The 72,089-nt window shown below is 41.0% G+C and overlaps 1 long non-coding RNA gene across 2 annotated transcripts; it reads left to right on the plus strand.

The window, feature by feature from the left end:
- Positions 1–22,343: 22,343 nt before the first annotated feature.
- On the plus strand, positions 22,344–56,531 carry LOC135320924 (uncharacterized). Of its 2 annotated transcripts, XR_010380295.1 has the most exons (8): positions 22,344–22,869; positions 40,048–40,150; positions 44,651–44,893; positions 45,407–45,546; positions 51,490–51,577; positions 52,759–53,048; positions 55,174–55,456; positions 56,461–56,531. It is a non-coding gene; the product is annotated as an uncharacterized LOC135320924 (long non-coding RNA). The 2 variants fall into 2 exon arrangements; XR_010380294.1 differs by lacking the exon at positions 40,048–40,150 and having other exon boundaries at positions 22,346–22,869.
- The last annotated feature ends 15,558 nt before the right edge of the window (positions 56,532–72,089 follow it).

The following is a 72,089-nucleotide window of genomic DNA, read 5'->3' on the forward strand; positions in this document are numbered from 1 at the left end:
ACTTGGTTTATTAAAAAAATCAATAGAATATTCTGCAATCCATCCAAAAGGAAATGCTCATTGATTTAAAATGTTTCTCCTTTAAGGTGATTTCTACTTTTTGGTCCAGCTTAATTTATTAACAGCCATCCTCATCATCATAATGACCAAACTCACTGTGAGTGGACACTTACCTAAGGCTAAAATGCTTTCCTCATGTTTTACTTCATAGCAGGTGTTTGAGGGTAGGTATCAGTGTCTCCTTTTTTGCAGCTGAGGGATTGAGAGATGGGCCAGCTTGTCCCAAATCACACGCAGCTGGTGGTGTCTAGCTCGGTGCTGGAATCCAGGCTGCACAGGATGCAATCTCAATTGCTCCTCTAATCAGCCTCCCATTGAGTGGTTTCCCGAGCTCCTGTGAGTCCATAAATGACCGATTTTAGCGATCTCAGCCTGATGAGGTCTTCAAAGGAGAGACACCAGTGAGAATGTGAGACAGAGTGGCATAAATTAAAATTGTACATTTTCACAAATGTTTTATTCTCAGGTAATGACTTAAAAAAGTATTTTTTTTTTTAATTTTAGTGCTTTGTAAGCACTAAAAACAAAACATTTAAAATAATTATTGTGCAAAACAGAAGTGGGCTTTGAAAATCCAACCGTTGCTAATGATGTTATTGTTTTTCTCTAGGGGTGCTTATTGACTGAAAAATTTACAAAGACTGAATTGGTTTTATGTAGTCTTATTATGGAAGAAAAGATTGTCAGTGAGTATTGTAAGTAAAATCCTTACTCTTTTGTTTCCTGATGATGAATATGTTAGTTGTTTTCATGGCTTAAATACATTTCGTTTTTTGTGAAATTTGAGTAATATCGTTTACCTTGTCTGACTGTGAGAGTTAGACGTCTTGTATACAAAGCACCGTAGAGGTGCTTAATAAAAATGTGCTGTCACAATGACTGATACTTTAGAAGTAGCAACTCTGAATACTAAAACGTGTAGCTTATTTCTGATGCATATTCAGTATGTATATATATGATATATATGAATATGGCTTAAAATAACAAGGATTCAGGTTTTTTTTCCTTAGTGCAGTATGAAGTTTTAATGAAATCTGTATCATTCTTGTGAGACAGGGAATACTTAAATTGCCTTAAGCAGACGACCTTGAAGATTATTTACACAGAATGTGTAGTGTTAAAGCTCAGAATTCATGTTGCCGTGTAAACATCCACTCAGACATTTAAATTCGTGGGATTCTGACCAGAACCATTAAGTTTAGAAAAATCCACATTGATCATTTTCAGGGAATAAGCTTCTCTCATATGTGATTAAAGAAAATTTTGATATTTTTTCTGCATTCTTAACAGGTTTTAAAATATCAACATTTTGATTTGACATGTCACATTTTAAATAGAGAGAATAAAGCTCAGGCTGTTTTAATATGTAAATAAATGTTTTTGTATTTCAACAAACTTGTATGATTTCCTGGCTCTTTGAGAAGTATTTTGCAAGATACTTTGATTACCTGCTTTTGGAAAAATACAGACGTGACTTTTATGAATATAGGCCTAGTACAGATCTGTTGGTTTTTGCTACAGTGCAAGACATGTGGCCTAGGAGAGCTTTGCTGCAGATTGCCAGGACATATCCAAGGTTTCAGTCTCCCCTCCTGTAAAATGAAGTGGCTGGACTGGATTCTTTCCTCTTCTAAGATGAGTTTCCATGAGCCTGTGTCTTTTGTTTATATTCAGGAGTATTAGCAATATCAGATTAAATACTGAATACCCCTCCCTTCCCCCAAAGCAAAGTGCAGTATGTGGTACACAAGTTTTTAGTTACCTGATTCTCCTTTCTGATCCTACAGGCAATTTTTGTGTTGCATATTTCCCGGGAACCTGGAAGGTATTTTTAGCCGTAGGTGGCGCTGTTGCACATTCTTAGAGTCTTAATTTTCCTGTTTATAAAAGAAGGCTTAAAAAACATGATTTTATTTTGATTTCTTTGCTTAATGCTTCAGAATACCACAATGTCCATTGTGTCTGTCTACCTGGAAAAATTATTCTGCTTATATCTTAGTTTTATTCTGTCATCTCGCTGTGAACATTTCAGACTTGCTGTGCAAACAATGGCAAAATCGGACTTTTCTTCCAGTGTTAGAAATCAGTGGGCCGGGATTTTATAAAAGAGCAAGAAGTGGCCTCTGGAGCAACTTAAAGCTAAAAAGTGTGTTGAGTTCCCTGAGAATTGACCCCGCCGATGTGTGTTAATTGGTGGGAGATGATTTGGTACATATACAAAGGAGTGTAGTGTTTTGACTTGGGTTTGCGTGCACGTGCTGCCACTGAGCCACGTGAGCCTAAGTCAGTTCGTTCTGAGATTTCCCTCGTCTGTGAGATGGGGACGCTCATATCTGCTTTGTAGAATTGTGAGAATTAGAAGTTATGTAAAGTGTTTACCACAGTGGGTATGTCAAGAGGGCTTATAAACTTTAGCTGCTGTTTTGTGTGAAGACATCATTTGATGGTCTTTGGCAATTACTAAGAAACAGGAAAATAAGAAAAGCTGATTTTATGATGAAAGATATTTGAGGAGGTTCCATAATTCCTATACCCATAATTTAGCATCATCAGAGTCAGAACTGTTACACAGTCGCCCTGAAACAATGTTAACCCACAGAATTCTTTGTTCATATATGTTGGGGCCTAAGAGGATCCAATACTTATACACATGTTGTCTCCAGCAGCCAACTGAGAGATGACGTAAAAGACTAGGCAGGCAATAAATGTCTTCTTTGTTACTGATGAAGCCACGTTCTCCATGAACTTCAGGGCTGTGGGTAAATGAGTGTCGTGATACTGTGTCCCAGAAGTAGAGACTTACCCTGTCCCATGTATCTCTGGGCCACAGCAAGCCTTCCCTTGAAAGGATCTGCCCCATCATGTAAAGGGCTGTCCTGCCATGGAGCTGAGCACCCCAGGTGCTTCCAAAGGGTGGGCAACACTGCATGCAAAGGAAGGGTTTCACATGTCCTGCTTGTCCCCCTGGAAACACACCTCACTCTGTTATTGTGAGGAGGGCTAGCTGTGGACCAGGGGTCAGTGGTGTGAAGGGAGAAGCACTCTCCATGGCCCAGAGGAGTTGGGAGGAGGCATCCCCTCCTTCAGTTTAAACAGGTGGTGGGATGGAACAGAAGGGTACACCCCAAGAGTTTATAAAAGGAGAAATAAGGATTTCCTTTGGGAATTAGTCTAGCCAGGAAACACAGGAGATGATTAGAAAGGAGACTTGTAAACCACTGTAATATTAAGTTGACATTTGTTGAGCACCAAAAATGTGCTACATTCTTTTCTGAGCGTTTTACACAAATGCATCCTTCAATCTTCTCAACAAGCGAGTAAGAAAAGTTTGATTGTTATCCCAGTTTTACAGTGTGGAAACTGAGGCACACAGAGGTTAAGTTGGCCAAGGTCACAGAACTAGTAAGTGGCAGAGCTGGTACTTAAACACTGGCTGTCTGACTTTGAGGCTCCGAAAATGGGCTTTGGGTGTTTAGATGTATCTGCATCCCTGGATTTCTGTACATCTCTGCATCAGTTAGCCCAGAAACGACAGGGAAAGGAGAGTTACACAGGTGCTCACAGTCGTGTCTCGGCCACTGTCCATGAAGAGTGCACCGTGATTAGCGTTAATTGTTTTCCAGGAGGTAGATCTGTTGGTATAACAGAAATTTAGTCCATTGAATTAATCTAGAAACCCTTCCTGCTCTGCTTCTGTCCACGCTTGCCATGTGACTGCCTGCTCGTGATTGGGCCGTTGAGGAGAACATGTACTCATGGTTGAACTCTGATATTGCAGTCTGGTTCATAGTTTCACGTCTTCTGTTACATTAATAAGTTAAATTTCTAGTTTTCTTGCATCAGTGTCTCATGAGTTTGGTTAATGAGAAACCAGTCCATGGGAGCCCAGGGGTAATGACGGTATAATTTCTTAGCACTTTGTGGCACTTCTAGCTGTGCAGACCTGCCTGGAGGATGTACGCCTTCCGCACTGATTTACCCCAACAGCAGGGCCCTCTCCCACCCCCGGATGTGAGACTGGGAGCTCTCTGAGTAGGCCAGTCAGAGGCCAAGACCACCAATCAGAAAATGATGAAGTACCTGGAAGTGGGTTTAATAGAATTAAAGGGCTTCCGGGTAGTCCGATGGGCTGTTTGAGTAATTTAGTGAAAAGCTGTCCACTGTCTGTGGTTGAGCTGCTTCTTTGCTGTTGAAAATTCTGGATTAGATGAAGGGATTTTAAAAAGCAGAAAGGAGTGATTTCAGGTGGTACGTCCACACCGGGGAGAAGTGATGGATGACCGCCTGTGTGAGGCATAGACAGAGTCTTACAAACTTAATAAAACAGCTTTAAAAGCTCTGCCATCTTAATGCACTTCATATTGGGTCCAGTTCATCACTGGTCACGCTGAGAGGGCAAATAATTTATGACGGCAGAAAGGACACAGAGGCAACAAAAAGGTCTCAATCACGTTCCCGTTTTAAAGAAGGTGGCACAGTGTAATATATTTGAGCTGGTTTTCCACTGAAAAATTTTTAGTGTTTTCTGGCTCTCCCCAGTTCCCCAAGGTTCCATGCAGCTGGGTGTCCCCTCAGTGCAGCTCTCTCAGCGCTTGCCCTGGGCTGACGCGTTGTCACGGGGAGCAGGACGGTCAGCGTCCCCGACTCCTCCGAGCTCCGTCTCCTCATCCACAGTGCCGGGTTTCTCATCCGTGTCTACTTAGTAGGGTTGCTGAGAATCACACGTGATGGTTGTCAGATGTGATTTGTGGTTGTCTCTGTGATTGGCATATAGTCAATATTTGATAGAAACACTTGTTTTTTTATTCCAATTGTGGCTCCTAGATTGCAGTGGTTTTTAGTCTGCATTTTTTTATAACTTTACTCATTTTTAAATATGCACTTATTTTTATTTGTTTGGAGGTACTGGGGACTGAAGCCAGGACATTTTGCATGCTAAGCAGGTGGTCTACAACTGAGTATCACCCACCCTCCTTGTCTGCACTTAAAAATAAATATTGCAATACACAAAAGAGCTCTTAATCACCATCATGGGACCTAGTCTCTGTATAGGCATTTGAACATGTATACTATATCAATAAGAGTAAATGTTGTTGGGACAAACTTTTCTGAATCTGTTAATGTGCTTAAAAACGATCATAGCTAGTGATAAACATGAGACTTGGATCCAGTACTTCTTAGGGTCTGTTTTGCCATCATGGGAAATTACATTCTACAGAGAAGTCTAATTGGGTCTCTTTGATAATTGGATGGTTTAGCAGATGTTCAAGGCTTTCAAAAGCTGACAGTTTTGTATTTTAAATTAACTACAAATTTATATTCTAGAAGTTGGAAGTCCTAAGCTTGTGAAGTGTCCAGTAATCCAGGGGGAATATGTCTGTGTCTCTGTGAACGATTGTGTGTGTGTTTTCAGGAAGGTAGAAAGAAGTTCCATATAGACTTCTGATATATTTCTCCTCTAGTTTAAGCTGTAGGCTTATATTTACACAAATAAATTGATATTCTTTTGTCATTTGGCATATTGATGGGAATAAGTCGTTCTCATACTTGTTTCAGAAGGGTTGGGAAGCATGAGCTTAGAAAACGGGAGGAGAAAGAGGCAGGGAGGCCCTTCACATTTTGTGCAGGATGAGAAGCAGTAGCTTTTCTTTTCTCTTTTATTCTAAAGCAAACTGGCACTGAAACATAACATACTGTTACTCAGAATTGCTTTTCTGATCAGATACTAGTGCCTCAGATTTTTCAAGGCAACATGAATGATGAAATGTGTTTTAGCATTTATCTTTAAAAGTAGTTTTATTTTTCAAGGAAAAGGCTATAGCTTGTTCTTTCTTCCAGCGGTACATGAAGTTCTCATTGATCCAGGTACATGATCTATGTGCTTAGTTTCTTTGGGTTTTTTGTTTTTTTTAAGTGCGTGTTTCATTGTGGTGTGAATGAATGTTTAAAATTTCTGGATTTTGATCTTTAGAACATGCTGATTTATCAGAACTGTTAAAAACCTGATTGTTCTTTGGCCATTGTTTGATGGTTCACCCTATTGATTACTGTTGTCTGTTAAAGACAGAAATTCTTCCTCTAGCCTGCAGATCATTAAGTGAATGGTTTGCAGTGTGCCTTTAAATTTCCTTGAATGCATTGAACATGATTGTCCAGTGAATTTTGGATTGACTCATAGTAATGACTTTGCTTTGTTTCTGTGGCTTTTGCTCCTCTCCACAAGAGTTTGAATTCTCTATTGCATTTTGTATAAGTGTTCTTAACAGGGGAAGATATTTTGAATTTTTTACAGAGGTGGGTTTTCCTAACCCCTCTGAATGCCTTCTGTAATTGATACAACAAAAATCTGTTATTGCAGTTCTTAATTATTTCATACACTAGTTTTTGGCTTAATCAGAAACAGTGAGAGAGTGATAATAAAATATAGGAAAACCTTCCTTCCTTTGAAGAATAGAAATCAGGTGGTCAGGCTCACCCATGCTTTACTCTCATGTCATTGTGTATCATGATTCGGAGATGGAGTTGTTTCAGTTTTATAGATTTTTCTTTAAACATTTGTGTTGAATTCTTTCTCCAGGCTGATGTATCCTTTTGGGTTTGTTGAAAGTGTAGAAGGGAAGCAAATGCTTTTTTTTGTTTTCCGGAGGCCTGAGTTGCTGATGATAAAGAGTTGAGGGTGGGCTGAGGAACAAAGTGACACTCCCTCTACTCCCAGCTGAAACTGATGAACAATGAAATCAATTAAGTGTATTGGTATTTGACCAATAGAATTCAGCGAGACCAAACTGGCTAGTTATGCCCAAAGAAAGTACTGAATTCACCTGCAGAATTAGTTGCTTTACCAAGAAGAAGCAGCTTAGAGCAATCAGAAAAATCAGTCCTATAATGAGATATAAAATGAATATAATATCTTTTATTTCTGAAACTTTTCTACGTTAAGTTGTGTAGAGCTAAAATTAAGTTTCAAGCACCAGGAGTTAAGAGTGTGGGTGGTTCTGTAGGATCATTATTCAGGGATCTGCCTAGACCCTGCTAGAGTGGCTGAAGCTGGCAGGAAAAGGCCCAGAGCCAGGATTTGTCACCCAAGGGTGTCCTCCATAATGGTTCCATGTGGGAGCCCATGATTGGGTTAAAAAATTTTAACAGACCCCAGCCGCCTGTCAACATTAAGGAGAAAAAAAAGCTTAGTGACTGCTTTGCCAGCAAGCGCCTGTGCATCCTCACTCCTGTCTCCTTGCCTTAAAAAGCAGAGACAATGCTTTGCTTGTGTAGTTGAGGTTTTAGATAGCACTCTGCTCATTGCAAAGCAATGACCCAGGCCCTCAGCTATAAACGCTGGGCTTGTGTGCAGTTAGATAGTCTATTATCCCCAAAACAAGGACTTAGCTGGTCTGGTGGTCTGCTTTGTAATTCACATATCTAAAGAATGTATCTTATTTCCCTCACCCCATGACTTCCCTAAAGATACACTAAGACTTTGTACTCATGGTGGATTCTACAATCTCTTTCTCATCCCTTCTTTCCCCAAGTTCCTGCTTACTATCACACAACTGTTAATGACTTTTTCCTTTGATTATACACAATAAATATGGGAGCATTTGAGAGGCTCGTGGAGTTGGCTCCCTACTCCCTATCAATTTCTGGGCTTTTTCCACAGGGTCTTGAGTAATCATTTACTGTAGGTAAGAATTCTGCAAACCAGAACCCACAGATCCAGGTGAGAAGGATGCAGGTTTATCTCTCCTACCCGAGGGAGAGAGAGTAGAGAATTGAGATCTGCTTCCTTGTGGTCTCTTCCTGCCCCAGGGCAACTCCAGTTCACCTGCAGCCTTCTGGCCTCTGCTCATAGGGCGTCTGTCCCAGGACTGACCGCAGCCTTTTCTTCCCTTGTCAACATTTCCTGTGTCTTTTAGAAGTTGGTCTCTTCTCTGCAATACAACCCTTGAAGATGTGATGGTGGTCAGTGTGCTGGTGGGCAGTCACTTGGGGACTGCCAGGAACCATGCTGATTCTCCTGAGTCTCTCATTCGGGGTTACAGAACTGTCGAGCACCGGAGGAAGCCCATTCACGTGAGGCCAGCACAGCATTGCATCATTTTTATTTTATTTTTGAATTTTCAGTGGAGAAATTATTTGTAGCAAACTGTTCCAGATTTTCGGCCGCCTGATTTCCTCACCACCATTTCCTTGTTATCTCTGGTGCTTGTTCTAAGAACAAGGTATCTTCTCTGGTCATTTCTAGCAGCTGGGCTTGCTAAATCCTTGATCTGCATTTGAAGCAGAATGTTTTTCATGATGTCGAGCTGATTTTCCTATTTCTGAATATTTCGTGTACACTCAGCAACTGTTTCAAGTGAAATGCTCTTGTCCAATTTCAGTTTACCCACACTTGATGATCTCCTGCTTTCATGCTGAGGGCAGTTTCTTCTTCCTGTAATAAAAGTTAGCAATTTGTATCTACTATTTGAAAGTACTGGCCCTAGGTGCTTTTGTCCTTAGCAGTTTTAATACAATTCACCCAATAAAATGTACAGCGGTTTTTACTCTATGCCCAGAATTGTGCATTGCAGTCAATTTAGAATATTTTCATCCCACTACAGGAAGCCCCGTATGCACAAGCAGTCATTCCCATCTTCCCCATCCTCCCCCAGCCCCAGGCAGCCACTGTTCTCTCTCTGTGGATTTGCCTGTGTTGGACATTTCATGTAAAACGAGACATTTCATGTAAATGGAACCGTCTCTTGTGACTGACTTCTTTCACACTGAGTAACGTTTTAAATGTTTGTCCACGTTGTTGCCTGGGTCAGTACTCTATGCTTTGCTATTGCTGAATAATATTCCACTGTATGGCTGGGCCCCACTGTTTACCCATTCATTAGGTGATAGTCATTTGTGTTGTTTCTGCTTTTTGGCTGTGATGAGTAATGGTGCCGTGAATATTCCTGTAGGAGTTTTTATGTGGACATTTGTTTTCAGTTCTCTTACGTGTGTACCCAGAGAGCAGAAAGGCTGGGTCATTCATAAACCAAATGTTCAAACCTCTGAGGACCTGTCAGGCTGTTTTCCAAAGTGGCCACACAGCGTTACGTCCTCACCAGCAAGGGCTGCGAGCTCTGCTTCCTCTGTGTCCTTATTAGTGCTTGTTACTCTTTTTTTTTTTATTATAACCTATTGTAGTGAGTGTGAAGCGGTTTCTCCTAGTGGTTTTGACTTGATTTCCATTACAGCTAATGATATTGAACATCGTTTGATTGTGCTTATTGGCCATTTGTATATTTTCTTTGAAAAATACATTTTCAGATCCTTTATTCACTTTTTAATTGAGTTCCCTTTTTATTGTTGAGTTATAGGAATTCTTTTTTTATTTGAAGACAAAAATTCTTAATCAGATAAATGATTTGAAAAAATTTTCTCCTGTCTGTTGTTTTTTCACTTTCTGGATGGTGTCCTTTGAAGAAAAGTTTTACATTTTGATGAATTCCAATTTATCACTGTTTTCTTTGTTCCTTGTGTTTTGGGTTAATATTTATAATCTGAGGTATTTTATTTAAACCTTTATATATAAAATAACTTAATTCTTAGGACCGTTCTAGGAGACAGGTGCTGTTGTTGTCCCCAGTCTATGGATAGGAGACTGAGATGCAGAAAATTTCACTGACATATCAGTGTCACAGCTACCCAGTGCTGTGGGATTTCAGACCCTCATGTTTGTCCCAAGCATCTGTGCTCTTCACCAACATGCTCCACTCCTTCCTGAATCGTTATGGAAAAAGTCTTTCCTTTTTTGATTTCTTGTTAGTTTGTTTTCTCATTGAGGAACTCAACTCCTCATTTTCCTTGCAGAGATCAGTGTAGGTTTAGTTTAGGTCTCATGTAGGAAGAAGAATTGCTATCAGTTTACTTCTTTATTATTCACTCTCCATTGATGATTGTTGCTAGTTGACCTAATCAAGTCATGCTTAACTCTTTCCTGCTCATGACACTAAAAACAGAGTTATTACTTAGAGAATACTCAAAGAAGAAAGTACTTGAGTGATTTTATTTTTCTAACCAATCAAACCAATCAAATAAAAACCCCGGTGTTAGAACAGATTATAAGCCCTCCAGAATAGGGTCACTGTCATCCTTGTGTTTCATTTGTTTGTCACAGTGTCTGGATAGTGCCTTGTTGTCCAGCAGTTATGTTAGGATACGGTGCTCGTGAATCATTGTAAGGACAGAATTTGGCAACAGATTTTGTTGTTCATTTCACGAGGGAAAAGATCATATAGAAATACTGCTCAGATGTATTTTAAAATTAAGCTTGGAATTTTGAGAAGAGTTCAGGGAACCATACAAAGATCTTTTTCACTAATTTTAGAACTATCTTACACATATTATGGTTACATAGCAGAGTAAATTATCAACTAGATTTGACAAGAGGAGTGTATTATTGATTATTTGTTTTAGTTGAAATATTCTACCTGGGATAAAGTAATCAGTGCCCATAAATGAACAAATATGTTTGTATATCTATGCAACATGGGAGCAGACTTCATATGTTTCTATATAATATATATGACTGTGTGTTTTAATCTGTCTGTCAGTGTTTTTATAGTTTTTCAGCAATGTTGTAACTTTAGAATTCTTCTAAGAAAATCACACCCAATTCTAGTGCAGTTTGTACTGTGTATCCTGTCTTATGCATGGGATACCACTCTCCCCTCAGTGAGGAATTTCCTCTCCTATTAAGTTAGTAGCAGAGTTAAAGGAACTGTGATTTCTAGGCCTTTGCTCTCCATGTGTTTGCAGTTGGCTGTCAATCACGATTTTCCCTTTCTTGAGTTTTCATTGTTCAATTAGAATTTTTGAAAATAACTATTAATATGTTGCATCGGTCTCCCTAGAAACTTGATGTGTTTGTACTTTTCAGTTTTCAATTTATGAAAAATGTGAATGCACTCTTGTTTTAAGTAGTCCTTTTTCACTAGATATTTGTTTACCTCTTTATAGTTAAAATATTACTTTCCCAATGAATGAATCGGTGTGCATGTTTAAAAAAATAACTTACTTTTTATTTTTCTTATTGTAACAGTTATTTTCATTGTAGAGAATTTAGAAAATAAGGATAAACACAATAATAACTTAAAAATGGCCTCTAACCTCACCTGGAGATACAGTTGTAAGGTTTGAAATTGAGAATTACAATTCCTCTCATGTTGTTCTTTTACAAGCACATTTTGGTTAATGAGACCCTTGAATTCCCATATGAATTTTAGCAGCAGCTAGTTAGTTTCTGCAGTGGAGCCGGCTGGGATTGTGATCGAGACCACGTTGTATGTATGGATCGCTCTGGGGAGCACTGCCATTCCAAGAGGGCTGTCTTCTGATCCAGGAATGTGCGTGGTGTGTCTGTCCAGGTATTTAGGTCTTCTTTAATTTTTTTCAACAATGCTTTGAGTTTACAGAGCATTATTTTACTTTTTTTTTTTTGCCTTTATACTGAGGACAAGTGTGCCAGGTACCGGGATCAGAAGTTTCTTTGAGCCCCGCCACTTGCTGCCACCATGGACGCTGCGCTCTTGCTTTGCCCTCTGTACAATCTTGCACAAAATAGGACCTCAGTAACTCTCTCTTGAATGAATGATAATATGATTGTTGAATGATGCTTGACAGTCCTTGTGATGATGTCTTTTTCCTAGCCTTTCCCCTATTCATAACGATGCCCTTTCCCTTCCTTTCCTCCAGCCTGGTTTTCAGCCTGCCTGTGGCATTGATTTTCCCTGTCTGTAGACTCTTCTTTTCACTGGTTCACGATAATGTTACATGTGGGCTGTGGAAACTTGCTAAATGACAAGAAAGAGCAAATCCATTGCATGCTAGTATTTATAGAGTGTGTTATTCTTTTATTGATTGAAATTAAATCAGGCTGACCCCCTGAGCCCTCCCATGAGCTTTTTCCGCCTTCCTACAGGTGATACTGCTCTGGTTGCTGCATGTCCCTGCCCCCAGCCTTGGTTTTGGAGTTGAGTATGTCACCATCAGTGGAGCAATCTCTTTAAAAGTTGAAGACAACATTTGCTCCTTCTCCCTCATTGGGGACTTGGATGAGATGAGGTACCAGATAAAGAATGGAGCCCCACCTCATTCTGGCCCCCGCTCTTTCCATTCCTTTCTCCAGGGGAAAAGAGTACAATTCAACAGTATAAAGATTGATTGTGAGCTAATGAGATAGACAAGACAACCGAACATTTATTAAATATCCTTTCATGCCAGAAACAAATGTATTATACACACAAAAAGCACACAGAGCACGTAATACCGTGGTTACAAACGTGGGTCCGTGTTCAAGTCCTGCTCTGGAGTGACCAGTTCTGTGAGATGGAGAAATGTTAGGTCAGCTTAGCCTCTCCCGGACTTGTTTCCTGTCCTGCAGAGACGGGGCTCGCTAGGCGTCCTCCGCCGTAGAGGTGCTGTGGGTGTAAATGGCGTGCGTGGGCAGCCCGAGCACAGCTGCTCGTTCCTCGTAAATGCAGGATAGAATGGATTTGCGGAGACAGCTTTATGGCTGCACCGTGTAGACTCTCAGTGCTCTAAAGGGAAGACTTGTGGTTTGGAGATGGGATTCTCACTTCTGTAAATACCCAAGGATTGTGTTATTGGGCTCTTCTGATTTGAATCTATTCTTTAGAAAGTACATATCATAGATATATTTTTTCAAGCATGCATGCTTTTTTTCTTTTATTATTTATAGTTCTACCCTCTCATCTCTTGGTGTGACTTTTCATGGAATCCAGGAAACAGCCCTAAGCTACCTGCCTCTTCACACTACTCCGTGGTGGTTTTCTTCCCTGACTAGAAGAGGGTTTTGCATAGGAAATTTTCTTTGTTCCCCTTTTCTTGCAGTCTCTCTGTCTGTCTGCCCTTCTCTCACCTGTCCATCTGTCCATTTATCTACCCACTCATTCTTCTGACATGTTCCAAGAAGCACTTCAGGCAGCTTACAGAAGAACAGATACCAAATAAACAGGTGAGAACATGGGGCCAAGTTCAGACAGGGAGGCTAGGAAGTGAGCCTCTGTGACGGTTGCAGGCGTGAGACACACGCCTCTGCCCTGTGACTTATAAGATCGACAACAAGAGTGTGCCTGAGGCTCCCAGCAGACACAGGGAAACAGGGTTTGTGGGAGATGCTCACTGGCTGTGAAATAAATAAGTGGTTTAGGAGAAGCCCAGCCTTTCCAGCTCCTAAGGCTTAGGAGAATATTTTGAGTATCTTCCAAAATCAGTGTATTTCATCTTTTATTTTGTCAGAGTTCTACATATTTTTGGTTACATTCTAAACCTGGAAATTTCTCCAAAACTCCTTCCCACATGAGTCCCATGGCTCAGGAATGGGGTGGTCCTGCTCATTGACGGTGTTTGAACAGAAACAGAAAATGACAGCCTCCAAGGAGCCTGGGATTTTTCAGTTATGTTTTGTCAGTGCTGTAGATTTCAGACAATGTTTTCACCGTTTCTTTCCATCTGAGGCAGCAGTGTGCTCTCTTAGCAGCATCAGGAGCTCAGTGCCACGGGATGGTGAGTGCTGACTGCACTGCCTTCAAGGCATCTAAGGTAGTGACTGCAGGCGTGGTGCTTTTACATACGGCATTTCATGTTCTTTAATAGAAGGTTTCAACAGGGAGTTAATTGAGTTAATTAACATTTAATAAATATGATGCTTTGTTGAAAAGACAGTTATAAGCAGAATATAAGCTGTGAAGATTTTAAGAACGGTTTCATTACTGAAATTTCAGTAGGGAAGATTCACAGTTTACCTTATTTATGCCTCTCTTTTAAAGTAACAAAGAAACAAGACAGAAAAAGCATACGATGATTTCTGTTCTTCCTCTTGGTTTACAGGTGCCCTCACCTCCAGTGACATCCATCCAGACACCAGCACTGACACTGGCCGTGCTCAGAACTGCCTCAGCCCTGAAGACACAACTGACAAATAGAAGGGGGCCGTGCCCTGTTACAGCAGGTGCTCTCACTTAGTGGGTCCTTATGTAACTGTGCGGTGTTAATCAGGATCGCCCATTCTACATTGTGTGGCACTGCTGAGGTATCTCCTAGTTACTTGTTTCTATATGTACTCGTGTATTTTCTCCAATGTGAGGTACTACACATCTTAAAATGCTTTCTTTCAGATGAAAAATAATGTGTATTTAATATAATAAGTCTGAAAAAAGGGGCAAAAGAGGCTATCCTGATCCCACTACTCAGAGATAATAATTAACACTTTAACATCTATTTTCTGTTCTTTACATCAGTGTGTATCAACTCTCTCATAAAAACCAGTGAGCACTCTGTGCCTGTTTACTTTGTGGAGACCTCCATTTTCCATTCAGCTTATTACATGTTTTTCTACAATATTCTAATTCCCCTGGCATGATTTTTAATGACCAGTATAGCATTCTGTCTTGTGGAGGCATCGTCCATTTTACTTTGGACTTAAATAAACTTTTAAATTCCAAGTATACTTAACTGAAATACTGAAAAGAGAACTGTGGTGGTACTTAAAGGCCCCTCCATCCCTTCCCCTTTTTTCCTGAGGGCAAAACTTTTGGCAATGTGGTGTATATACTTCATGACATTTATGCCTATGACATATATATATACCCATACATACATACACGTATATGAGAAATCTATGTATATGTGTGTGTATATATGCTTTATTGAAAAATAAGGCCATAATATAAGTTTTATGCAGCTCGCTTTATTCACTCAGGGGTATATCATAGACGTTCTCCCACTCCATACTCACCCGGTCCTTTCAGATAGAGTGGAGGGGTCCCCTGATGTGCAGTTGTGTTCTCTTGTGCAAGGACACCTTTGTTGGGAGAGTGCTGTGGACAAGGCCTTGGACCACGCCGAAACGCTGGCCCCATCAGAGCACACAGCTCGCCGTGTTTTACCGCTTCGTCGTCTTGATGGTCGATACTTAAGTTTTCTCCATTTTCCATTGTCAGAAAAGATGTTTGACTGGCATCCTTCTTCTGTAAATATTCCTGTGATCTCTTATGAGTATTCCTTTAGTTAAGGCTTCTGGAAATTTAGTCCCTGGATGTGACATTTACATTCATCACAGGCTCTTTTCAAGTGACTCTAGAAATTGCTTCTCCAGTGAGGAATGAAAAGATGTAGAATTACTTATGTAACCATTTCTCTATCACTGGATTTGATTTCACTTCAGCTTTTCTTCCCACCATTGTAAACAGTGCTGTGAAAATATCCTGATGAGTACATCTTTTTGAACTGATTTTTTTCTAAATGAAACGATTCCTAGAAGTGGAGTTGAATCTGTGTGTACACACGTTTTTCAGAGTTTACATATCCATTGACATGTCATCCTCCAAACACGTTGCTCACAGTTTGTTCTCTCACAGATGGACATTAGCTAGAATAACTTTTAAAAATATTTGCCAACATGATGAGCAAAAGTGCTTTTTCATTGTTTTAGTTTGCATTTGATGACCAGTGAGGTATTCAGCATTTTTCACTTATTAGCCATCTGACTTTTAAAAAGTGAATGATCCCTTTTGTCCTTCGCACACAGTTAAGTGAGGGAGCTTCTTGTTGCTTTGTGGCAGCTCTTTGTATGTTATGAACATTAACCCCTTGACTTCATCAACATGTATCACGCAGCTTTTTCTTGTCATTTCTTGCCTTTCATTTTGTTCAGTAGGTTTACTTTTGTTGTGGCCCAAAATATACTTAAGATAGTAAATGTTTTCTTTTTGGGTTTTATTTTTGGTATTATTTTAGAAATACTTTCTTATAATGGTACAAATCTCTTTTGTAGGTTTTTTAATCTCTAAGATGGAGATGATAGTAGTACTTGTTATAGTGAGAGGAAGTTGAATTAATATGAGCAAATAGTTGTATTTGCTGTTATTAGTACTTTTTAATATTTACATCAATATCTGTAATTTTTCTTGTGGTCATTATGACAGGAATATAATTTGTTCTTTCCAGGTGATTCTCTGATTGTCCCAGGACAATTATTGAATTCATACTTTGCTCTTTGATTTGAAATCCCACCTGTACAAAATACTTATGTACACCAGAGTCTCTTTTTGAGCTCATGCTTTATTTCTGTCAATCTTACTTTCTTACTCCAGTGCTATATCTTACATATTGTAAAATTTATTTAATATCTGACAGTGTGATTTTTTTTTGATTCTTTTCTTCCATCCCAATTTTTCTTGGCTAGTATTATGACTTTATTATTCCTGAAGAATTCTAAAATACTTTATTCAAGTTAAAAAAAAAACAGATAAGGGTTTTCATAGGATTTTTTAGTAAGTTTTGAATTATCTTTAGGAGAACTTACATCTTTACAAAACTGCTTTCCTCCATGCAATATGTTGATGTCTCTATATTCACATCTCTTACTTTACCCCTCAGTACAGTCCTGTAGTTTTCTCCATGTAGAACATGGGCATTATTTTTGAGTTTAGCCCAGATTACTGTTTATGTTTTAGTTAATTTTGTAAGTGAGAATTTTTTGCTATTATATTTTTTAACTCTTTAAACTGACACCTAGGAAGGCAGATTCGGTTTGTAAATACTCACTTTGTAACTTGTCATTTAAAATTGTAAGTATTAAATACTTGTTCCAGAATCCTTTCTTTTCTGTTTTTCAAAATTTGCTTCCAAGATTATCAAAATGGTCATAGCTAAGTAGTATATTTGGGGAGACTGATGGAGAGAGGTAGTGTGGCTCATGTACAAACTCTGAGCAGTTTCATGGCTGCCTTTAGGCTGGAGAGGCCTCTGAAGAGCCCAGGTAAGACCAGGGATGGCTTTTTATTCACTTGAAAGCCAGCATTCCTGCCTTTATGGAGAAGCCTGTTGGACGTGACAGGTAGATGATCAAGGTCCAATGGAGGCCATTGGCTGCACAGAGCGCTGTGACTGTGAGAACTGGAGACCATCACCATGGGAAATCCTTGGCACCAGGAAAACTGCAGGGGAGCTGGGGAGCCTGTGTGTTAAGGATTTTCCAGTCCTGGGAGTGAGAAGAGCAGACTCTGCATTCAGATCTGAGTTTGAATTCATCCTCTCTTGTTTACTGGTCCTCTGACTTTTTTCAAGTTATATACCTGCTTTGAACTCCTGTTTTCTTGTGTCTCAAAATAGGAGAATTACAGTCTGCTGCTAGAGTGTTTGATCAGGGTAAATGATTTGTGTCTATAAGATGCCACGTACTGTCACAAGTTCAGTGAGAAATGGGCTGTTGCCTATTCTGCAACTCAGTGTTCGACAAGACATTGGGGGAAAGCCAGTCCCTAATTTGTGTGTGATGCAAGTAGGAACAAAATTAATGTCTTGCTTTTCACTAGCAGTATTCTTACTCCTTTGCTTCATTTACTTCTTTCCTCCTTTCATTTCCCCTTTCCCCTCCTCCACCAAAAGAGCCTGAGAATGTCTCAGAACACTAGATTCAAATTACTTTAAAGGTTGTCTCAGCCTCATGAAATGACAGTAACATAAAAAAATCTGTACACATCCCAGAATTCATTGTATTTGATTTACACACACACACGCACGCGCGCACACACACACACACACACAATCAGGCTACCTCCCACTTACTGAGGAAGGAGAACCACTTATTCTGAGTTTTCATTCACTGACCGTGAGAGCAAAGTGTCTTACGCAGACTTTCACCTGGCTTCATGCATGGTGTTTTAGTTGGATTTCTGCTTTGTGGCCATAGAATTATTCTACTAACAGAAGAGAGGAAGTGGAGACATAGACATTCTGCTGAGATATTGGTGTCATCATATTTGAGTTGGGAAGGACTTAAGACAGCATAGAGTCGTAACTGTTTATGGGTGAGAATCCATGATGTTGTAACTTGGACAAGAACCTGGATCATCTACCATCGTGTCAACGCAGGTGAAGAGGCAACTTGGTGGGGGATGGCAGTGATCCTTCTTGCTTGAGTTCCAGGGTCTTGCTAGTTTTCATTGCTCACCTGCCTTTAGTTTATGTCCATGTGGCCTCTCATGGGAAGGTCACTCTGTTCTGATAAATAAAGTTACTAATCAGCAAAAGCTCTGGAACCACTAATATTTCCTAGAGTTTTTCGCTGACCTGCTGACACTTTATATAAATGAGACCTAAGAAATTACTGGATATAAAATCCTCTGTGTTATCATTAGCCCTCGAGTTCCATAGGAATGGGGTGCTGTCTCAGGCTGTCTAAGGCTAGATCTGAATAAAGATAGGGTGATAGACTTTGCTGCTGGACCCTCCACAATCAAATGTGTTTTCCACCTTAGTGTTTAGAATCAGGCAGATGAGATCAAATCTTGCCTTTACCAGTTATTAGCTTAGTGACCTTGGGGAAGAAACTGTACTTATTTGTGTCCAATTTTCTTTGTTTGTAAATAAGTTCAGTATTTATTTTAAGGTTTTTGTTTTAGAATTGAATGAGCTAATTTCCTCATTTATACCTAAAATACAGATCGCGTGGCTCTATGATGGTGCCTTGGTTGTTGATTACTAAGGCACTCGGCAGGGAGAAAGTGGGTGGGGGACCCCTGGATTCTAGAGCTTATATTCCAGGATATGCTTGTAAAAGACTGGATGTGCAGTGGATTTTTAGTAAATATCCATTCCTTTCCTAATCTGCATTGATTGTGTATATACCTTTATATTAATATATGAACAATTTTATAATGCAATTTAAATCTTTCTGTAGAATTTAAAATATGTAGTTGTAACAAAAATACATGAAATAAAATGATTTCACTTTTATTTTCTTTTCAATAAGCAAAACAAAATAAAATATAAAAGAATAAAAGGTTTGAAGGAGTAGAAATAACTTTGTTTCCGTAGAATCAATTCCCTAACATAGATTTATAGGTTGTTTTGTTAAACAGCATATAAAATTGATAGGTTGTGACATATTGGAAATGAGGAAACAATGGAGACATACTACCACCAATGCAGTCATTTTGTTACCAAGTCCAAACTCATTCTGCTTGCTGCATGACAGGCCAATAAATCAGGAGATGAGGTGTTGGAGCAAAGAATAGTGACTTTATTTGAAAAGCTGGCAGACTTAGAAGATGGCATACAGATATCCTGGAGAACCCTCTTCCCCAAGTCAGAATTAAGTCTCCTTTTATACTAAAAAGGGGCAGGGGTGTGGTTGATTGTTGCAAACTTCTTTCTGTATGAATTGTTTGTCCTTGGAGTCCTTTGTTCTTACAGCTGTCCATGTGGGTCAAATCATGTGCCCCTGTAAAACCTCCAAAAATAAACAAAGTTTATTCTCTGTTTTAAAACTTGCCATCTATATATAAGTGCAGAAGAGCTAACATTCTTAAAGATCACAGCCCGGAGAATAGTCTCTCCTGGATATTTCAGCCTAAAGGCAACTTTCTTTTACAAAAGGTCCAGAGCTAGCAAGTCTGAGCCTAGAAAACAGGGCAGAGGTTTAAAGCCAAAGGAACACATCTAATATGGAGTCAAATTTGTTCTTTTCTATTACAATTTCTTTTCCCACCTCATAAATAATTTTAGTAAGAAACATGGGCAATTTTTTTTTTATTTTTGCTTCTTAATAACTGATAAGTGGTCCAAATACATTTTTGTGATCAGGGATGCTGTGCGTGCCTTGGGGTCACAGCAAACTCTTGTTGGGTGTGGTCGACACTGCAACATGCCTGATGCCCCATGAGTGTTGGTGAGGGTCCCCCTAACCAGGGGCTCTCTTCAGGAACCAGCATATGGACATTGACCTCAGGAGACCTCTTTTTCAGGTGCAGGAAATTTTTTCAGATTCTGTGATTGAAAAATCACTCCAGCTTGGGAAAATTAGGGAATAAAGGAAGAGGAAAACGGCTTGGAGTAGAGTAGAAGAGAAGGACAGAAGATTAGGGAGCCTGGAGGCTTGGCAGCGTGGCCTCCGGAGAGAGAGAAGCAGGGGTGGGGAGGTGCCCGGCTCCGGAACCAGCTCCTGCACCTGTCCCCGCGCCCAAGCCACACAGCCTTTAATTACCCAGGACTCTCTGCTGTCTGGGCATCACCCTAGGCAGAACCTTGAGAATCAAAATTAAGGGGTGGGCAGTGCTAGTTAGGGGGTCACAGAGGACTTTGTTAAAGTCCACGGTGCGTTTTCTGGTCATGTGTCTTCACTTGTCCTTTATCTTAGGATCTGAGGAACAGGAGCAAGGAACTCAGAGAGAGATCCAGGAAGACATCTGAGTGTGTTAGGGGGGACATTCACAGCGACACGGGGAGCGAGGACACTTGCAGCAAAGAAAAATGACTTTACAACTATTGCATCAGAGCTGCAGGTGTGAGAGAGCCTAAGCCTGTTTCAGAGTGCAGGGGACAAGCGGAAAGGAATGGTAAAATTTCCACTGACAATTGAAATTTTGTTAAATAGCCTGCTACTCTTAATTGTATCACTTGAATGTAGGCAGGTGTATTTCTGTGAGCATTTATAGGTTCACACAAACCCACCAGCCCCTCTTGCCCCCATCGGGGATAGGCTTTCTCAAGCACAGTGCACCTCCTGCTTTGGGGGACCACGCTGCATGTCCTCGCCTGGGGCTGGGCTGCTGCAGGGCACTGAGTCCCCGAGGCACGGGCTGTGAGACACGACAAAAACATCTCTGCTCATGACTGAGAGCCTCCGTTTCCCCCTGCAGTGTAAGGATGCAGGTGACTGAGTTAGAAGCATGCTTCGAAGCTGTCCGTGTCCTTGTCATCCAGAAGCGGAGCCTGGGAGCTTCCGAATTTCTCCAGAATGTGGTTTACATTCACCTTCAACAGGTGAGTGTATGTCCACTTACAAGTGGAGGAATTACTGCAGTTTTTCTGAAACTTACTTACCACTATTCGATCTGATTTTTCTGTGCTAGGATTCAGTATACCCTGCTAAAAATTCTGGAGTCAGATCTTGAAACCCTGATGAAGAGGACTATTTATCTTATTTCTTTATATGATAGTATTTTACTTTCAAAATTCAGAGTTTTCAGTTCCTTGAGGAATTTTTTCGGGGGTTGGAGAATCAACTTTGCTATTACCATCTTTGTGACCTGTTGCTATATGCCTCTCACCTGTCTTCTGTCACTTGTGAGGCAGTTCCATTTGTGACCCTGTCCGGGTTGTTCATGTTATAAAAAATAAAGTCTATAAAAGTACAGTCCCTTTTACTCTGAAGACATTCCACAAGTACTACTTAAATCTGGGTGTGGTTTTTAGAAGACAGAATCATTAGAACATGTACTTGCAGGTTGCTAGTGCAAAACCCCCAAATCAATATTCTAGCTCAACATCTAAAATCTTTCTAATCTACCTTGGATTTATATGGACAAGTGAAGCAGTTTGCTAAGAACAGAAGACCAGGTTTACAATACAGGCTGGTGTAACTCAGCAGGTCCTCCCATGCTGAAGCTCTGCCAGAGGGAAGGGGCCGACCGGAGAGGGCGTGTCCTGCCCGCCCTGAGCTGACAGTTTGATGACAAAGATCTTCACCAGGTGAAGAACTGGGAGATTCTTCTAAGAAGAGTGGGTTTGAAAAGAGGCCTAAAACCGCGGGAGTGACACAATCCCATTTGTCTCAAGTAGGGGGGAGCAGCTGTGGGGCCACTTGGGAGACTCGTGAGTCCAGGTGGTCAGTGTTGGTGGCTTCCTCTTGAGTGGTGCGACGGTCAGTGAGTAAAAGCGAACAGATTGAAAGCATGTTTAGATTGTTAACAGGAAAGGATGAATGATGTCTGTGAATGTAGGATGGAGTAAGGCCCAGGTTTCTGTGTGCATTAATGAGGTAAATGATGGTCCCGCTGTGCTCTGAGGAGGGAAAGCTGCAGAGGGATTTCTGGGGGAAATCTGATGAGTTCAGCTGTAGGTAAAGTGAAAGGCTGTTAGATGTGTGGTCTGGGATCTCCGGTGAGAGCCAGTAATGAGTAGGGTGAGGGGAGAGGGGGGGAGAGAGACTTTCAAATCATTTTGTCTTGTGAACATACAAATAAGTGTGAGCAATGACACACTTTACACATCTATATTCTGGATTTAAAGCCCTGTAACATTTTGCTATATTGACTGCAGAGATTCTTATTTTTTTAATAGAAATAAAATAAATAGAAACAAAATAGTGGAGTTAATGAACATCTTAGAGTTGATGTGTGTCCTTGTATATATTTTGATACCTCATCTGTTTATAACCATAATCTACAAAAAGTTAACTTGCTTAGCATAAGAGTTAAACATAGGGACGTGAAACACACTGTTGGGGGTTGAAGCTGATCACCTTGGGCAAACTATGTCGCCTCTCTGTGCCTTAGTTGCATCTTCTGTGACTGCCCCCGGGCCCCTCATCACAGCTGATTTCCTAGACTAGATGTTGGGAGGGAGGCTGCTGAAGGGAGTAAGAAGAGGCAACTGCTAGGGATAATGAAGAGAGAGACAAAAACAGATTAAAGCCGATAAACTGAGTGCAAATACCCTCAAAAGAGAAAGAATCCCACAGTGTTTTGAGCCACTTAGCGTAAGGAAAACAAAATCACGTGAACCCAAAGCTCTTGAGAATGTGAGTATTGTGGGTAGGAGGGTGTCATCAGAAAACAGTTGAGAAAAGGCCTTTTGTTTTCCCTTGATGTTTCCAGTAAGGATGGGGAGCAGAAGCTAAAACCAACCGCTTCACAGTGGAAGCTGCTGTTTTGTGCAAAACTGACCAAAGGTTGGAAACCAGTCATCAGCGGTGCTGGCAAATGAAGAGACTTCTGGATTGGGTGGGACACTTGCTGTGACTTCCAGGTGAGCTGCTGGCTGGGGGCTGTGAGGTGGGCAGTAGGTTTGCAGGGTGACCAGGGCATAATCCCTGGCTTGAGACTGCTGGTCTGATTAGCAGACCTGGGCACCCGCAGTCCTAATGGGGCAGCTAGGGATGTGGCCTGGGACATCTGCCATGCTGAGGGCGAGAAGAGGTCTCCCCTGAGGGGGTGTCCCTGCGGAGAGTGGAAACATCCTCCTGCAGGGGAGGAAGAGCCTCTGAGCAGGGGGCCGGATGCACAGGCAAGACCAGCCTGAGCACGGAGGGTTTGGGGAGCTGGAATTCATACAGTGGCCCAAACAGCCTTGTTCCTGAGATACTGGAGGGAAAAGATGATGATAAAGGAGGGCTAGGGTCCGAAACTCTGTTGGGTTATGAGTGACAGGAAAGGACTAGACGGGCAGGCACGAGAGAACCCTGTGGGTGTCCCAGCTGGGGCGTCACACCAGAGGGAGGAGCAGAGTTATAGACTTTGCCACTTATTAGCTGTGTGACTTTGAGCAATATCACCCCACCTCTCTCTGTATGTATCTTCATCTGTAAAGTGACAGAGTGACAAGCTCGTGTCATCAGAAGGCTTAGTTTAGCTCTGATCCTCTGTGTCCAGTCCTGTCAGTGCTGCCCTGCAAGGTTCTGCAGCGGCTGCTCTTACTCTGAGATGGGAGAGCATAGATGGACATTGTAGCACCCGAGGGCAGGAAGGGGTTGCTTTAAAAGCAGACATATAGCTTCCTGCAGCTGCAGACCTGCAGTCAGTTTGATTGATGGTCGTGGAGAGGACTTTGGAGGCCTTAGCTTTGTCTTAAGACTTGTTTTCACTTGGGGACCAGATTTGCCTTTGCAGATTAATATTGAAAATTTGGGCTTCTAGCAAAGCTGTTTTCAGAGATGGGTATATACGTAACATATCATATAAATTAAAATGATTTATTTAACGTGTGGGACTTTGCAACTTTTGGGAACAGCTCTCTTCGCCTGGTCTCCACGGAGGACTCTAGGGGTCAGCAGAGCGTGCGGGAGGGCAAGCAGCCCGCAGTGCTTTTGCCGGCTCTTCTCCCCAGTAGGGCAGTCTGCTGAGTTGACTCTTCTCTGAGTTTGGTTGCCAGATGAGCAGACAGCAAAGTAATGAGTTCTGGTGGGATTGTATAATGACAGGAAGAAAGAGGAACCCGTAGATTTTTGAGACTAGAACACGCTTTTGGTTCCTGATCCAGTGTGTTCCATTACAGAATTGGTGAGTTTTGTCTATTCTGGGATTTGATTGAAAGAAACGTTCAGCCTAAAAGTTAAGAGTTATGTTTTATTTGGCGGGAGGACTCGAGCCGGGATGACAGCCTCTCAGATCACTCTGAGGGACTGCTCCCAAGAGGTAGTGGAGGAGCTAGGATATACAGGAGCTTTACAACAAAGACCAGGTAGTTGGAACAGTAAAACAGTGCTTGTTATCTAAAGAAAGCCAGGTATCTCAAGTTCAAGTATTTAGTGCTTTTCTATGTATGGGAAGAAGCAAACATTTTGGTAATCGAATTCATTCATTTTACAAGCACCTAGCTATCTAGGGCCAGTATCCTGTCGTTTCTTATTCTGAGTCAGCTCAGAGGGCACCACTGTGATTGGCTGAGAGGTTGGGCTGCAGGAATGTCCTCGCTGGGGAGTTGCAGCAGCCACTGATGACTTGGGTTCAGCATTCTTTGTTTATTGACATGGTTGCAGTATTTTCATTCACATTGTAGTACTTTCATTCACAGTACTACCCCTTGGTCCTAAATTCAACCAATATTTTGACAGACATTTCATGACCTATTTTGTCCCACGGTGCTAGGATGGCTCATTCCTAGTTCAGGTGAAGAATCTTCTGAGCTGTCATTCAAGGTGTTAGTTTTTCTATCAGGACCTGTTGATACTAAAAGTTCTCTGGATCACCTGTCTTACTAGTCTATTATGATCCAGGAAATGTTTAGCCTTCGTTGTGCATTCCCATACCTAGAATCACACTATTACAATTATTTTATGCAGGGTTATAAATTTTATCTATTTCTTCAAGATGTTTGCCACCATCAATCTTTTAGGCCTAGTTACACATTGGGAAATGTAACAGACAAGTTTATTATATAGACAGGATATAAGTAATTCAGCTAGTAACGTTAATAAAGTCATGAGTAAGAATTTAATATTCAAGAAGTTATATTTTTTGGTTAAAATATTGCTTGTGTTTCCGATTGAGTTTGAGTGATCTTATGAGAAATTTCATATTTATGGTCAGGGTCAGAGCAGGTATTAATTGGCCAGGTGAGGTCTCCCACCTTGTAAGATCAACAGTGGCCTAAACAGAACTATAATTTCCTTTTTAGAATAACGTTTCTGAGGGCTATCTAGTTTGTGCCTTGGAGTAGGGAAACCCACCAAGGTAACACAGAAGTACTAGACATAGGTAATTTACCGTAAACTTAACAATTGGAGTAGTTCATAATCAAAGGTAGGGGAAATTATCAAAGTAATTGGTATACAGGCCTGGTCCGGTGTCTTGGGTCAGCTGTCTTACCTCAGATGTCGTCTTCTTCTCGTCCTGTCCTGGGTAGCTTTTTCTCCATTTGGGCATTGTTTTAAGATGAGCAGTGCTCTATAGGTCAGGGCACTGTAGGGTCTGATTCTGATAGGAAATTAATTGGAAAGTCTGTTTCCTTCAGCTTTTGTGTGTATGGACTAGTTAAGAGTACCTGATAGAGGGTCCTTCCATTCAGCTTGGAGACAGTTCTTTAAGTCATGCCTGTTCCAGTATGTATAATCCCCTGGCTGCAGGTCTTGGGGCATTGGAACTTTACCCAAGGATAGATTACTGAGCTTCAGAAACAAACCTAGAGTATCCTTTTCATAATTCAATTAAACTTTACAGCAATGTGACATAACAGCAAGGAATGATCTGGGAAATGTCTTATTAAACATAGACCTCAATTAACAAAACTAGAATTAAATATCCACTAAAATATACTCCTTTTTCTCTCTAAAGTTACCCTCATTTTTCTCAAATATAGCCAAATCAAGATTAATTTGTTTACAAGTTAAGTCTGACTATTTGATCATATAGGCTTTTTTAAATTGGCTGTGTTGGAAGTTTTAATAAGGAGTCTCAGGGTAGAATGTTAATAAGGTTTCCAAAGGCCAGGAAAGCCACGTCAAGGGCTTGTCATGGGTTTCTGCCTTACAGATATAGGTAAATTCTTTTCTCTTTAAAATCCTTAAAATACCTTGAGATTCCTATATCTGTTAGGAGATAATCTTCCTAATTTGTCTGATAGAGCCACTGGGGACCTAATAGTTTTTAGTCTCTTGAGGGATCAGATAGAAAAGATAACTGTTCCAAGTCGGATTACATAGGTATAATTTATCAAATTTCTGTGAATCATAACTAGCTTAAGCAGAATAGTTTCCTTATGTCTGGGAAACAGGTTAAAAGCCAGTAGTATTTCAATCAAAATCAAAAAGTATAACCATATTCACCAGTTTACTGAGTCCCATGTAACTAATTCATTTAATCAGAGTTTTCATTAAACCTTTAAAATTTTTTACCCAATTTACTTCAGTGCTATAGTTTGAAATTTATTAGAAATCAGTAAATCTCCTTGAAGAGAAAGCATTTTTCAAACTCATTAGAAGAAAACAATTAACTGTCTATAAATGACAATAGATTTAAAAGCATGGTTAAAAACCACTACACTATAATCAATAAAGAAACCTGGTCACTACAACCAGAATTATGACTGGTAACATTTCAGATATACCAGAAATTTAGGGAGTCCATATAATTTCTAGAATATCTATATTAATAATACTTTCTCATACAGTATAACCTAGGAAGATTTATTATTCATTTGACAATACCATGTTATTTAACATGCAAAATGAAACTTACTAGTTTAAAATCTCTCTTTGGGATGTTTCAGGGGCCCTCTGTAGCATCCCAAACTTAACTGGAGATTAAAAGAACTTTAATTAGAAATTGATATTTGGGTAGCTTGTTAAAAGATTTGAGAACACGTGGTCAGATAAACGTATAGGTCACTGTAAACAAGTACTTATTCATTAACAAGAAAATACATCAAAGTAAAGGCAGAACAGTTCAGGTAAGTGGTATAAAAGCTTTACAATTTGTTACTGAAAGTGGATTAACATTTTAAGAAAATTTTGTCCTCTTAACAGTGAGAAAACCAAATCTATTCTTGTACCAGCTTGCCTCTAAGATTAATTTACTTTGCCCAAGTTGATTCTAAACTTAGCCAATTCCGACCACGTACAAAACTCTTTCCTCAGGGTTCCTCTTCCACAAGCCTTCCACAGCTTTCTATACTTATATTAGTGTGTCCCTTATTTTCTCTTCCATTCATAAGTAGCCAGCTTCAGGAGAAAGTCACTATTTTTTATTAACTAAATATAATTCCATTCTTATATCTTCCTTTACACGTTTATCTTACTTTCCTAGGATACTTAGATCATTGCCTTAATAATAGAGACTATTTCAGTGTGGCACCAACCATTTATTAATATTTCTAAACACCTTTAGTTTCTCTGTAAGAAGAAGTTAAATGTTAAGTAATTCATATTTCAATCTTATTTTATCTGAAAATGGCATAGCTATTTAATAAAATCCTATCATTTAAGTTAATTTAGCACAACTCTAGAATTTAAAGATAACAAATATTTAGAGAGTATCTTAACCATACATTTTAAAAATATATTTTAAAAATTTACCCAAAGCTCTCATCTCATTTGCATTTAATTTACTTCAAATTTTACTACACCACATTACTATTTTTTTTCTTGACAATTCTGCAACAGATATAACAGGATCTTATTTGACTTTCATTAAAACTAGGTACAGTAAAGGTATTGTACTTAATATTGATGACTTTAAAGATGTCTATATTAATTAGAACATACTTAAACTAAACAATACCAAGTGTTATCTTAATATTGAATATTTTCCAGTTCACGTGACGCTGAAAGTCAATTTGGTCAGTTTTTATTTTAAAAATACTTAATTTGTAAGCTCTTATTTTTTTTACGTCAATTAAGCAGAGATCTTTGACTTTGATTTTTTTTTCAGCTGTAGAAATATCTCATATCTATAATGTGTACGCAGGCTTATAAACAGACAAAAGCTAGAGATCTCATAGGTTCACTTTAAAACTTACTTATAAGATAGGTATAATAATAGTTGGAGTAAGCTGAATTTGCTTGCTCAAATCACTAAGGCTTACTATTTATGAAACCGACATTTAAGATTTCTTGACAAATGCTGAAGGACGTGTCAGAGTTATGAGTTCTAAAATGCCAAAAATTTCTTCGCCTTAAGTATTATCTCGTTGAGCTAATTAGGCTCAGTCCTAGGTCACTGTTTGCTGTATTTATATTTCTGATCTGCAAGACAAAGACAGAAGCTTCCAGTTCCCCAGAGAACTGCTCTGTCACGCAGGTCCAATTGTATCTCCTTAATTGGCTTTTTTGTATCAGTGAGAAGAGCTGTAAACAAAGAATTCCATGTTTTAAAACTTTAAGATTTACTTTAGCATGTCTTCCAAAGCTTGGATAAGGTATTTAGTGAGGTCTCTTTTCCTTGAGTTATAAGTTAAACCCAGGGTAAACCTCTTATTTTATTGTCTATTAGCCACTGAATATTAGTTTTTAATTTTACGTTATATTGGAAGGCTCACAAAACTCTATTGGTTTCCTTCACTTTGTTCAATTAATATTTTCTAAGGGACAGATATGTGCCCAGCCTTATAATACCAAGAAGGGGAAGCGTTTTTCCATTGAAATATATCTATCCCACAATATAATTAAGCAAAAGTTTTATATAAAGCCCATTTAATATACCAATTTTACAAACTTTTATCTCAATTTTATTAAATCTTGTACCTTTAATTTTTATATTTATTAGGTTTAATCAGTAATTCCTATTTCTAGAAGGAGTGTCAGAAGCTTTTTTTTTTTTTTTTTTTTTTTGTGCACTGTATCTAATTACATAGAAAAGTCTCTGGGATTCCCAAGTTTCAGCCAAAGAGCTTAGGCCCTTCTCAATTTTCAATTTGATTAATAGGTCTGTTGTCCCAATCATTGATCAAGTATTTCAGTCTATAAATATGTATTTTTTTTTAGCTCTATAAATACATATATTTTAAACTGTGCTAAAGCGGACTTGTTTGAACTTTAATGTTGGGGGGCAGTAGGTGATCTCTTTGGCCCTTTTTTTTTTTACTTTACATAGTGTAATATCAAAACCTTGTATCTAAATCCAAAAATGTCCATTTTATTTATCTCATTCAAAATAACCATATAAAAATATTTATCCATTTGGGATAAGCCCCTTATCTTTTTTTTTTTTGACATTTTTACAATCCTTTATCCAGTTATTCAGCATAATTAACATTAATTATTCTAAGTATTAATTAGCATCTTTAAAACCATTGATAGGAAAGGAAAAACACAAATGTAGGTTTTCAAACCATTTTTTTTAACTAATTTCTTAGGTTAACCATTAGATATATTTTTCTACCTTTAAACTTGATTTTAATAGGTACCAATAAAACGGCTGTTTATAATGAGAGCTCTTTCAACTTTCACCAATTTAAAAGTTTTCCCAAATTAAAGGATCCATCATATGGCCATCAATTTATATATATATATATATATAGTGATTTTAAACCAATAAGATGAAGAGGCTTTTCCACATGAGAGTGGGGGTGTTGCTTAAATAAAATTCAAAAGTTTACTTTCCAAAAGCTAAAAGCCTTTGTGGTCCAGGCTGATGCAACAACGGTTAAGATGGCAAAATATCTGAAAATTGGTACAATCAAAGGATTTTTGAGAATCCCAATTTATTTGCGTGGCCACAATATGTACACAATACTTGTACCTTTTGTATGACAGAGTCCAAGGTGTCGTTTAAAAAAAAAGAAACACATATATACATACATACACACACATAAAACACCCAGAGAAAGATAAAACATTTACATTTCAAGGACACAGGAAGAGAAATCCAAGTTCCCCCTAAATGGGATTTTGTTCTTATAAGTTCAGAATTCCAAAAAATATTTTATCAGGCCTGGTTAGTTACTTTCAGGGTGAGTTTTTTTTTTCTAATTCCTAATTAATGTTGTAAGTTTTGTACGTATATAAACCTGGCTAGTGTATTAGTTGGAGGCTGGCAATCTGTCATTTCTTTTTCTTTTCTGTTCTGTGTTTTTATTTTTTTTTTAATTTTTTTTGAAAGTTCTATTTCCCATTGTAAGTTCGGGTTCTCAGAATAAAATTGCTGGTAAGATTTCCCGCAGGGACAACACTATGACATGAAGTCTTTGCCTCTACCATTCCTGAAAGTTTCTCCATCACCCAAGAATGCTGTTACCAGCCAGGAGGAGGGTCCCATTTTTGGAGTTGAAAGGTTCCTCATAAGAGTTTTACTTTTATTCCGAAAAATTCAATGGAGGTAACCAAATCGAGGACAACATTAGACCAGCTTCTTACCTAACCACTTAGTCCTGAACCCAGTGTCTTTCAACTGGGACCCACTCAGGACGTTTTCACTGGGTGAGTATTTTCCTGGTATGTTTCCACCAGCCCCACTTCAGACGTCTCCTCAAGATGGGTGTTTCCTGTTATCTTTCAACCAGGCCCCACCCAGTATGTCTCCACTGGGTGGGTTATTCTCCCCCAGTATCTTTCAACTGGAGGGCCAGGTACCTGGATACACTGCCAAATAAAACTCAGGATCATCAACCAATATGGGAGATCCGAGAACTAGGAGAGACTCACCCAAATTCACCTGGATTCCCCAAGGAGGCAGATGGGCACAAAGTGCCAATGCTGGTACCAAGGCTCCGGTAACTCTGAGAGTTCAGCTGGAGAGAAGTCTGCTCTGGGTCCCTTCCTGGTGTCCAAAACTTTTGACTGAAATACATGTGCAGCCTAAAAGTTAAGAGTTATGTTTATTTGGCGGGAGGACTCGAGCCGGGATGACAGCCTCTCAGATCGCTCGGAGGGACTGTTCCCAAGAGGTTGAGGAGGAGCTAGGATATATAGGAGCTTTACAACAAAGACAAGGTTGTTGGAACAATAAAAGATTGCTTGTTATCTAAAGAAAGCCAGGTATCTCAAGTTCAAGAATTTAGTGCTTTTCCATGTGTGGGAGGAAGCAAACATTTTGACTCACTGAATTCATTCTTTAGACAAGCACCTAGCTATCTAGGGCAAGTATCCTGTCCTTTCTTATTCTGAGTCTGCTCAGAGGGCACCGTTGTGAGTGGCTGTAGAGGCTGGGCTGCAGGCCTGTCCTCGCTGGGGTGTGTTGGCAGCCACTGATGACTTGGTTTCAGCATTCTTTGTTTACTGACATGGTTGCAGTATTTTCATTCACACTGTAGTATTTTCGGTCACAGAAAGATTATGGATAATCTGCAAACTTGGAAAGCAACCGAGATGGAATTACTTCAGGTACCTTCTAATTTAATAAGCCGTGTGCAAACATAAACATGGAGGAAGCATACAAAAGGATTTGGTGGTGTAGGGAAGGTGTTCTGCACATTCCTTTTCTTTGTGGGCAGGGACGTAAGCCCACCTTTCTTTTCCGTAGTGGTTTCTGAGAACAGTTTATGGTAATTAATGAACATTGAGAAACGGTGGCAAACATTGCATTCAAGAGCTGGCCGGCTGCAAACTTGTGTATTGGACAGGTGGATTTCATAGGCAAGTGGTCAAGTGGATGGGAGAGAGATGGAGCCCAGGCCTGGGCCCAGATTCAGGTTTAAATTGCCATTTCCTCACCATGGGGCCTTGGACTAGAATGTAACCTCTCCTAACCTGTTGGTGAATCTGTGAAATGGGCATGAAAATATTGGTTTCTACCTGGGATTGTTGTAAGTTTTAAAGAGTATTATAGCACACATGAAGCACTTAACACACTGGCACTTAGCAGTGTTCACTGTGTGTGGACGTCCTGCTTCACGTGTGTCAGAGCCATAAAGGCAGCATTTGTCTGTTGAGGATGCACTGATAGCCCCTTGAATAGGTTGTGAATTTGGTGATTTCCTTTTATCTTGGTAAATCTGTGTGCCATGGGCAGTTATTTTCATGGACAGATGAGGAATCTCAGGGTAAAGAAGACTGTGTAATTTGCCCAAAGTCAGACCATAATTTTGGGTGCAGGGGCCTCAGTTCAGCATGGGCCCCTGGGCCTTCTGCCCTCTCCTTTCAGCACCTGAGCCAGATGTGTGCTCGGCTGTCTCCCAGCCCAGAATATCCAGCAGGGAGCAAGACATACCTGGCCCTGTGCTGCTTGAGCAAAACTCAGGGGTGGAGGCAGTTACAAAAAGGATAAACATAAAAACAGATGACTGCAAACTGTGATCATCTCTGAGAAGGAAAGGAACAGGCCTCGCCATGCAGCGCTGGGAGCTTACCCGTCGGGGCTGCTCTGGGGGTGTTCAACTCAGCTAAACAAGCTCTGCTGCTGCACCAAGGCAGGAAGGCAGGGCACGTGTGACCAGGTAGACTGGGCCTCGTTAGTCATACTCATTCCCCATTAAGCGGCAGCTGTCATGGGCACTTACCTAGTAAACAGATGTTGGCCATAATCATCACGCACTTTTCTTGGTAGTTTTATTGGCCCCACCTTTGAGATGAGGTCATTGAAGCTGGGGAGTTTGCTGCATGCCCGTAATCAGCTTGGAAATACCCCCACTGGTCTTTCAACCTAGACTGGTTTGGCTGTCATGCCCCAGCCCTGTAAATGGCATCGTGTAACTTCTCCCAAGTGGCCCAAATGACTGACATTGATTTTCTTAATTCGTAGGAAATGGTATGTGACAATAGGAGAAAAAGGTAGTAAGAAATTGTTTGGAAAACTAGAAAAAAATTGAATTCTTCTCCAGCTGGGGGAGCATACCCTGTGTTACTCACCCCACTCACTGCCTGGCACCTCCTCCCTGCTGACTCCCTGTTCAGAAGCCACTCTGAGCCTTTGAAGAACATTTTGCCTCATGACACTCTTGACTAGGACCTGCGACCTCTCTGTCCCTGGTTAACAGTCTATTCAAAGCCATTTAAATTTTATGCAGGCTTCTCTGCTCAGATGTAAGAATAGCCTCTTTAAACTTCTTGATGCAGCTCCTTAATGAAGATCTTGCAAAGGAAACCTAGCCAAAACCTGGGAGGTATGCACACAGTGACTGCAACCTCAGCACTTTGTGAAGTTCAGAATCAGAGGGGTGGGAGACTCAGGAAAGGCTTTTTAAGGTAGAAAAGGGAAAGTGAAAGGATGATGGCTGTGTGAGACTGAAACATCTTTGTCCCAGCCAGCAAGGCACCTCAGTTCACGATGGTGTGTGGAGAGTGCAGAGTTGTCACAAAGAAAGAACTGGTGGGATGGGAGGGAGGACAGTTAGGTTCTTTATTGGGGAAGGAAAATTTGGGCTGAGCACTTCCTGGTTGAACAAGAGGATTGTGACATGATGTGCTTGTATTTTGGAGAGAAGGGTTTTGTGGGGACAGGCCTAGAGAAAGCTCTCTGGATGGGGAGTCAGCACAACAAAGAAACACAGAGAACCAGGCAGACCCCAGGGCCCCTGCTGGGGGAGAGGTTGCCCGCCAATTAGAGCCCTGGGGGCTGCTTCTGTCCCTTAGCTGGGGCCTCAGAGCTCCCTTCACAACACAGTCCTGCTGATACAAGAAAAAATACGTGGGGCATGAGAAAGGCTGTGTCCCAGGCTTTGGTTGAAACCCTGGGATGTGCCCCGCCAGATGTTGGTCCTTGGCTTCATGCAGGAAAGGATTCAAGAGCAAGCCAGTGTTGAGTAAAGGTAGATTTATTCAGAGAGATACATAGAAAGGCCAGAGAAACGCCACGAGGTGTGGGGGTTTGATGCTCAGATTAAAAGTAGGTACACAATCCACAGACAGAGTGTGGGCCTTCTCCGAAGAGGGAGAGAGAGAGGAGTGACCGAGAGGTGGCGCTGTGTTGCTGGTTTTCATGGGCTTGGTTGTTTCATATGCTAATAAGTAGAATGAGCAGCCTAAGGGCAAGGGGCTGGGATTCCCAGGGAGTTGGCCATTTCCCACCTTTGACATTTTGTGGCTAGCCTTGGGACTGCCATGGTGCCTTGGGGCATGTTATTCACCATGTTACTATTACAACGGATGTATAATGAAGCTCAAGATCAGCTAGAAGTTAAATCTCTTCATCCTGAGCCTCAAGGCCTATTGGGGGTTGAATCCTTCACCATATTGATGTTAATTGCTGTGGCCTTCATTGAATGGCTGTGCTCTGCCCCCTTCCATCCTGTCTCACTGTGTTGACACAGAGAGAGCAAAGTCCGGGCCCTGCCTGTGCTCCTGCATTTAACAGGGGGAGGGGTGGTGTGGGCTGAGGATGACTCTGAGTGGTGTGAATGATGTTTCAGATTTTCCCACGTGGGACATGGGGACGTGCCAGCAGCCACCGCAGATTTATCTCATAGGCATTATCACTTGTGTCACTCATTTGTTTCTATTTTTCTTTTTTTTTTTCAAGTATTTAATCTAAATTTAATATCAGGATTTTTTAGGAAAGAAATTTTTCTTTTTCTTTTCTTTGGGGCTCTTTTGAGGGGTAGGTAATTTGGTGTATTTATTTGTTAGTAGAGGCCCTGGCGCTTGAACCCAGGACCCCATGCACGCTAAGTACACGCTCTACCACTGAGCTCTACCACCCGCCCCATCATCTTTTTCTTTTTGCTTTAGCTGCCAAGAATCTTACAGCTGAATTTCTAATTGGCCTTTAACACTTACCCTGACGTCATGGCATTCGTTTTTATGACTTTACCTTCCCCTGGTTTCATTTAAGTATTGAATCTCCATTTTCTCTTCACTCTCAATTTTGTCTTTTTGTTGTTATGGTTGTTAAGTTGTGTTTAAAAAATTGATTAATTTCTCTTTTAGCAGAAGGCTAAAAGTAAATAACTATGTAAACAAACTTATCACAATTTAATGTTTTATACATTCTAAGCTGTTTAGTAGTTACTTAAAAACCGAATTGAATACTAAAGTGATAAAATTTTTAAATTATTTTTTAATTTTTTATAAAGGTAGAGCTGATTTACAATATGATATAAGTTTCAGGTGTACAATAGTTGCACAATTTTTATTGTTATGCTCCATTTATAGTTATTGTAAAACATTGGCTATATTCCCTGTGTTGTAAGACACATCCCTGTAGTGTGTTTATGTTACATGGAGAAGTTTGTATAAGAAAGCTGGTTATCGCAGAGTCTGGGGCGTGGCTGTGTCTGACCCAGGTTCACGCTCACCCTGCCTGTCAGAGCCCAGGCCCTCACTCCTGCCTGCAGGGCCGCAAGTGGAGGCAGGTCTCATCAGCGCTGGCACCACCCCCTGAGTGGCAGTGACAGCAGTGACTGTCTGTGGACATGCAAATTGTTGTTCCAGGAGCTTTACATGCATTTCTGCATTTAATAATTAAAGCCCTCCTGTGAGGAATCGTTTTATGTTTTTAATGAATAATACATTTTATTTTGATTTTGATAGAATTCAAACCTCCGGAAAATTTATAGGAATAGTACAATAAACGCTTAGATACAGTTCACCTAAAAGGGCACAATTAGCCCTTTTGTGTCTGGCTTTTTTTAGCATAAAGTTTGAAGGTTCATCCATGTTGTAGCGTCAATCAGTACATTATTCTTTTGGTTTGATAATATCCTTTTTCTTTTTTTTTTGTTTTTTGTCTATTTAAAAATACTTTCATTGAATTCTAGTCAGTTTATAATGTTGGATCAGTTTCTTGTGTACAGCACAACCCTTCATTTATATAGAAACATACCTGTATTCATTTTCATATTCTTTTTCAACATAAGTTACTGTAAGATATTAAATATATTCTCCTGTACTATACAGTATAAACTTGCTGTTTATTCTATACATACTGAGTATCTGCAAATCTTGAACTCCCAATTTATTCCTTCCCACATCCTCTTCCCTCTGGTAACCATAGTTTGGTTTCTATGTCTCTGTGTCTGTTTCTGTACTATAGATATTTTTATCTTTTTGTTTGTTTTTCCTTTCTTTTTTTTTTTTTTTTTGATTCCACATGTGAGTGATCTCATATGTTATTTTTCTTTCTCTTTCTGGGTTACTTCACTTAGAATGACATTCTCCAGATCCATTGATGTTGCTACAAATGACATTATTTTATTTTTTTTTTTTTATGGGTGAATAGTAGTCTATTGTACAAATATACTAAAACCTCTTTATCCAGTCATCTGTCAGTGGACATTTAGGTTGTTTCCATGTCTTGCTATTGTAAATAGTGCTGTTGTGAACATTGGGGTGTAGGTGTCTTTTTGAATTACGGATCCTACTGGATATATGCCCAGGAGTGGGATTGCTGGGTCATATGGGAGGTCAATTTTTTGTCTTTTGAGGAACCTCTGTACTGTTTTCCACATTGGCTCCACCAAACTGCATTCCCTCCACAGTGTATGAGGGTTCCATATTCTCCACAGCATCTCCAGGATTTATTGTTTGTGAACTTCTGAATGGTGGCTATTCTGACTGGTAAGAGGTGATACTTGATTGCAGTTTTGATTTGCATTTCTCTGATAATGATATTGAGCATTTTTTCATGTGCCTATTGGCCATTTGTATGTCTTCATTGGAGAAATGTTTCTTTAGGACTTCTGCCCATTTTTGAATTGAATTGTTTGTGTTTCTTTCTTATGAAGTGTAAAAGCTGTTTACATATTCTGGGAATTAAGCCCTTGTCAGTTTCATTCATTGCAACTATTTTCTCCCATTCCATAGATTGTCTTTTTGTTTTGCTTTCTGTTTCCTTTTCTGTGCTAAAGCTTGTAAGTTTAATTAGATCCCACTTGTATATTTTTGCTTGTATTTCTATTGCTTGAGTAGATTGCTCTAGGAAAACATTGTTGAGATGTATGTCAGATGTTTTTTCTATGTTTTCCTTTAAGAAGTTTATAGTGTCTTGACTAAATGTTTAAGTCTTTAAGACATTTTGAATTCATTTTTGTGTATGCTGTGAGGGAGTAGTCTAACTTCATTCATTTACATGCAGCTGTCCAGTTTTCCCTACACCATTTGCTGAAGAGGCTGTCTTTACTCCATTGTATGTTCTCACCTCTTTGTCAAAGATTCAATGACCAAAAGTTTGTGGGAATATTCTTGGTAATTGTGTTTATCCATTCATTGATGGATGGATATTGTTTGTAACCTTTGGCTACTCTGAATGATACTGCTATGAATATTGATGTGCAAGATTTTGTGAGAATACGTTTTCATTCGGTTGGCTGTACAGTTGGCCAGCCATATCTGTAGTTTCCACTTCATGGATCCAGATGGCTGATTGTAAAGAGACTCGAACATCCTTGGATTATGGAATCGAGGGTGGGGGGTTCCTGAAACCAACCCCCCGAGGATACTGAGGGATGACTCTACATGTAGGAGTGGAATTGCTGAGCCATATAACTCTAACCATTTGAGGAAACACCAGACTTCTGCAAAGAAGCTGCACCATTGTCCCTTTCCACTGGCCACATATAAGGTATCTCTTCCTCCTGAACAACACTTGTTATTGTCCATGTTTTGATTATAACCATCCTAGTGGGTGTAAAATGAGATATCGTTTTGATTTTGATTTGGCTAGTGATGATGAGCATCTTTTCGTATGCTTATTGGCCATTTGTGTATTTATTTAAATCCTTGGCAAATTTAAAAATTGGGTCGATTTTCTTTGTATTGTTCAGTTGTAAGCATTTGTTATATATCCTGAATACTAGTCTCTTATTAGATACACGCTTTGCAAAATTTTTCCCCTATTCTGCAGATTGTCTTTTCACTTTAGTTTTTTAAACATTAAAACAGTTTCTTTATAGGGGAGGTAATTAGATGTATTGACTTATTTTATTTTTCTTGCTAAGCACGCACTCTATCACATGAGATACCCGATTCCCCTGTCATTTCACTTTCTTGATGATGTCCTTTATAACAAAAAGGTTTTAATTTTGATGAAGTCCAGTTTATCTGCTTTTTTCTTCTATCACTTGTGCTCTTCGTATTGTACCTAGGAAACCAAAGCCTATCCTAGGGCCACAAATATTTATACTGTGTCTTCTTTTAGAAAGTTTATAAGTTTAGTTTTTACATTTCTGTCTGTGATCCATTTTGAATTAATTTTTATTTGTTATATAAAATATGGGGATCCAGATTCCACATTCATTCTTTTGCCTGCAGATACCCAGGTGTCCCTGCACCATTTGTTGAATAGACTATTCTTTCAATGGAGTGTTGTTGGCACTCTTGTGGAAAACTGACTGTAAATGTAAGATATTTCCCCCTGGATTTTTATTGTGTCTCATAGATTTATTTATCAAAACTTATGTCAGTACCATAATGACTTAGTACTATAGCTTTTTAGTACACTTTAAAGTGAGTCCTCCAAATTTTCTCTGCTTTTTCAAGATTGTTTTGTCTGTCCTGGGCCCCTTGCACTTCCATATGAATTTTGGTATGTTTTTCAATTTTTGCAAAGAAGTCAGCTGGAATTTTGATAGCGATTCCACTGAATTTGTAGGTCACTTTGGGGAGTCTTAACATTTTAAACAATATTGTCTACCATTCCATGAACATGGGATGTCTTCCATATATGTAGATCTTTTAAATTTTAATTCCGTGATACTTCAAAATGTTCAATGTACAAATATTGTAAATTTTTGTTAAATGTATCTCTCATTTTATTTTTAATGCTGTTGTAAATGGAAAGGCTGAGCTTCTTGAGGGTAGGACTATACATCAATTTGTTTATTTCTAGGATTCCTACACAGCAAATCCCCTAGGTTTATATTTGCTACATAAATCTATCCACAACTCTTACCACCCCCGTGTTACAAGAAACCAAGACCCAGGTTAAGCTACCTGAACAACTATGTGGAAGTGAGAAATGAGACATTTTTGTGGGGCTTTGTGCAGATGATACTGAGAGCTTACTTAGGATGGCTTCATCTTAATTTCTTTTAAACAACACTTTCGGTGTTGTCAGATACATTAAGATCATGCCTTTTGATGTGCAGAGGAGCTAAGACTATCATTTTCAAATAATTTCTAGTGAGACTGTTGTACTTGAAATCTAATTTGAATCAGTCTTTGAAGATTTATGTTTCAGGAGCTTTGACTAAAGAACACATGTCTTTATTCATTAATGACAACTAAATGCTCAAGCAACATGTAAGAGTTTGAGCAAACTGCCCCCGCCCCGTAGTGCTGGGTGGCTGCAGCTGTAACTGGAGTCAGCGCTTACCTCTACCAGCATGCTTGGGCTGATCTGCTCAAAGGGGTTCGTCCAACAATTTATCTGTAGTCTGTTGGACAAAGCCATAAAACACTGAGTTAAGATTGCTGGAATGCAATATATTCTTATTAATATTAAGTAAGCACATATTGAGTTCTTACTGTATGTTGGGAATTGTCCCTCAGCCTCACATGAATATTATTTCACTTAAAACCTCACATATTTCCTTGTTATTCTCACTTTACAGATAAGGAGGCTGAGAATTAGGTCTTCTTTCTTTTGGGTGGAGCTCATTATCAATGATGGGAAGTTGTAAGGAAAAAGATATTGATTCACCCCGAGAAAACATTTTTCTGAGAGTCAGCAGTGAAGAGGGTGAACACTGAAGAAGGTGATCATTGTTTGATTGAGATGAGCCCCGGGTTGTACGGAGTCAGCATCCTTGTCCTGGGCACAGCCAGTGTAGTGCTGCATGGTGGGTGAGGCAGCGCAGCCATGCAGGGAACGCAGATGCCAGGCCGTTGGGCTGTGCTCAGGCCCGGGGGGGCTTTCTCCTAAGAGCAGTGGACTGTCATTGACAGATTTTAAGTAGGGGAGTGGGGTGCTCTTGTAGATCACTTTTGTCTTGTAGAATGGTTAGAAACATTTAGAAGGCTCAGCAGGAGGTGATGTGATGAGTCAGAGTAGGGTGGCTGCCAGGTGTAGGAGTGTAGAATTTTCAAGTGGTTTTCAGTCCCATGTTTGTGGCTCAGTAGCCATGTCACTTTGGATGATGCACTCAAGGAAGTGAAACAATTTATCTAATCAATTCAAGCAGTGATGTACCGACCTCCCAGGACTGCTGTGGAGATCCAGTGAGATAACGTGTTCGCAGTGTGCAGCGTGGTCCCCAGCACAGAGTCAGTGCTGCGTGAGTGCCAGTGAGTATCTGGTAGGACAAGTGTGGGTGGTGGGCCTCGGTAACTGATGAAATCTGAGGCCTTAAGGAGGGGTCCAGTCACATCTGTGAGTGATGGGCCTGAGCTGGGAGAGGCAGAGAGACCTTGCCCCCCGACCAGGGGCCCAGGGCAGGACGGCTATGGGAGGAGAACCGTGAAGTCAGCTCTTTGCAGGTGGAGTTGGAGTTGCCCTTGAGACATCTAAGTGCAGTGTCACAAGCTGAAAGTTTAGGTCTGGGCCCGGGCTGTGAATTTTCCTATAATCTTAATCCCTGAGGATGCTGAGATATTGATCACTGAACGTGAAGACATACTTTACAGGACAAGTGAATAGTAGTATCATCTCTTTCATCAAAGCTCACGTCTCTTTATTCATCACTCACTTTGCTATTTGGGTACTTACAGAGCTCACTTCACCGCCCTCCCCTGGGCTCAGGCTCCACAGTAAAGAGCTGGTGAGACTCCCTCCTTTCCAGAAGAAGACACATTTAGCTGGTAGCCTTCTGTACCTCGCCAGACTTAGAATTTTAGTTTGTTGTTTTAATTCTATTTTCTGTTAGCCATCTCCTGACAGGAGAGACGTTTTACATCATGGTCATATTTCAATTAGCTGTTACTGAGAATTGCTGATCTGATCCATAGTGTAAGTATTATATTAACCTTGTAGAGTATTTATCATTTTTCTGTCTTTGCCCTTTAATTTTGTATGCCCCTTCAAGTCTCTATCCTATTTGGGGCCTTATTTTTTTTAATATAAAAATGTCTGTTGTAGTTAAGAGAATGAAAGAAAAAATACACATGATAGCTAAACTTAGAAAATATCCATTGTGTTTTCTGTCTTGGCAATGGAGTGTTGTAGAAACTCGTGAAAACTTTCATTACACAAGTTTCTTAAAATGCTAATTAAGAAATAAAACCTTCCTTCCTCATCTTTCAAGCTGCACAGCTAATTGTCAAGAAAGTGAGGGGAAATCCTCAGAAGCCAAGACAAACCAGAAAGCAGGGATTCTGGGAGATACGTGAGCCTTAGAAGCCCTGGGGTGCCTGTTGGCTCCTGTACTGAGTTTCAGTTGCCCTGGCAGGAGGGCAGGAGGTGAGCCCGAGGCCTCTCACACTGGGAGTTGGATGACTGATCATATGTAAGGCCAAGCAGAACCCGAGAAGCATGGTTTACTATAGGGTGAACTAGGAAAAAAATTCCTCAAGACAAGACAGTAAGGAAAGTCAATTTTGTTGGAAGAGGGGAAAAATAACAAATCCAAAGTAAGGATATTGTTTAAAGCTGTTCTGGCATGAGAGTGACCACAAACTCCTGGCAGAGAAGCACAGCTACTCCTGGAATGAGAAGCTGTGGTTTGAATAAATCAGTGAGCAGCCATTCCGAAAAAGGCCTCCAGAGTCTTGTGGATCAAGATACTGGACCGCAAACACCTCTCTTCCAAGGTCTCATTCAAATAACCAGAAAGGTTTTAAAGGAAAGAAGCCATAATCATAGTTCTATTTATTGACATTACTATATGCTAGGAATTCAGAGGTGACTATGGAGTTGTCCCCTCTTTTATGGATCTTACTTTCTCCTTGGGGAGACAAACTGACATAGTCGGGGAGCTTGGTGGAGGGGGGTGTTAGTCTGTTGCAATTAGCCAGGAGAGGGGATTAAGAAAGCAGTGAAGGGTGGGTGAACTTTTTACCTGAGGACAGACAGTCTTGTTCAGTTGGCTTTTAATTGCAGGCTCAATGAGCTGTCACTGGAGGGAATAGATCTTATGGAGGATGGACTTAGCTCAGGCCTCTTTAGAATGGACAAGTGAACCTGGACAAAGACAGTCAAATCTGTGCAGACATTGAAGTTCACTTGAATGTGCTCGAACCCTGAGCCAAAGATAGGACAAATATGCAGCACTTCTTGAGGACAGAGGAGTGGTTTTTAAGGTTCTCCAAGAATGAATCCCAGGGAACCGAGATGGCCAGTTGTCAAACTGTGACTTTGCTTTTTCGACGGTGTACCCACCAAGTATATTGGACTTTTATAGGTTTTCATTTCTCTTTAATACATGTCAGGTGATGAGGACGTGGGCACAAGTGTTTGACACCTTGTCGAGGTGACTTTGTGTACCTGCCTAGAAGCACGGGCACAGCTATGGCTGCATCATACATCTTACCGCCCATCCCGCTCCCCGGATCCGTGATCACGGCAGAGTGGTCCCTTGTTGACCTGTCCGTCTCCTCTGTGACATCATAACCCATGAAAAGACCAGAGCGTATTAACTTGGCTTTGTTAAAGTCAAAGGAACAGATCAAATATGGAGTCAGATTTGTTTTTTCCTATTTCAGTAGTACCATGGAGAAGGCAGTTTGGGCAGCTTTTGGTAGGGTCCTGGAGGCTTTCTCTCTCAGCCTCTGGGCGCCTCTATTGAAAACCCTTCATAGCTGTCTGGCGTGCTGGAAAACCACTCCGACTGTTTTGCCCTGAAGATGTGCTCTGTTTATAACTCATCTCTACTCCTTGGAAAACAACTCAATAAAAACTCAGTTGGTTTTCCACCAGCCATGGGCAGGGGTGAGGGATACCTTGTTATTATTTCATAGAATAACAATAACAGAAATAATAATAATAATAATAATAATAATAATAATAATAATTAATAAAAATAATAAAAGAAGTCTTAAAACACCACTGGGCACATTGGAGAGAGTCAATAAATGCTTCCTGGCTTAAATCAAAAGTGATGACTCAGTGATTCCATGGCTGCTGTATTTGCTGAGCTAATTACTCCTTTGCTCGATTACACATTTTTTTAACTGAAAAAGAAATACATGCAAATTTTTTTAAAAAATTCAAACAGAGCACAAAAATACACAAGTGAAAGAAGTTTCCTCTCATGCTCTCTTCTTTCAGCCCTCCCTGGAGATGCCACTATTTACTAATCTTTGTGTGATTTTCCAGATAGGCTATGCACATTTCCACCTATGTATGTAAATTCCTTTAAAGTTTTAGTTATTTTTAACTTAAAGGGATTTAAATCCTCAAGTGGCTTCTGCCTGGGTAATAGAACAGAACAAATCTGACTCCATATTAGATCTGTTCCTTTGACTTTAACCCTATGCTCTGTCTCCTAGGCTTCATCTTGCTTGTAAAACAATGTTGCCTAGAGCCTGAAATATATAGGAGAGCCTATTCTGAAGGCCCTGACCTTTAAGGATATTTAACACTTTTTCATTCATAAAAAGATAACAAATTGCAGAATAGAAAATAACGTTTGTTTTGTTGGAGGTTTACAGGGATCTGACCCAGGCAGATAGCTGCAAGAACAAAGGATTCTAAAGATAAGGAATTCCTACACCAAGAAGATTGCAACAACCAAGCATGTAGGAAAGGAGCCTGAATTCTGACTTGGGGAGATGGTTTTCCAGGACATTAGTTTGCCATCTAGGTCTACAGAAACTTGCTATTCCATGCTCCAACACCTGGTCTCCCAACTTATTGGCCTGTCCTGCACTGAGGAGAATGAATTTGGATTTGGTAACACTCTTATCTACCTAGCAAGCTGGGCACTGGAACTGAGTGTTATGGAAACAACAGGCCAGCCAAGAAACAAGCACCACTCGGAGTGTTGGTGTACTCAGATTTATTATGCCGGCGGACTCAGACTGGTTTCTGCTCCGAAGTTATGAGCACCCCGAGACGTGCACATGAGGTTTTAAAGGGTTAATTACAAGTAAGGGGGTATTAGCCAATAAGGCTCAAACAACAAAAAGCAAGGAATCAGTACACTAGAGCTTATCTACTTGTAATAGTTCAGGTTACTGACAATTGTTGAGCTTGGATTTACGAGTTAGCTTGTAAGCCCAGTAAACTGACACTAAACCTCAGATTTATGAGTTAGCCCAGCAGAATTTAGATCAGTAAACCGACACTTATCACACTTAGATTTGTGACTTAGCTTGTTAGCCCAGCTTGGCTTTTCCTTCACATGAGGATAGCTCTCCCACACCCAGGGAACTACTGTGAGCCCTTGATGGTTCCACTAGGGTGGGGTGTGGTTTACCCAGGAGGGATGGGGACTATGCACCAACACTCAGGCAGTCTGCTCTGTCTGGGGCTCTGATCTTGTACCACCCCGCTCCCCGCCAGCCCAACACCTGGGACAGTGGAGCTAAGGCAGAGATCGTGCCTGCCTGTTTCCCAGCGTGTAAAAGGGGAATATGTACCCTTCCCAAGGTAGTTTTGAGCGACAACACCTGCGGGTGCTTGGTTCCCAGAGAAACAGAAAACCAAGCTCCGTGTGGGGCAATGGGTGTGATAACCCTAGGGGTTCTGCAGAAGCATCGGAAGGAGGGCTGGATCAGAGAGGTAAAACGTGAGCTGCGGGCCTTGAAGGGTTACAGAAGGGTACAGAGGCAGGACTGCCTCCTCCTTCGGGGTGCCCCCAGAGGTAAAGCTTTTTCTCTCCATCTCCGCTACTCCCCTCCCCTCTCCAGATCCCTCCCTTTTCTCTGCTCTTCCTGTCCATCTGTCTCCCTCCACTTTTCCCCTCCTCCCCTCCCCCTCCTCTCCTCCCCCTCCCATCTTCTCCCTCCCTCGCTGCCCCACCTTCCCTCACAGAACCCAGAGGATCGCTGGCCCTCCTGCGCATGGGCAGTCAGTGCCAGCTGGACCCCGAGTTGGAAGCTCCAGCTCCGAGCCAGGAATCGGCCCCAAAACCTTCTCAGCTCTGTCGCCCGGTAGGCCTTTGGCTCCTGCCCTGGGCCGGGGTCACCGGCTGTGGAAGTGCAACGTGGGGTTTCCCGGGAAAGGGGTCAGGCGACTGCGAGAGGGCGGTCTGCGTGTCACAGCCCCCCAGGGCGCCAGTCAGCCTGTGTTCAGCTGAATTGCTCGGGCCAGACCCCTCTGCCTGCGCCACCTGCCCCGGGGCCCCGGCCAAACCTGTCCAGGGCCAGGTGTGCACCTGCCGCCTCTCACCCAGCCGGGCACCACTCAGTCCGCGGGTGGCGTCCCCTTCCCCTCTCCCGCCCGCCAGTCCTCTCCTCCCGGGCTTCCTCTCCTCGGCCGCCGGGCAGTCCCCACACCTGGGCGGGCTGTGTCCCGGGCGGGCGTGGTCTGCCGACCCGGATGGGGGCGGGCGGCTGGGGCTGGGGCTGGACTCCGAGTGGGGCTGCAGCACGCGTCCCCAACCCCCCGCTTTCCCTGCCCCGCGACCCCGGGGCTGCCCTCCTCTCCCTTTCCCGCTCCCTCAGGACCAGCTCAGTGGCGTGGGCACTGCTCCCCCGGCTGAGAGCCCCCGGCTGTAACGCCCAGCTTCTCCTAGTGGAGTCGGGAAAAGGGATCCTCAGTGTTGAGCGAGCTTCTATCTCCTCCCTCAGTGTTTCTGCCGCAGGTAAGTATCTTGAACACTTTCAGGTGTTATGATGGCGGTGCTTGTTTATGTCACTTTTTTTATAGTGCGAGGGATTACAGTGTTGAAAGCAGGGCTTGGTTCAGTTAAAAATGTGCTGAAGCTATGAGGCTGTGACATCCTCCTTCCTTCCCTCTCCCAGGGTGAAACGTGTGACCGTCGATTTTAAAAAGATAGTTACCGTCCCTAACTAGAGCAGCCCAGCTAGGGTATTTTAACAGGAACAGCACCACCAGGGGCGTTGGAGACCCAGGGATATTGCAGTCCTAAAGAGCTCCTGGCACAGTTTGGCTTGTTTTGGTTTTTTGTTTTTCTTAAATTGTAGGGCAGACTAGTAGTATAGAGGGAAAAATAATTGTCAAGAAATATTTTTTCATATAACAGCTTTATTGTGATATTTTTCACACACCATGAAGTCCATCCATTTATATGGTACAATTCAGCAGCTTTTAGCATATTCACAGTTGTGCAACAATTATTATTCCAGAACGTTTCATCACATCAGAAATACCAGAGGAAATGAGTGACCTATCCACCCCTCTCCAGTGGTGGTTCTAAAGAAGGTTCTTGGCTATTCCTGACCATAAAATAACTTGTTACATTCCATGAAAAATCTGGTAGGAATTCTAATCAGAATTGCAATGCATTTGTCTATCAAAACAGGAAGAATTAATGTCTTTATGGCATAAATTTCTTCTAAACATGAATATATCTGGAACCGTATCTTTCCATCTCTCCAGAGCCTGGCCCATGGGAAGCCCTCACTAATTTTTGGGCTTGTGAATGATGAGATTCTATACATCGTTAGTTGCTACTGTTGCCTTTCACAGGGGAGGAAAGTAACCTCAGTGAAGCCAAGTGACTCTCTGATGGTCAGAAAGAGTGACAGCCAGTGCTGGAGTGATCCAGTGGACTTGGTACTTGCAACCAGGATTCTCCAGCACCTACAGCTAAGGGGATTAGAGTATTCTTTTATTTTTTCTTAATGGCGTTGCTTTTATTTTTACTTATTTTTTAAAATTATTTTTTATAGAAGTGTAGTCAATTTACAATGATAGTTTCAGGTGTACAGCAGAAATTCAGTTATAAACATATGCATATGTATATACATAAGTTTTAGATTGTTTTTAGTACAAGTCATTACAAGAAATTGAATATAGTTCCCTGTGCTATATAGTAGGTCCTTGTCATTTATTTTATATTTATTAATGTGCATCTGTTAATCCCCCCTTTCCTGGCTGCTAACCACAGTTTGCTTTCTATGTCCATGAGTCCATTTCTAGCAGCACCGTTTTTCCTAGTAATATATGCTCTTTGGCTGCTTTCAGCTTCAGTAATTCCATCTTATCTGTGGGCACTTTTCTTCTGGTGGCCTTTATGTTGTTTGCACACATGGTAATAGAGATCTGTATTTGGGAGAACTCCAGGCCTAGTGTACTCCCTGGTACAGAGTGCCCACTGAGTTGATGCTTGAACTGGGAAAACAACATAGTAAATGTTGGAATTTCCACTATGGTTGAGACTTCCAGGTTTCTATAACCTGTTTAGCCCACCTTAATATTGGCTGCACCCATAATGGGTAATTTGGTGGAATTTCATGGTATGGTGGTGTAGAGACAGGGTCTTTTATGCTTCTTCTCTTTCCGTTTTCTAACACTCATTCTCCTGGGCCTCCCAGATCCTCCCCTAGAAGTTCCCAGGGCTGGCTTGGTGCTGCGCTGAGGCAATATTTATTAATGAGGACCTTTCCTCATCTCTTCTGACCCTCCGTTTCTTTCTCTGCACAATGAGGGCTTAGACTAGATAAGTGATTTTCAGTTTCTTTTAAAGCCATATTTCCTTTGAGAAACAGAAAATGCAAATCTCTCCTCCCATCCCAACCCTTTAGATTTTGATACGTCCTCCAAGGAGTGACATTGCTGTTTGTGGAAAATTGATGTGATTGTGATTCCAGGTGGCACAGAAAAGACTCTTCAGAGATTTATTGCAGGGAGAGGGCAGGAAAGCGGCAGTATGTCACACTTTCTAGTGTGAGCAGTGGAGCAGGGGCTTGGATTTAAATATGGTGTCTGTCGTGTCCTCTCTTTAATCTTGTACAATGTGATAAACTTCTCTACCTCAGTTTCTTGATGTGTCAAGTTGGGGTGATAATATTTTAGGGCTTTTGTGAAACATTATACACATAATCCATTTGTGTCTCAGTAGAACCAAGACCTGCTAGTGTTTCAGGAATTTGTTTAAAAAAAAAAATCTTGTCCATAGCACTCTGTCGGTGTGTATTTTGAATTACCTGGAGGGTGAGGGTTGAGTCTAAAGTCCATCTAAAGTCCATCTGGGGCTTGAATCCAGACCCCGTGTATGATATACACATGCTCTAACACTGAGCTCTACCACCCGCCCCTTCATCTTTTTCTTTTTGCTTTAGCTGCCAAAAATCTTACAGCTGAATTTCTAATTGGCCTTTAACACTTACCCTGACTTCATGGCATCCATTTTTATGACTTTACCTCCCCCTGGTTTCATTTAATTATTGAATCTCCATATTCTTTTCACTCTCACTTTTGTCTTTTTGTTATGGTTGTTAAGCTGTGTTTAAAAAATTGTTTAAATTCTCTTTTAGCAGGAGGGTGAAAGTAAATATTTATGTAAATAAATATCACACTTAAATGCTTTTATACATTCTAAGCTGTTTAGTAGTTACTTAAAAACCGGACTGATATTAAAGTTATAACATTTTTACATTATTTTTTAATTTTTTCTAAAGGTATAACTGATTTACAATATGATATGTTTCAGGTGTACAATAGTTGCTCCATTTATAGTTATTGTAAATCATTGACTGTATTGCCTATGTTGTAAGATACATCCCTCTAGCGTGTTTACGTTACATGTAGCAGTTTGTATAAGAAAGTTGGGTAACACAGAGTCTGGGGCGTGGCTGTGTCTGACTCAGGTTCCAGGTCACCCTGCCTGTCAGAGCCAAGGCCCTCACTCCTGTCTACAGGGCAGCGAGTGGAGGCAGCTCTCATCAGCGCTGGTACCAACTTCTGAGTGGCAGTGACAGCAGTGACTGTCTGTGGACGTGCAAAGTGTTGTTCCAGGAGATTTACATGCATTTCTTCATTTATTATTTAAAGCCCTCCTGTGAGGAATCGTTTTATGTTTTTAATGAATAATACACTTTATTTTTAATTTGATAGACTTGAAACTTCCGGAAAATTTACAGGATTAGTACAATGAACACTTAGATACACTTCACCTAAAAGGGCAGTATTTGTCCTTTTGTGTCTGGCTTATTTCAGCATACTTTTTTAAGGTTCATCCATGTTGTAGCCTGAAACAGTAATTTATTCTTTTGGTTTAATAATATCTTTTTTCTTTTTTTTTTGTTTTTGGTCTATTTAAAAATAGTTTCATTGAAGTCTAGTCAGTTTATAATGTTGCATCAGTTTCTTGTTTACAGCACAACACTTCAGTTATATAGGAATATACATGTATTCATTTTCATATTCTTTTTCAACATAAGTTACTATAAGATATTAAACATATTTCCCTGTACTATACAGTATAAACTTGCTGTTTATTCTATACAAAATCAGTATCTGCAAACCTTGAACTCGCAATTTATCCCTTCCCACACCGTCTCCCCTCTGGTAATCATAGTTTGATTTCTATGTCTCTGTGTCTGTTTCTGCTCTGTAGATAAGTTTCTCTTTCTTTGTTTTTCTTTTTTTTTTTTTAAGATTCCACATATGAGCGATCTCATATGGTATTTTTCTTTCTCTTTCTGGCTTACTTCTCTTAGAATGACATTCTCCAGATCCATTGATGTTACAGCAAATGGCATTATTTTATTATTTTTTATGCCTGAGTAGTAGTCTATGGTATAAATATACTGCAACCTCTTTATCCAGTCATCTGTCAGTGGACATTTAGGTTGTTTCCATGTCTTGGCTATTGTAAATAGTGCTGCTGTGAACATTTGGGGGAAAGTGTCTTTTTGAATTAGGGTTACTTCTGGATATATGCCCAGGAGTGTGATTGCTGGGTCATAGGGGAAGTCAATTTTTTGTCTTTTGGTGAATCTCCATACTGTTTTCCACAATGGCTCCACCAAACTGCATTCCCACCACAGTGTAGGAGGGTTCCACTTTCTCCACAGCCTCTCCAGCATTTATTGTTTGTGAACTTCTGAATGATGGCTATTCTGACTGGTGTGAGGTGATACTTGATTGTAGTTTTGATTTGCATTTCTCTGATAATGATATTGAGCATTTTTTCATGTGCCTATTGGCCATTTGCATGTTTTCATTGGAGAAAAGTTTCTTTAGCACTTCTGCCCATTTTTGGATTGAATTGTTTATTTTTCTTTCTTATCAAGTGTAAAAGCTGTTTGTATATTCTGGGAATTAACCCCTTGACAGTCTCATTTATTGTAAATATTTTCTCCCATTCCATAGGTTGTCTTTTGGTTTTGCTTACTCTTTCCTTTGCTGTGCAAAAGCTTGTAAGTTTAATTAGACCCCACTTGTATATTTTTGCTTGTAATTCTATTGCTTGAGTAGACTGCTCTAGGAGAACATTGCTGAGATGCATGTCAGATGTTTTGCCTACGTTTTCTTCTAAGAGGTTTGTAGTGTCTTGTCTACATGTTTAAGTCTTTAAGCCATTTTGAATTTATTTTTGTGTGTGCTGTGAGGGAGTAGTCTAACTTCATTGATTTACATGCAGCTGTCCAGTTTTCCCTACACCATTTTCTGAAGAGGCTGTCTTTACTCCATTGTATGTTCTCACCTCCTTTGTCAAAGATTCAATTTCCAAAATTTTTTGGGACTATTCTTGATAATTTTTTTACCCATTCATTGATGGATGGATATTGTTTGTAACCTTTGGCTACTCTGAATGATACTGCCATGAATATTGATGTGCAAGCTTTTGTGAGAATATGTTTTCATTCTGTTGGCTGCACAGTTGGCCCGCCATAGCTGTAGTTTCCACTTCATGGATCCAGATGGCTGGTTGTAAAGGGACTCGAACATCCTTGGATTATGGAATCCAGGGTGGTGGGTTCCTGAAACCAATCCCCCGAGGATACTGAGGGATGACCCTATATGTAGGAGTAGAATTGCTGAGCCATATGATAACACTAAACTTTTGAGGAAACACCAGACTTTTCCAAAGAAGCTGCACCATTGCCCCTTTCCAATGGCTGCATATTGAGGGTTCCCTTTCCTCTGCCTCCTGACCGACATTTGTTATTGTCCGTGTTTTGATTATAACCATCCTAGCGGGTGTAAAATGAGATCTCATTTTGATTTTGATTTGACTAGTGATGCTGAGCATCTATTCATATGCTTATTGGCCATTTGTGTATCTATTTAATTCCTTGGTAAATTTAAAAATTGGGTCGATTTTCTTTGTATTGGTCAGTTGTAAGCATTCGTTTTATATCCTGGATACTAGTCTGTTATTAGATATATGCTTTGCAAATTTTTTCTACTATTCTGTAGATTGTCATTCCACTTTACTTTTTTTAAACATTAAGACAATTTCTTTATAGGGGAGGTAATTAGATTTATTCATTTATTTAATTTATTTATTTATTTTTTGCCAAGCATGCACTCTATCACTTGAGCTACCCACTTCCCCTTTCATTTCACTTTCTTGATGATGTCTTTTGTAACAAGTGGTTTTAATTTTGATGAAGTCCAGTTTATCTGGTTTTTTTTTATCACTTCTGCTCTTGGTATTGTATCTAGGAAACCATAACCTATCCTAGGACCACAAAGATTTATACTATGTCTTCTTTTAGAAAGTTTATCGGTGTAGATTTTACGTTTCTGTCTGTGATCCATTTTCAATTAATTTTTATTTGTTATATACAATAGGGGGTTTCAGAATCTAAATTCATTCTTTTGCCTGCAGATACCCAGCTTTCCCTGCACCATTCATTGAATAGACTATTCTTTCAATGGAGTGTTGTTGGCACCCTTGTTGAAAACTGACTGTAAATGTAAGTTTCCCCCCTGGAATTTTTACTGTGTCTCATAGATTTATGTATCCAAACTTATGACAGTACCATAATGACTTCAGTACTATAGATTTGTAGTAAAATTTAAAGTGACTCCTCCCACTTTGCTCTGCTTCTTCAAGATTGCTTTGGCTGTCCTGGGCCCCTAGCACTTCCATATGAATTTTGGGATCAGTTTTTCAATTTTTGCAAAGAAGTCAGCTGGAATTTTGATAGCAATTCCACTGAATTTGTAGATCACTTTGGGGAGTCTTAACATTTTTAATAATATTGTCTACTATTCCATGAACATGGGATGTCTTCCATATATGTAGATCTTCTAAAATTTTTTCAGTGATACTTCAAATTGTTCAATGTACAAATCTTGTAAATTTTTGTTAAATGTATCTCCCATTTTATTTTTAATGCTGTTGTAAATGGGAAGGCTGAGCTTCTTAAGGGTGGGACTATATATCAATTTGTTTATTTCTAGGATTCCTACACATCAAATACACTAGGTTTATATTTGCTGCATAAATCTATCCACAACTCTTCCCTCCCCTGTGTTATAAAAAACCAAGACCCAGGTTAAACTACCTCAACACCTATGTGGAAGTGAGAAATGAGACCCTTGGGTGGGGCTTTGTGCAGATGATACTGAGAACTTATTTAGGATGGCTTCATCTTAATTCCTTTAAACAATCCTTTCAGTGTATATAGTCAGATACATTAAGAACATGCCCTTTTGATGTACAGAGGAGCTAAGACTATCATTTTCAAATAATTTCTAGTGAGAATGTTGTACTTGAAACCTAATTTGTATCTATCTTTGAAGATTTATGTTTCAGGAGCTTTGACTAAAGAACACCTGTCTTTATTCAATAACGACAACTAAATGCTCAAACAACATGTAAGAGTTTGAGCTGTAACTGGAGGCAGCACTTACCTCTCCCAATACACTTGTGCTGATCTGCTCAAAGGGGTTCGTCCAACTGTTTGTCAGTAGTCTGTTGGACAAAGCCATAAAACATTGATTTAAGGTTGCTGGAATGCAACATATTCTTATTAATACTAAGTAAGCCCATATTGAGTGCTTACTGTATGTTGGGAATTGTCCCTCAGTCTCACATGAAATTTATTTCTCTGAAAATCTTACATATTTCCTTGCTATTCCCACTTTACAGATAAGGAGACTGAGGATTAAGTCTTCTCTCTTTTTGGGGGAGCTCATTATCAATGACTGGAAGTTGTAAGGAAAAAGATATTGATTCATCCTGAGAAAACATTTTTCTGAGAGTCAGCATTGAAGAGGGTGACCACTGAAGAGGGTGATCATTGTTCGAGTGAGACGAGCCCCGTGTTGTACGGAGTCAGCATCCCAGTCCTGGACACGGTACTGTGCTGCGTGGTGGGTGAGGCAGCGTGGCCACGCAGGGAACGAGGATGCCGTGCCGTTGGGCTGTGCTCAGGCCTGGTGAGGCTTTCTCTGAAGAGCAGTGGACCGTCATTGACAGATTTTAAGTAGGGGAGTGGGGTGCTCTCGTAGATCACTTTTGTGTTTGTAGAATGCTTGCAAACATTCAGTAGGCTCGGCAGAAAGTGATGTGACGAATCAGAGTAGGGTGGCTGCAAGGTGTAGCAGTGTTCAATTTTCAAGTGGTTTTCAGTCCCATGTTTGTGGCTCAGTAGACGTGTCACTTTGGATGACGCACTCAAGGAAGTGAAACAATTTATCTAATCAATTGAAGCAGTGATGTACCCAATTCCCAGGACTGCTGTGGAGATCCAGTGAGATAACATTCGCACAGTGTGCAGCGTGGTCCCCAGCACAGAGTCAGTGCTGAGGGAGTGCCTGTGAGTACCTGGTAGGTCAGGTGTGGGTGGTGGGGCTCGGTGACTGAGGAAATCTGAGCCCTGAAGGAGGGGTCCAGTCACATCTGTGAGTGATGGGCCTGAGCTGGGAGGGGCAGAGAGACCTTCCCTCCCAAACAGGGGCCCTGGGCAGGACGGCTATGGGAGGAGCACCGTGAAGTCAGCTCTTTGCAGGTGGAGTTTGACTTGCCCTTGAGACATCTAAGTGCAGTGTCACAAGCTCACAGAGGAGGTCTGGGCCCGGGCAGTGCATTTTCCTATAATCTCAATCCCTGAGGACGTCGAGGTATTGATCACTGAACGTGAAAACATACTATACAGGACAAGTGAATAGTAGTATCATCTCTGTCATCAAAGCTCACATCTCTTTATTCATCACCCACTTTGTTAATTGGATACTAACAGGGCGGTTCTTCACCGCCCTCCCCTGGGCTCAGGCTCCACAGCAAAGAGCTGGTGAGCCTCCCTCTTTTCCAGAAGAAGACACATTTAGCTGGTAGCCTTCTATACCTCGCCAGACTTAGAATTTTAATTTGTTGTTTTAATTCTATTATCTGTTGGTCATCTCCTGACAGGAGAGACGTTTAACTCATGGTCATGTTTCAATTAGCTGTTACTGAGAATTGCTGATCTGATCCATAGTGTATGTATTATATTAACTTTGTAGAGTACTTATCATTTTTCTTTCTTTGCCCTTAAATTTTGTTTGCCCCTTCAAGTTTCTATCCTATTTTGGGCCTTATTTTTTTTAATTAAAAAATGTGTGTTAGTAGTTAAGAAAACAAAAGCAAAGAAACAATGCACATGGTACCTAAATTTAGAAAATATCTATTGTGTTTTCTGTCTCGGCAATGGAGGGTTCTAGAAACTCGTGAAAACGTTCATTACACAAGTTCCTTAAAATGCTGATTAAGAAATAAATCCTTCCTTCCTCATCTTTCAAGCTGCACAGCTAATTTTCAAGAAAGTGAGGGGAAATCCTCAGAATCCAAGTCATACCAGAAAGCAGGGATTCTGGGAGATACGCGAGCCTTAGAAGCCCTGGGGTGCTGGTTGGCTCCTGAACTGAGTGTTAGTTGCCCTGGCAGGAGGGCGGGAGGTGAGCCCCAGGCCTCTCAAACTGGGAGTTGGATGGCTCATCCTATGTAAGGCCAAGCACATCCTGAGAATCCTGTTTAATAAAGGGTGAATTAGAAAGGAAGAAAAATATCATTCCTCAAGGCAAGAAATTAAGGAAAGTCAATTTTTGGGGAAGCAGGGAAAAATAACAAATCCAAAGTAAGGATTTAGTTTAAAGCTGTTCTGGCATGAGAGTGACCACAATATCCTGGCAGAAAATCACAGCTCCTCCCGTAATGAGAAGTTGTGTTTTGAATGAATCAGTGAACAGCCATTCCGAAAAAGGCCTCCTGAGTCTTCTGGATCATGATACTAGACCCAAACAGCTCTCTTCCAAGGTCTCATTTAAATAACCAGAAAGGTTTTAAAGGAAAGAATCCATAATCATAGTTCTATTTATTGACATTAGTATATGCTAGGATCAGAGGTGACTATGGAGTTGTCTCCTCTTTTATGGACCTTACTTTCTGTTTGACATAGTTGGGGAGCTGGGTGGAGGGAGGTTTTAGTCTGTTGCAATTAGCCAGGAAAGGAAATTAAGAAAGCAGTGAAGGGTGGGTGACATTTTTAGCTGAGGACAGTCCTGTTCAGTTGGCTTTTAATTGCAGGCTCGATGAGTTTCACTGGAGGGAATTGATCTTACAGAAGATGGACTTAACTCAGGCCTCTTCAGAATGGACAAATGAACCTGGAGAAAGACAGTCAAATCTGTGCAGACATTGAAGTCCACGTGAACGTGCTGTATCCCTGAGCCAAAGATTGGACAAGTAGGCAGCACTTCTTGAGGACAGAGGAGTGGTTTTTAAGGTTCTCCAAGAATGAATCCCAGGGAACCGGGATGGCCAGTTGTCAAACTGTGACTTTGCTCTTTGGACGGTGTGCCCACCAAAGGTATTTTCCGTTTATTAGTTTTCATTTCTCTTAAATACATCTCAGGTGATGAGGACGTGGGCACAAGCATTGGACGCCATGTAGAGGTGACTTTGGATACCTGCCTAGAAGTGCGGGCACAGCAGCGGCTGCGTCGTACATCTTGCCGCCAACCCCGTTACCCGGCTCCGTGATCACGGCAGGGTGGTTCCTTGATGACCTGTCCGTCTCCTTTGTGACATTGTAACCCACCAAAGACCGGAGTGTATTAGCTTGGCTTTGTTCTTTTCCATCCTTCTCTTTGAATGGACTGATAGTGGACCCAGTTATGTTAGCAGATGTTTTACAAGTAGGGCTCTCAGTACAAACCTTGTAATCCCCGCTGTGTGATCTAGAGAAGAAAGTTACATTCTTTCCAAATTGTTTTGATGCACTTATGTGGGAAAATGGTGTACGTTTGAATATGTATTTCCTCTCTGAATCATCATGGCTAGAGATGAATGTGGGCAGACATGGAATGTGTTTTCTGTATTTGAAATGTATGGTCCCCTAAATTCTCCCCAGCTTTTTAAAGTCATCACTGGAGTGCTACCTCCAGAGTGTCCCAAAGCATCCACCACTGCCTGTTCTTCAGACACTGTGAGTTTCCAAGTTGGAGAAGGCTGCTAGCTGGTGAGGCATTCTCTGGCACATCTCTGGCTGGCTGATGTGGGCTTAGCACCCAAGACTTGGCAGACAGTAACTAACCACGATCACTTCCATTTCTGGGACACTCATTAAGGATTTTAGATGTATGCTAGTGGCATACGTTATTTCAATTAGTTTTCCCAGCAATCATAATTAGATTTTTTCACCTGTATTAAAATGTAAACTGTCAAAGCGAGTGACGTGCAGACTTTGGACTGGAACACGGGTCTTTCTGGTCCCTGTCTCTGTTCCCTCCCCGGCCTATCCTTCCAGATGGCCAGGAGACTCTTCCTCAGTCTTGAGTTTCCTGCTGATATTACCACTCTCTTTGTTTCTAGGAGAGGAAAACAAGTCTAAACTTACTTTCCAGTTGGAAATGGAATGGAGAGTTAACGTTGGAAGCCGGGAGCGTCTGTCCTGTGATGAAGCGGTCTCCAAGCCACTTCCACTGGGATGTCACGTCCTGTCTGGGCCCCTTTCTCAGCCTGTGCACAGGTGACAGCACAGATGTGCCGAGCCGTCCTCCCGGACAGGGCAGTGGGTTGGAAATGAGTTTGGGGATTTGGTTTCATTTCATAGGTTTCTGAGGGCCTTGGCCTGGCACTTCGAGTGGGACCATTCCCTGTCCCACATACTCGTGCTCTGGGCCTGTGCAGACCTGATGTGGCCTCAGCCTGAGGCTCAGGGCCCATGGTGAAGTGGAGAATTTTAGTCCAGGGTCTGTGGAGGCACTGACAATTCTGGGTCATGGGACATTGTCCAGGATGATAATAATTCCTCCCCGAGTTTCAGATTTCCTTGCCTGTGAGACGGGGTAGTAATAGTTTCTGAGATGATTGTAATGATTCAGTAAGGGGCGCAGCGTGTGCTGGCAGGTAGCTGGTGCTTAAGGAGCAGAAGTCGCAGTCACTCTGTCAGCCTCTCACTGTGTGCTCTGTGCTTTGAGAAGATGTGTTTTTGGTGAAAGTCCTGCCCAAATACTAGGGTCTAGATGAAACGTTGTTCCTTTACTTTTCCTTTCTTTTGCTCCTTCCTTTCTCTGCGTCTCATGTGTAGGGAGCAGATTCCTCTGTTTCAGGGAATACAGGCCTTTCTAGGAAAAGGACAGGATGAACGTGGAGAGGTGGGGCCGGAGGGGGTCTGGAGCATCTGCACAGCGCTGCTTCCCTGCATTTCTGCATCCGGTCCCATCAGTGCACGAAGTCAGCCTTCCTCTTCCTTCCTGTGTCATCAGGTCTCTGTTTTATGGGAAAACCTTTTTTACGTGTCTTTTTTCACTTACATGTTTCGTTCAGATGCTTGTTGCTTTTCTCCCTGTGCTTCAGCGTTCCTAGGAGAGAATTCAGCAGTGCAGCATCTTCTCCGAGCTCTATGAGTTGATCGGCTTCCACTGCAAGTCCATCTTCTTCAAGTGGGTGGCCCCCGTGCAGCGCATGGCCCCCGGCATCCCGGAGCCTGGCGGGAAGGCCTGCTACCGACTCCTTCTGCAGACACTTCCTGGCTACAGTCTGTCACTGATTCTGCAGGACTTCAACAAAGGTTTTGGAACTAAAACATTGCTTCAGTCCGATTAACCATGCCTTGTTTGGGCCCTGCTCTCCTGTCTCATCAGGGTGAATTGTGATTCGTGTAGAGCAGGACACAGCAGACTTTTTTCTGTCAAGGGCTTGGGAGTCAATATTTCAGGATCTGCAAACCTCCTGATCTCTGGTGCAGCTGCTCAGCTCTGCTGTTCAGACGCCAGAGCAGCCAGACAGTCCACACACCCACAGAGCTTTATTCACAGCAGTGGCTGGGGCTGGATTGGGGGTATGAACTGCAGTTTGTCCCCACAGCCTCCTCACTATTGACGCCTGCACCAGAGCATGCATTTGCGACAATGGGTGAACCTACACTGACACGTCATCATCACCAAGTGCCCATACTTGACACTAGGATTTACACTTGGTGGTGTGCACTCTGTGGGTTTGGACAGATGTACAATGACACGTTTCTACCATCACAGCATCATACAGAGTAGTCTGTCTTAGTGACCCTAAAAATGCTCCGTGCTGCACCTCATTCATTACTCCTTCCCCTCTAGCCTCTGACAGTAACTGATCTTTTAGTCTCTGTGGTTTTGCCTTTCCCAGAACACCATACAGTTGGAATCAGACAGTTGCGGAACCTTCCCAGATTGGCTTCTTTCACTTAGTAATATGCATTTAAGGTTCCTCCATGTCTTTCCATGCCTTGATAACTCACTTCATTTTAACACCATAAATAGTCCATTTTCTGCCTGGACCACAGTTTATTTATCCATTCACCTACTGAAGAACAGCTTAGTTGTTTCTGAGTTCTGGTGATTATGAATAAAGCTGCTATTAACATCTGTATGCAGATTTGTGTGTGGACGTAATTTTCCATTTTGTTCAGTAAACACCAAGGAGAACAGTTGCCAGATCATATGGTAGGAGTACGTTTAGTTTTTAAAAAATTGCCAGACCGTCTTCCAAAGTATCTGGGCCATTTTTCATTCCCACAAGCAATGCAAGAGAATTCCTGACACTCCACATCCTCACCAGCATTTGGTGCTGTCAGTGTTCTGAGTTTTGGCAGTTATGACTGGTGTGCAGTGATATCTAGCTGTTTCAGTCTGCAGCCCCTTGATGACAGATGCTGTGGAGCATGTTTCCATAGATTTCTTTGGCATCTAGTTTCCATGTTGAGGTGTGTGTTGAGGCATTTTGCTCATTTTTTAAGCAGGTTATTCATTCTTCTTGTTGAGTTTAAAGAGATTTTGGTGTATTCTGGATATCAGCCCTTTATCAATGTGTCCCTGCCCTTCACCTGCAGCACCGGAGTTGTCCTTTGGGTCTCAGTGGAGTGTCAGCTCTTCAAAGAGGTTCCCTGTCTTCACTCACCTAAATACTGTCCTTGAATTTTTCACTTTCATTGACTCACTTTGTTCTTTTAAAATAGCATTTCCCATAATTTGTAAGTACATTAAAAAAAAAAAGGCAATGATTGAACACTGCCTCCCCCACCAGGCTGTGTGCCCTGTGAGAGCAGAGACCCTGTCCCCACTCACCATGTCCCATGACAGCACATGTCACATGTCCATGTAAATGTGTGTAACATGGGGCCAAACCTGATGAGCAGCTATGATGACATGTGTTGGCTACCATTCATTGAATAGAGTTTGTTTCTTGATCTTAATTTTAAATCACATGAATGAAACATGTTTCTTTTGAAAAATAAAACAACAAAGCACACCTCCATGTGATTGGTACTTTCTACTTAGCCTTCTGACCCAGAAGGGGACATTCACCATCATTTTGTGGAGGAGGTTGGGGAGGTAAAGTAGGAGAGTGAGATCAAATAAAGTAAAAATGATAACTATCAGCTGGCTTTATTTTCACTAAGACAAATGTTACTTTAAACCATATCTCAGCTGTTGTTCTGTTGTTTTAAACACTTCTCATAGAATTAAATGGAAGCCCACTAAACCCTGAAAGGGAAATTATGTGCTCAGGTCCTGAAAAGTGTTTATGTCTATTTCTTGAAATGCACATTTTCCCTGCTGGTTACAGAAAGTCATGGCGGGAACACAGCCGTGAGCTGTGTGTGTCTGCCGGCTTCACGGGCTGCTCACTGTCATTTTCATTTTCTTGTGTTGCAGTGTATGAAGGTTTTCCATCAGACTGTTTGCTCAGCCCCTTCCTGAATGAAGGATTGAATTTTCCACAGGAAATCTTATGGAAGAGAGTGACAAGGCACATGGGTTTCCCAAAAAGCAATATTTGTTGTAATAAACTCTCACATTGGTGAACTTTTTGAATACAAGCGAGTTGAAAATTTTATCACTAGGTCATATGCCACAAATCTGTCTTAAGAATAAAAAGATTCAGATTTTATAGAAGAAGCAGTTTGAATCAAGTATAAATTACAATTTGTACACTAGTTGGTGTTAGAAATTATACTCACTCTTACCATAATTGCCTGTGGTAGGAACTGGATCATTATTTATTTATTTAAAAAAAATCCTCAAGGTTCTACTTGCCCCATTCTTGATGCGGCAGTGCTGAGGTTAGTTAAGTTGGGACATTTAGAATTCTTGGCTAGGTTTTCAGGACATTGATTTCAGCCTCTTTATCTTTTTTAGAATCTCTTCTTTGTGTCGGTCTTTGGTCTTTTGACAATGTGGAAATACTGCACAGATCTGTCTTTCCCTTTTTTCCTGTCTTTATGGGAAAAGATTTCTGTAAGACACACTACTAGGACATTAAGGATTTTGTGTGGGGTAAGTTTGGTCGGCTCAAAGGATTTCAATTAATACGTATTAATACTTGCTATTCAGCTAATGATAAGAAAATTATAAAATAACTTAAGTATACATCAATAAATATAGTACAATAAGCCCATCACCCAGATTAAGGAATTCACAAACATTTCCATATTTCCTTTATTCAGACCTTTGTTCTTTTATTTGTCCTTTGTTGAAGTATTTGACAGCAAATTCAAGAAAACATGTCATTTTACCCTATGTACTCAAGTAGGCATGTCTGAAAAATGAGGGCCATTTCTTTGATCAGGTTTTTCCATTTGACTTATGTGCTCATTAAGTACCAGCTGTATCAGGCATCTCACTAGGCATTAGGAATCCTTGGGGCAATGAGACAGTCCTGGCTCCCAAGGAAGTTAAGGGCTGATGGAAGAAACCAACACAGGAGCTTAGGTGCCTCACCTAAGGTCCCTGCGGGATGACACCAATTGGAAAAAAATTTGTGCACAATACAGTGGGATTCACAGAAGGGACTGGTCAGACTAGTAGGGCAGGCCGTGAGAGAGGCGGTCAGCAGGGCTACAAGAGGAGGAATCATTTGATCAGAATCTGAAATCTTTTCTGCCAACCTTCCTACCAAGCCCCTCGGGCCCATCACACACAACCCTATGCTGTAACTGTTTTTGATTCCTGTTACTACGTCTCCTTCAGGAAGGATTTTAAGGTGGAAAATATTTAAAATCAGTAATTGTTGCCAGAAGGGACATAGAACAAAGAACATGGAAACAACACAAATGTCCATCAGCACATGACTGGATAAAGACAAGGTGATACATATCTACAATGGAATACTACTCAGCCATAACAGATGCAATTTGCAGCAACATGGATGGACCTGAAGACTGTCATTCTAAGTGAAGTGGGGTGAAAATAGAAAGAAAAATGCCATATGACTTCATTTATGAGGAATCTAAAATTAATAGCAATAATAATAAGACCACAAATGAACTAATTGTTATTTTGATTTCTTGAATATGCTTAAGCACATATGACTGTCCTTTGTGATTGGATTACCATATTCTGTTTATTATTCTTTTGTAGTTGGCTTTATTCCTCTGGTAACTATGTAAGTTTAAAAATCTGAAACTCTAATCTGTTCTTAGAAACAATAATTAGTACATATATGTAACTAAAAAAATGCAGTATACTCTGTAAATGTATTTACATGCAATGTGTATGTGGAGTTGAACTGTAATAATTATACCTAATAATACTGAAAAAGAAAAAAAATAAAATAATATATAAAAAAAACTAATCACCCCTCTTTAAATATTAAAACATTCAGTTCTGAGATTCTGTGAAATACAGCATGGAAGTAGGTTTTTAAGATTTTCTCCTTGCTCCTTGGTGAGCAGCCTGGGCTGCACAGCTTGGCCGCCACAGGCACCCAGGACTTGCCGGCTTGCTCCTCACTTGTTGGGAGGAAGATTAGCTGCTTCAGGAATATTTATGCTCTTAGAAGTTGCTGAAAACCCACAGAGCTTCTGTTTACATGGAGTGTATCTGTCAATATACCCCATTTTAGAAATTTGAACAGAAAATTTAAACCCAAGAACTGACAAGCACACGCTGCCCCAGCACGTGGTCAAAGCAGTGCTGCCACGGTGGCGTGTGTTGGTTCTAGAAAAAATGCACCATACACTCAAGAATGAGGGTGAACCCACAGATCTCATCTCAGCAATGCTATGAAGAGGTGGGATCCAAAGCCCCTAAAACAGTGCTGAAGTCCCCAGATGTCCCAGAACACACAGAGCCATGGGACCAAGAATCCAGTGTCTCATGGATCATCAGCCGTGGAGACCACGTCCTGGGTCAGGAGAAGCAAAAGTAGGGATACCAGGCACACAGTCCTATTACAGCAAAGCTTTAAAGGTGTTGAATTGACTAAAAGAGTGGCAAAGATTTGCATTTAGAATACTACATTTCCTCTCCTGGAGACGTTAGAATGATAACACTGATTAACAGAGGATGATTGTAATGGATTAACTATGATACTGATGACATGAGCTGCTCACACTAACCCTGCACTCAATGTAGACTAAGCCTTTTATGCACACACTTCATTAGGTCTCCACATCCCTGCAAGGTGGCATTAAGCACTCATACAACCATGAAATCAGTGACTATAAAACAGTCACAAGGCTTTCTCTGCAGCATGAGGTAGCAAAACCAGCAAGGATTTTCAATGACAAAATCCAAAATCATATATATTTGGGAAAGAAAGCAAACAAAACACAGAAGGACAATAAAACAAAAGAGCAGATGGAATGGAAACTTTTATTGAAGAAAGCAATGATTGATTCAATTACAACAGGTAATGTCCCTGGTATAATTGAACCATCAATCCAAATTTTTGGAATAGTGAGTTGTGAAATTACTGTCTCAATTAATATTGGAATTCCTAGTTGGACCAATTTGATATACATCACTGGTGTGATGTTATCTATTTAGGTAAATAACAATATTCATATTTTTTAATATTGTTAACAGGAATCATAACACAGGACTCCAGATTTAGAGAATTCAAACAACTACTATCATACTCCATCCAGTAAGGACAAGTGTCCCTGCGTCACCAAAGCAATGAGAATTTGCACACAGAAAACACAGTTCTCCAGTTGTGACAAATACAAGACCGTGAACCATGAATTACGAGAAGAAGCAACTGTTTAAATGCCATGGGCAAAATTTTTTATCATCTTGAAAACATCACTGATGCACTAAGAAAAAAAATTGTTTTACTAGCAAATCTAACTGACACAGGGGATTTTCCAAGTGAGAAGGTAATTCCAAAAAGTGCAGTAAAATGAGTTAAGATGATCTGTGCAGTGAAGGAGCTGATATTAGACTGACAAGCATCACGATTTCCGGTTTTACACTTGCTCTCTTCTTGTCACCTCTGACACAAGAATGAATCATATGATTTTTTTCTTTAGGGAAAAAAAGATAAATAAAATCTAACTAGAAGATGTGGTATGGAAAGCAGTAATGAAGTTGTCTAACCTAAAAATGCAGCCAGTGTAATGTAGCACTTATTCGGGCACTAGAATTTTTTAAATCATGAATTATTTTATATCCTATTTCTATCCTAAAGGAGGCACTTAAAGTTTTCTACTTTATTCAACATATCTTGTGGGGGTTGTGATATATACCGGTATGGCAGTTTTCAGAGATTCAAAATCACCTCTGTGGTTGTGGTCAGGAAAGGCAAGGCTCCCTCACTGCTGCGATGGAGAAGGAATCCCCGGAGTCAGCCTCCGGGCAGCTTCCGAAACGCATTTGCTTGCACTTAGCACAGGACACCATCAGCAAGTGTAAATCTGACAAGATTTCCCTGGGGACCTGGGAGGTGCGCTAACATTCTGAAGCCACTTGTTTCCCAGTTAGGTAAGGCTTGGAAAAACAGTTTATTAGAAGTGACTCCCTTTGTATGTGCCTTTTGTCCTGAGAGGTCACTAATTAGCATAAATATAAAATACCCCATAATATAAGAATTTAGGTACCCCATTTTTCAATCTACCTGTCTATTTGTTTATCATATTTATGCTTAGGTTACACTTTCCATGATGTTCAATTCCGGGCACCAAAAAAGAAAGGTTGCAAAATATTTCTTATAAAAAGCAGGAATGGGTCTAAGGTTTAAAAACCACTACTGCTAACAACAAAAGCCAGACAATATTTTTAACCTCAATTGCATCAGACCTTCCCGAATTCCTCCCTTAAGTTCACTGTTACAACAATAATGGAATCTCTGTCCTTCCAAGACTCGGGCCTGATCGCCACCCATCCAGATATCTTTCTGTGGGTCCCTACTTGTCCTCGAGGCCCCCAAACACAACTTACGGGTTGAAATTTCTTCAGTGTTCCTACTGTAGGGGAAACCTGGAAGTCTCAGGCACTGTCCAGGAGTCACACCTACCTGCAAAAATCAAAGTCATGTGACTGTAACGGGACAACCCAGGTTGTGTGGTAGGGCTGAAAGCTTACCAAAAACAGCTTTGGGGGCCTTACCTAAGCCCTCCAGCTCCTAACATGAAGAGGGACAGGGAGGCCAAATTAACCACGAGACTGTGTGGCTTAATTACCCCATGAATAAAGGATTTGTGCCAGTGCCACCTTTAGACAGGGAACCCCAGAACCCAGACTTGGAAGCACCCTGTCCCCTACCCTCTGAACAAATATTCTCTCAAGACACATAGTGGGAGATGGGAGCCCCGGTGAGCTCTGGAATAAGATGCGACCTGAAAGACTGCTGGTAACAAATGGTGTGCAGCTCGGGCAGCCCCCAGGACCACCAGCCATTCTGGTACCACTGATGCCCACACTTCCATCCACAACAGTTTCTTCAGGACACTTATGCACATATAAACATCACACAAAAATGATTGCTTAGACATATTTTAAGAGAAATATCATTATGAGAATGCCAAATTCATGACATGTCAGAGTCAAGACCCCAGAGTATTTACTGGATGAGATCTCACGTGTGCCCCGCAGTGAGCTTTAAACCCTTAGGACACAGTCATGGAACAGTAGGCATTTTCTTTCTTTCCTCCAAGTTGGCTTTACTGGAGAACTCCATAGACACAGGAAGACTCTGTTTCCCACCTCTACTACTTACACAAAGGGCTCATCATGTGGTGAGGGATCAGCGCTGGTGCGACCAGCTCCAATGTGAGCACTGCAGTGCCCAGCTCCTTGAGGAGCAGAGCTCCACCCACAGGAGCAGAGACCCCCCAGGAGCAGAGCGCCCCCCACGGGCACTGCAGTGCCTGCAAGAATCAGGAGTCTGATGAGTGAGCCAGGGGTGGGCAAGTCATGAAGCAAGCACCGCTCCCTCAAGCTCTGCAGGGGATCTCTGTGTCATCTTGAATAAATACAGTCAGCGTTAAAGATGTTTGACAAGAGGGTAAAAGGTAAGGCCTCCCCAAATCTCCTTGCATTCCTTTAGTTGGAGACCTGGTAGAACACATGGCGACAAGAGACTCTGGCTTTTCATGCCCACGTTGGCCTCAGGGCTACAGGGGAGGCCACGGTGCTGCCTCCGCCCCACCTCCTGCCTTCATCCTGCAGAACTCACAGGGGCCGCTGACTCGTTTCTCTGACTTTCTCTCCTTGGTTGTGCTGCTCTTCCAGCTTTTAAAAACTCACAAAATCCTTACCGGAAAATCTTTATCAATGAACCCAAGTCAAATGAAATCAACCAAAGAGGCACACTGCTTTCTTCATTACTTTATATTTTAGGATGAAATTCTTGAAGACGACACCCTGACCTGAAGGGGTAGATGGAGGAGAAAAGAAAACAAGACAAGCATTTTTGGGCCCATAAAAAATGAGAGGTAACCAGATGGTGTCTAGTCTTCATTGCACCTCTCTGCCTGCCCCAATTTCACATGCCCTTCCCAATTGAACTCATCAGAACTCGACTGAAGGAGACGGCTGTGCAAATTTATTGGAAACCAAATAAATCACTACGGAAACAGTCTCCCAAACCCAGCGAGAACACTGTAAGCTGACCAGTGCCAGGATCTGAATACGTGCAGATCCAAATTCCAATCCCCTCCCTGGTGGGTGTACTTACAGTGGGGGTGTCGCCGTGCAGTTTGTCTGCATCCAACATATAAAAATGAAAGGGACTCCAGTTTTCAACATCACAGTCCCTCTGAAACAACTGGTGGTCAATTAGCGTTTGTCGCCAGCAAAACTCGATTTTCTCCCCTGCACGTGGAGGTGAACACACAGAAGAGACTGATGATCCCCGCTGCGAGTGTAGCTAAGTGTGTCTAAGCAAGCTGGCTCCATCAGCATCCTGATGAGCAGGGGAGTGTGTGAGCCGCGGGGCTCTGCAGACTAATGGCCAGGCAAGGAGGGCACTTTCTTACATTGGGGAGAAAAAGGCTGAAGCAGCACTCGCTGGAAATAAATTCTAATTAAACCTTCAGGTGCTGTTCCTGCAGCAGAAGCCACGCCAATAGATGAGGCTCCCTCCGTGCTGTCCAGTCATGTGAACCAGGCTCATTAATATACCTGTGTGTTTGGTTTAGCAAGTGAAACATGTCTGTTTTCTGGAAATTACATGAGGGTGGAAAACCTTCCAAACATGTTCATTTATTTGCTGTGGACTTTGTTTAATCCTCTTAAGAGCATTTAGAATGACAAACTTCTTAAATTAGCATGTTTGCCCGAGAGACATTTCCAGGCACATGGGCCGAAACCTAGGACAACCCAGAAGCAAATTCAAAACCGTTCCAGCTGCACAGCACTGCAGAATGTGTCCAGTTTGAGAATCAAGGATTTTTTCTCCACACACTTTTCCTCCTCTGCCCAAATTAATCAGCCTCTGCTGCTCTTGTATAATGAGTATCGTATGACTCATCTTCTCTGCCTGTAAAATAGAAATGGGAAATACTTCTGCCCAATAAAATGACATAGAACTAACCCCCCAAATTATATATATTTAAAAAAAAAACAGGGCTTTACGCTGTCCAGGGATATGAATCATTTATTTAATATATCAATTGTTACTAGAATAATCTTTTCAAAATATAACCCCTCCTCAGAAAACTTCAACTACTATTCGATAAAAATATCACAGAAAATTTCTGAAAAGAATTTAAAGGAAAATCATTTTTAACTGAATCATATTCTAGGCACACTGAATAAATTCTGTTTAGAGAACTACTTGTTTTTAATAAATGACCTATAAAAATACACCCAGCATTAACCAGTAAATCTTCATTCCTTATTTTAAAATTCTTAAGGCATGCTATATTTCTTAAATCAAATGAGGAGATATTTGCAAGCCAATGGACAATGGAATTACCTAAGAAGACATTATAAAGCAGCAAGAGCAACTAGCACTTTGCCAAGCATTCTGCCTGAGAGTCACTCGTACCATCTTATTTTGACCTGACTGCTTAGAGGTGAGCTCCATCAGCCCATTTAACACATGGAGAAACTGAGGCTATGTGTGGTCATGTTTCCAGTACTTGGTGGAGCCAGGATCCAAACCCGGATCTTTGTCTATAGAGCCTGTGCCTTTACCAGATCACACTAAATTTCTCACTCTTCAAATGCACTCAGTCCCCGAGGTAACACACCTTCCTTGCATTTCTAGGAGTTTTAGGAATTACTGAATTACAAGGACTAATCAGACATTTGTGTGAGCTAATTTTTTATTTTCTGATTTTCCTGAATCAGTTCAGGCTGAATTCATTCTACTTACGAGAAGTCCTGAGGCAGAGGAGAGAGGGGAATATAAGCCAGACATAAACAATTTCAAGAGATCCACTTCATCAAGGAAGCAAAGTATTAAGTAAACCATTCTGCAACATGCTTGTCAATAAACCTTGGTGTCTCTGTCTCAGCCTGAAGGAGGGTAAGCCCTCCAGCACATCTGCCTTCCAGCCACATACCCTGGATGATCTTGGTTCCCTCACCGGTGACACATGTGTTCTCCTGGGACTCTTTGTAGAGATTAAATGATAAAACTGTATGCAAAGGGGCTACTTCATTGCCAGACAGTAGGCACTAAACAAATAAAAAAATTATTTTGTCTCATGAAAATGGGAGGCAAGTCTCCCAATTAAACATTCCTGATAGAATCCCAACAAGCACTTTAATTTATCTACAAGAAATTGTAAAATAGCATTTCTTTTTTGAAGGCCGTATCCATTCTCCCTACTTTTTACCAATCCTGGTTGTTATCCTGAAAATCTATTCCCAGAACGTGGCATCCATCTCCCATATTTAAATCCTTTAAGTTTGAAATTATGATGAAGCTTGGGCACATAAAGATTCACACCATAATTCACAGAATAAACAAAGACCACAGGAACAGGGCCACCTCCAGACCCCATGTGCTCAGGACAGGCTCCAAACTTCACAAAATCAGAAGCATACTGTTTGAAGAGAAAGAAAATTGAATGTGATCAAGGAGGCTGACATAGAGCACTGGCCGGCTCACAAGGCGACCCCTTCGCCCCCTCGTCTGACCTAAGTCATCGAACACAGTTATCCGTTGATCTCTAACTAAAACTAGAACACGGGTAGGGTTGGAAAGTAACATTTTTTCCTACAATATATACATATTTTCAACTAAAAATTGGCACTTGTCATCTGCCTCTAATTTGGTTAAGTCATGAGCCACTGCAGCTGCTGACCTTCAAAACCCTCTGAAAGTAGTTAAGTGTGGAGATCAGGAATGGGGCGCTCTGTGCTCTGGGAAAATGGGCAGAAGAGTCTTCAGATAGTTAGACATTTTCAGGAAATTTTATGCGCCCAAATTCTTGCATCCCCTCCTATCTAGAAAAGCACTAATATCATTAACAGAGACACCTGCTTCTTGACTAGCAGCAGCCTCTGCCTAAACTTGTATTTGACCGCACGTCCCCCTTCACTGAAATCTTATATAATTCTGAGCTCCCCCTCCTCTTCAGAGCAGTTCCTCCGAGCTCTCTGAGATGCTGTCACCTGGGCTTTGGTCCTTATTTTGCCCCAGATAAACTTTAACCAACAAATCTCACTTTTTGTGGTTTATCGACAGTACCACAAAAATTAAGCTTACATGCTTGAACTCAGAGTAAACATTCAGTATCAAATATTTCTTGACTTAAATTCCTATTTAAATGTAAATAATTATTCCATTTCTTAAATATAACATCTTTAAATATAAATTAACAGATATTTGTGAATCTTTGAAAAATATAGTCTAGAAAAAAATTTTAGCAATTAAAAAAGCTATTGTGTGGAGCTTTAGAATTTCAAAAGTGGAAGAGAATAGTATTGTAACTCAAGTTCTTGTTTTAAATGCAGAGATCCTGAGGCCTCAAAAGACATATCAATTTGCCTGATTTTATACACTGTCCTTTAACAGAAAAACTTGAACTAAGTTCCTGGTCTTTGAGAAACCAAGACTTGCTCTGCTGGTGCAGGGCTGAACTTTATGAAAATGGGTGGTGAGAAAGAACCAGAATGCGGGGGCCTGGGAGAGGCAGCGGAGGAAAGGAGGGTCTCACCTGGTCGTGGGTGAGAAATAGGCTCCCGCAGTGCTGGTGTGATGGGCATCCCTCAAGTGCCTGAAAACTACTATTTGGCACACCTGCCACCGAAACGCACACAAGCTGTTTAACTAGAAGGCTGACCAGGAGGCTTTCTCATTGACACAACAAGCTATTTTCAAGTTAACTCTACAACTACAGGAAGAGAAAGAATAGAAAGCAGATATTAATTATTAAAAATTTACACCAAGAACCAAGGAAATTCCAGGAGAAATATAAAGACGTTGGACGTTTCATTATGCGAACTTACTGCCAATTCATTTGTCTTAAAAGCTGTGCTATAAAATATATTGTCCTTTGTTGTTCCAAATCACATTTGAAAGAAATAATGTTTCTTAAGGGTGTTTCTGGAAATTTCTTCTATTTCCTAACACCAAATCTCAGACCCTTAAAGAAATGGGGGGTTGGCATTTCGTCCACTGTTCTCTAGGCAATTTGTTTTTTCCTTCAAAGAACAAGGGGGGAATCACACAGAAAAGAATTTGAACATCAGGCTGCTTACATTTCCTCCGGGAGTCTTGGAAAATAAGGTGGAAATGAACAGTAGGACAGAAACATGGCGGGAGAGTCACTGGCTAGAAGGTGAGAACAAATGTGTTCTCCAACGTGCTCTGGTAGCCACTAGTTTAAATGAACCGAACAATTGTTCGAGCATACACGCACTTCTATGGGAAAATCTCAACCGTTACCAACCGATCAGTGCAGCCCGAAGCAATGGACGGACTGCGGAGGCCCCCGGCATCTCATCGTGGTGTCTTACACCATGTGCAGGATGAGCAGTGCCTCCCCGCCCCCTCCCTCCCCTCCCCTCGAGGGAGATGGCTGGTCCTGAGCTGAGCTTACCTCATAGCAAGCTGTCTCTCAGCCCTCTGTCTAAAGCAAGATAAAAGCAGGAAAGCTACCTGGGACTTTACAGAACCAACCCAAAAGGGAACTGAAGCACCTTTCTTCCCTCCTTTCTGCTGCCTGGAATGTGGGCCTGATTTTTGACCCTCAGTCAGACACTTTGGGCCATCAAGTTGACGGGCTGAAAATAAAAGGCATCTGGTTCTCTGACCCTGGGACCTTCATGCAAACCAGCCCTGTGGTACCGATTGCTTGACTTCTTTATGTAAGAGGGAAATACAAGTTTAGCATGTGTAAGCTACCGCTGTTATCTGGGGAAGTAGGTGTTGTACATTGCCACGGTAAGTCCTAATAATAAAGTTAAAGATTCACCAAAAACTATTTACCAAATAGTTAATAAATGATAAAGAGTTCCTGATTTTTGTTTTAATGCTATGAAATGTAAATCAAGTTTCAGCATATGCTAGTAAAACAAGACACTGTGGAGAAAAAGCAAAACAGAGATTATAGAACAGAGACACAAAGCCTCCTCTTCTCCAAGGCACAGGAGGACAGCCGTGACTCTACGTGCCAAGGTTGGAGTCTCATGGGCTCCCTGTTTTCCTTGCCTTGGGTTGTCTTTTCTTTCCAGCCTTGGGAAAAATGGATAAGGCTGCTGGTCAAATCATTTCAGGAGCAGCTTCCATCGTGTAGAACCCCTGTCTCTTCCTTTCCTCTGCCTCCTGGAATGTTCTGACACAATTAATCAGTCCAGCCTTCTAAATTGAGCAAATGGAGCTCAATCAATCTGCTTTTAGACAGAGTTAGGAAACAGACATTAAAAAGCATAACTAGGAAATCTTATCTTCCAGAGGTCATTGCACAGATGAAATAGGAGAATATCTGTGAATCACTCTGTAAACACTAAGTACAATACAAACAATATTACTACTGATTCTATGTCACATTCTTCAAAAAACGAAAACAGAATAGTTTTCTACCAGAAGGAGAAGGTGCTTTGCAATTTTCTGTCACTTTAATTCTTCAAAAGTTTCTATAAAATTGATGTCTTTAAAAAATCAATGCACATTAGGGACTAAATTTAATTCCTTCATCTTCCCCTGTTTAACAGATATCAAGAATGATACCATTTCTAGACATTTTATCTAGGAAAGCCTTTGGTATACATGAGGCACAGAGCATGACAAATTGTCACTATCACTCAGGATAGGAAACCCATGTTTGATACCCGAACTTGAAGACATGAAGAAGATGCCTGGCATGTCCCACTGACCTTTCAAGCTGTTATTTTTGAAACACTTGTTTCTTCTTGGTCCAGAACAGACCCGCATTTGTTGATGTGAGACTCTTTAAGTGAAAAGGTAAACCCATCATTACACTTTAGAGACTGAAACTTTACCCTCCTCATCCATGTGGACATAGCATCCTTACTGATTCCTAACATGAAAAATGACCACCAATGACATCTCAGGATGCTCCAATGCAGAGGTTCTCTGCTGCAGTGAGGAGGAAAGAGCCGTGTGCTTCAAGATGTACTTACTGTCTGTAGCTCACTTGGCAAGACACGGCAACTTGTCTAAGCTAAAGCTTAAAAGTGGAAAATAGAGACAACATCCATGGCAAAGAGCATTCGGAGGCTAATTCCTTGGCCCCACTTCATCGCTTCTCAAGAGCCGTGGGCAATACCTTGAGAAAGGCAGCAATACATTACCCAACTCATCAAAAAGCTGTGCCTCCT

Source organism: Camelus dromedarius, unplaced genomic scaffold (genome assembly GCF_036321535.1).
Source record: "Camelus dromedarius isolate mCamDro1 unplaced genomic scaffold, mCamDro1.pat HAP1_SCAFFOLD_183, whole genome shotgun sequence".
In the NCBI taxonomy this organism is placed as follows: Eukaryota; Metazoa; Chordata; class Mammalia; order Artiodactyla; family Camelidae; genus Camelus; species Camelus dromedarius.